The sequence below is a fragment of the Lepisosteus platostomus genome, chromosome 5, assembly GCF_059453375.1.
Source record: "Lepisosteus platostomus isolate fLepPlt1 chromosome 5, fLepPlt1.hap1, whole genome shotgun sequence".
NCBI classification, from domain to species: Eukaryota; Metazoa; Chordata; class Actinopteri; order Semionotiformes; family Lepisosteidae; genus Lepisosteus; species Lepisosteus platostomus.
In genome coordinates, this window is record NC_142615.1 from 7,617,038 (window position 1) to 7,678,012 (window position 60,975).

The 60,975-nt window shown below is 46.4% G+C and overlaps 7 non-coding genes and 1 pseudogene across 7 annotated transcripts; 3 read left to right on the plus strand and 5 right to left on the minus strand.

The window, feature by feature from the left end:
• The first annotated feature begins 5,535 nt into the window (after nucleotides 1-5,535).
• Nucleotides 5,536-5,607, plus strand: trnap-agg (transfer RNA proline (anticodon AGG)). The gene has a single exon. It is a non-coding gene; the product is annotated as a tRNA-Pro (tRNA).
• A 2,117-nt stretch (nucleotides 5,608-7,724) lies between these two features.
• On the plus strand, nucleotides 7,725-7,796 carry trnap-ugg (transfer RNA proline (anticodon UGG)). Its single transcript has one exon. It is a non-coding gene; the product is annotated as a tRNA-Pro (tRNA).
• Nucleotides 7,797-20,538: 12,742 nt separating this feature from the next.
• On the plus strand, nucleotides 20,539-20,647 carry LOC148662925 (5S ribosomal RNA; annotated as a pseudogene).
• A 6,187-nt stretch (nucleotides 20,648-26,834) lies between these two features.
• On the minus strand, nucleotides 26,835-26,906 carry trnap-agg (transfer RNA proline (anticodon AGG)). Its single transcript has one exon. It is a non-coding gene; the product is annotated as a tRNA-Pro (tRNA).
• A 4,306-nt stretch (nucleotides 26,907-31,212) lies between these two features.
• Nucleotides 31,213-31,284, minus strand: trnap-agg (transfer RNA proline (anticodon AGG)). The gene has a single exon. It is a non-coding gene; the product is annotated as a tRNA-Pro (tRNA).
• A 2,118-nt stretch (nucleotides 31,285-33,402) lies between these two features.
• On the minus strand, nucleotides 33,403-33,474 carry trnap-agg (transfer RNA proline (anticodon AGG)). The gene has a single exon. It is a non-coding gene; the product is annotated as a tRNA-Pro (tRNA).
• A 2,117-nt stretch (nucleotides 33,475-35,591) lies between these two features.
• On the minus strand, nucleotides 35,592-35,663 carry trnap-agg (transfer RNA proline (anticodon AGG)). Its single transcript has one exon. It is a non-coding gene; the product is annotated as a tRNA-Pro (tRNA).
• Nucleotides 35,664-37,780: 2,117 nt separating this feature from the next.
• trnap-agg (transfer RNA proline (anticodon AGG)) lies at nucleotides 37,781-37,852 on the minus strand. Its single transcript has one exon. It is a non-coding gene; the product is annotated as a tRNA-Pro (tRNA).
• Between the last annotated feature and the right edge of the window lie 23,123 nt (nucleotides 37,853-60,975).

The window sequence follows — 60,975 nt, forward strand, 5'->3', positions numbered from 1 at the left end:
GGACCTCGACCCCGCTTTTCCGACTACCGCTTTAGCCACTCGATTTTGTACCTTCGCCTGTTTTACGCTTTCTCGGATCCTGACCCAAGCCTGTCTCTTCGTTTACACCTCTGTCTACCGACGCAACTTCTACGCCTTCCCGGACTCCGACCCCTGCCAGTACCTCGACTACGCCTTCGCCTGTCGATTCTGTGCCTATGCCTGTACTACGCCTTCCCGGACTCGGACCCCTGCCTGTTTACTCCGATTATGCCTGTGTCTCACGCCAACCCTACCAAGGGCACCGCATTGGATCCCTATCCTCAGCAGTCAGCCCCTGCGTGACAGGTTCTGAGTGTCTTGGTTACATCCATTTGTGTGTATAGATGAAAAAGCTATTGAAGAGCACCCCAACACCCCCCACCCATCTCGGTGGAAGTTGCCATGTTCAAAAAATCCTAAAAAGATAATTAAAGTTGCACACAACAAAGCATGATTGTGAAAGGTCAGGAGGCCTGACTAGTGAGCACAACACTTGATTACAGTAAAAAAAAATAAAGAAATGTTCTACAACTCAAAGCGAGGTTGTATAAGGTTAGGTGAAATGTCTGGTGTAAAACACCTGGTTGCAGCACTGTGGCTGTTGTGCTTGAAGAGCTATTGACTCGTGAATAGCACCCCCCTATCCCCATGTACCGCCTGTCTAATGGTGCCATATTGAAAACCTCATAAAAAAATAAAGAAAGGGGCCACAGCCACAGCAAGGTTGCATAAGGTTAGGGGGCCTGTGTGGTGTGTAAAACACTTAGTTTCAGCAGTGTGGCTGTTGTATTTGAAATTCTATTGAGCCATGAAGACGACCCACCTGTCCCAGTGTATTACCTGTAGTGTTATCTTCAAAAAATCATAAAAAAATAAAGAAAGGTGCCACAGCCACAGCAAGGTTGTATAAGGTTAGGGGGCTAGACTGGTGTGTAAAACACTTGGTTTCAGCAGTGTGGCTGTTGTATTTGAAATGCTATTGAGCCATGAAGACGACCCCCCTATCCCAGTGTCTTACCTGTACTGTTATCTTAAAAAAACCAAAACAAAGCTGGGAAAAGTCAGAGGACCTGCTTAGTGTGCAAAACACTTACTTGCAGCATTGTGGGTGCTGTGGTTTAAATGCTATTGGTTTGTTAACAAAATACCCCTATACCAGTGCATTGTGCCACATTAAATAAAAGCACGAGAAAAAGAGATTCAGAACACAAAGCTGTGTCAGTGTTCTGTGTAAAAAGTCGGTTTGAACATCATGGGAGCTGTTTTTAATAAGCTGCTGAGAAAAGAATATTTTAAACTTCCTGCTGTCAGTAGTATTGTCAATATAGTTGAACCACACCTGAATGAAAATAGAACGTAAAGGAAGGGTTTCAGAAATCAAACAAAGCTTTATTCCCGTGCTTACAGTCTGGCTAATTGGAGACTGCGCTGTTCTGCTTCCTATGGTCATATATGGGTTTTTCGCACGAAACCGTATTGAACAGTATTTCTCGCGTTGTGAACGTGTGCACACAGCAGTCCCCGGGTTCCAGTTAGTGTGTAATTACGCATCGATGAAAAACTGGAGGTTTTAAAAAAGATGATTAGCTCACTGATAGTTTGGTGTAGAGGCTGTTGAAATATCCACAAGTTGTGGTCTTTAAAATGCATTTGGTTCGAAGCCGTTCTGTGCTTCTATTGCAAAGATATGGACAAGAGAAAATGTGAGCATGGTCAAAAAAATGTCATAAAAATGACAAAGTGAAGGCTGAGAAAGCATTCACAATGTATTTTATACACAAAGCATGTGTTTTTGTAACTCTAAGAGATTTCGCGAAAGCGCTACAGGCATGCCAAAATCGTTTTCGAACTTCAAGCTAACTTTACCCCGGTACAGGCGTACTGGTCTCTGGAGAGAGAGCACGGTCCATCAGCGCACTCCAATAAAGGCAATGGAAGCAGCTGAATCTCATTGGCGAAGCTCAGCACTGGGCCGCTGGGCACGGTTTACAACCGTTTCCGTAGTGTAGTGGTTATCACGTTCGCCTCACATGCGAATGGTCCCCAGTTTGAGACCGGGCGGAAACAGCTGCTTCTTGCAAGCTCCTGTACTTCACAGAGGTCTTGAGCGACCGGTCATTTGTTCCCAATGTATTTCCGGTGCCTTCATGCACTCTTGTACCAAATGCACGTTCCTTCTGTATGCGGAGCTGATCATTTGCAATTGGGCTGTGCCGACAGACCAGGATGAGCTCTGTCGGCTCAAAAGCAGCGCAGGACCTGCAAGAACAACAGAAAGAATAGCATCCAGAGGGGGCCTCTTAGTGAGCCCAAAATCTCATCAAGAATCGGCTCCAGCAACAGGGCTGGGCGCATTGTTCCATTCTCCACCCACTCTCAGTGTAAACAAGTCCCTCCTGGTCTCTGCTTGAAATGCACTTTCCTGCGTTTGCTTTGGTGTAACTGGCTTCCCCTGCATGGGCGAATGTGAAGAAGATCCTTAGTAAGTCATTGAAGAAAACCAAGAAGGGGTCGGAGTGGCCTCTGTCGCTCATCAACGATCCAGTCAGGCAGTACTCCTCTGTAAAGCGCCGTTCGTTCACATCGATTGGCTTTTTTTTGCCTTCATTCGTGCAAGTAGTAAAAGCAGACGCCCCTATTCTGCCGTGACCTGGATTCGAACCGGGGTTGTTGCGGCCACAACGCAAAGTACTGACCACTATACGATCACGGGGAGTTACCGATACACGCATGGCAGGGTGGAAAAGGCTGTGCTCTCTTCGTGTGACATAATTTGGAAAAGTCCTGACGTTGCATTTCAACTGAGCCCCAGTATACATCGACCCTTCGACACTCTGAGTGACAACTCTCTTGCGTGTTTTCTCATATTTACGTAGTTTGCTCGGATGATGCCGGGAACAGCATGGCTGTTCGCTGCCATATGGTCTAGCGGTTAGGGTTCCTGGTTTTTACCCAGGCGGCCCGGGTTCGACTCGGTTTTGCCTCCTGCTTTCCAAAAGATCAGCACCGTGTACGAAAGAGCCGCATTAAAACTACTCGAACGTGCAAAACGTGCGAGAAGAGGGGGCGCTTGTTTCCAACCGAAACTTCTCGCGTGTGAGACGAGCTGATCATCGCTGTGGGAGGGTTACTCTGGTAGACAGGGCTGACCTTCGGCAATAGGATTTATAGTCTCCAAGATGATATTTGCACTTTCTGGAGAGGCGATTTTCTCCACTTCAGTAGCCCGATTTCATCGATTGCGTGGAGAGGGCTGTAGAATGTGGCGCCGCCTTTCCTGCTCCGTCCATGACAGGCGTGCTGGTCTCTGGAGAGAGAGCACGGTCCATCAGCGCACTCCAATAAAGGCACTGGAAGCAGCTGAATCACATTGGCGAAGCTCAGTGCTGGGCCGCTGCACCACAGAGATGAACAGAGATGGGGCCTCATTTGGGAAGGCTCAGAACACTTAATTCTTTCTTATTAATAAGCCTCGCTGCTACAACACATATGCAGTTTGAGCACACATAAGACGATAACCAAGTACCACAAACTACCAGGCATCTAGTATCATTAGCAGTTCAGGTGGGGAGCTGCATCACCATGTGTAGGCTGCAAAGGAACAAGTAATAGGTCTATTCCATGCTTAAAAGAAAAGAAAGAAAATACAACATTTCAGCCGTGGAGCCCTCACACCTGAAGAAGCCTCCACGGCTGAAACGTTGTGTTTTCTTTTTTCTCTTTTCATCTAGTGTCATTAGCCTTTTAACAGTTCCTGTCAAAATAAAATAGAAATGGATAACATTCTAGAGAGAGTTTGAAATACCAAGGTACAATTTAAAACATATCTCTTCCACTACAACCACAATATTTTGGAGAGATCGTTGAACCTCACTGTTCTGACATGTCCGTTAGCCTCCGTCCTGCTTCAGCAATGAATGTGGCGGGGCACATTCTGAGGGAGATGAGGTCAATCAGGTGGCAGGAAAACCAAGCTAAGCTTTTTTTTGAGATCCTGAAAACGAAAGAAGGGCCATGTATATGTGTGCAGCTGGATATGTAATTGCAGGTGGCGTAGCAAATTCTGCTGAAGCCCCACTGCCTGGTGTGGACGGTAGCTGTGCATGTTGCAGCACGTGAGATCAAGGGGGCATGTCATGTGTTTCAGCACTTCACTCCATTCAGTAGCACATGATTCCCTGAGTTCTTTGGATGACCTGTGGACCGATCTTTCACGATGAAGAATTCCTTAAGAAGAATAGATCTCGGCCCACCATCCCAATGCCTCCGTCTCAAAACAGCAACCTCCAACTGCCCTTAGTCTGCAAGGCAGTCCTTTCAAATGCGATGACAACGCCGGGACCTTCGTTGCCTATTGTACGAGCTGAACTTTTGTGCTCATCAATTCAACGCTCTTTCCATCAACTCATCTTGTCTTTTGACGCTTCGTGTTTTGCGCTCCTTTGACTATCGGCATATCGGGTGACTGCAAACACTGAAGTTCTTGCTTACGGAGTGTGGAACATTGTTTTCAAGTGATCGCTGTTCTGTCATGTTGACGCCGAGTGAATCTTTCTTTGGCAACATGGGCAGGCTGACAGCAGTGCGAGCGAAAGTAATGGCAAATTTCTTGACTTATTTCTGAATGTGAATGTTCTTTAGAAAAGGGATGCGGCGTTGCTTCTCGCCCGTGTAAAGGTCACGCATTCCAGACGTGGTTATGAGCGAACAGTTGCCGCAAGTGTTTGAAAAGAGCAAGAGAGGAAGCAGCCCTGCCCCGTGTGAGGATCAAACTCAGGCCCTTCAGATGACGAGACTGACGCACTACCAATTACGCCAACAAGCCCAGCTGCAGTACACACACCGGAAAGTTTGCCTCACATGGATTTCAGTCGCCCGTTCCCTAATCTTTAGACGCCCTCTGCTGAATGTTGCATTTGCCTTTTGATCTCACCGATACATTTTTGGTCTGTTTCTGTTGCGAGTCCGTCTTTCAGATCTCACCTAGCACAAGTCTCTGTGGCTGAAGTGGCCTCTCTGCTTCAGCATCGTGCCCTCACTCAGCCATTAAAAATGTCACTCGGACTTCTGACATGCTGACATGAAATGTCAAGAGAGAGGGGCGGAGTGACGCTTAAGCCAGAGAGAAGATGAAAAGGGGGCGTGGCTGCGAAACGCTTGACAGCTGCATGATGCTCTCCATGTAAGGCGGGACCACAGGCTAAAGGACGCCTTTCGGCACATCAAGCTCTAAGCACACACCTGGAGGATGCGGGAATTGATCCTGCTATCTCCCACATGCAAAGCAAGCGCTGTACCATACAAGCCAACCCCCCTCGCTGGGACTTATGCCTCGGCGTCACCTAGTGCCGCTTGTTCCCCTCTTACCGGGCACAGTTCACTGCCCTTCGTCTGCAAGGCAGTCGTGTAATTGCAGCTTTCTTGACTTATTGATGAAGGTCTGACTGGACGAGCGAATGGCGCCTCTCCCCATCCTCAAGCTCGCTGACAGATTGAAATGGAAAGCGCTGCTGTGGCTCGTTGGTCTAGTGGTATGATTCTCGCTTAGGGTGCGAGAGGTCCCGGGTTCAACTCCCGGACGAGCCCTCGTGTGCTCTTTTCCTCCTCTTCCACAAGACTGGGAACTGATATCCACATCACTTCGCAGCGTCTGCTTATGGCAAACGATGGAATGTGACTAATGACTGAACGAGCCTGGTGAATTCTCATCACGTGGCACAATGAGAGCGTGCAGTCAGCTGTCCAAGGCGGCAACCTCATTGCTCGTTCAAAAGAACACGTACTGAAAACTCATCACCACTGTGTCGTAGATGAGCACCGCGATCGCTTGTTGTCATGCGTCCTTACTTGGGAAATGCAGAAGCAAAAACTGCCCTCTCTCAGCCACCGAAACGTGTGCGGCTCGCCTTGCGCTCTCTGCGCCTCACATATTTGTCGAGCTGTCTGCTCTTCTTTCTGTTGAAGTAATCAAGTTACGGGGCGTCCTGCAGCCTATGATGTTCTCACTGAGAGCTTTCAAGATTTGAAGGAAAACTACGAGCTTGATGGCTCAAGTCGAACGAATGTGATTGTTAAGCAATCGATGATCAAAAGCACGTCTTCTAACAATTCGTGAGAGTATTATCAGCACTGTTTTCACTCGGATATACTTTTCACTTGCTAAGCTGACAAATTGGACGAGAAAATGCCGGAGACGCACTCAGTGCAGACTGAGGTTGGGAAGGAGGTGTGGCCCTTCAACGCTTGACAACTGAAGGACATTCTCTCCGCAACGGAGGAGCACCTGTCAGAAGTCGCAGAAGCTAAACAAGAGCACCGGGCTTCCGGAGATCCAAACTCAGACCTGGAGGATGCGGGCATCGATCCCGCTACCTCTTGCATGCTAAGCGAGCGCTCTACCATTTGAGCTAATCCCCCTCGCTTCATGCGTCTCGGCATCATGTCTTACCGCCTCTGCCCCTCTTACCGGGCACCGCCCACTGCCCTTGGTCTGCAAGGCAGTCCTTTCAAGTGCGATGACGACGCTGAGACCTTCGTTGCCTATTGTACGAGCTGAACTTTTGTGCTCATCAATTCAACGCTCTTTCCATCAACTCATCTTGTCTTTTGACGCTTCGTGTTTTGCGCTCCTTTGACTATCGGCATATCGGGTGACTGCAAACACTGAAGTTCTTGCTTACGGAGTGTGGAACATTGTTTTCAAGTGATCGCTGTTCTGTCATGTTGACGCCGAGTGAATCTTTCTTTGGCAACATGGGCAGGCTGACAGCAGTGCGAGCGAAAGTAATGGCAAATTTCTTGACTTATTTCTGAATGTGAATGTTCTTTAGAAAAGGGATGCGGCGTTGCTTCTCGCCCGTGTAAAGGTCACGCATTCCAGACGTGGTTATGAGCGAACAGTTGCCGCAAGTGTTTGAAAAGAGCAAGAGAGGAAGCAGCCCTGCCCCGTGTGAGGATCAAACTCAGGCCCTTCAGATGACGAGACTGACGCACTACCAATTACGCCAACAAGCCCAGCTGCAGTACACACACCGGAAAGTTTGCCTCACATGGATTTCAGTCGCCCGTTCCCTAATCTTTAGACGCCCTCTGCTGAATGTTGCATTTGCCTTTTGATCTCACCGATACATTTTTGGTCTGTTTCTGTTGCGAGTCCGTCTTTCAGATCTCACCTAGCACAAGTCTCTGTGGCTGAAGTGGCCTCTCTGCTTCAGCATCGTGCCCTCACTCAGCCATTAAAAATGTCACTCGGACTTCTGACATGCTGACATGAAATGTCAAGAGAGAGGGGCGGAGTGACGCTTAAGCCAGAGAGAAGATGAAAAGGGGGCGTGGCTGCGAAACGCTGGACAGCTGCACGATGCTCTCCATGTAAGGCGAGACCACAGGCTAAAGGACACCTTTCGGCACATCAAGCTCTAAGCACACACCTGGAGGATGCGGGAATTGATCCTGCTATCTCCCACATGCAAAGCAAGCGCTGTACCATACAAGCCAACCCCCCTCGCTGGGACTTATGCCTCGGCGTCACCTAGTGCCGCTTGTTCCCCTCTTACCGGGCACAGTTCACTGCCCTTCGTCTGCAAGGCAGTCATGTAATTGCAGCTTTCTTGACTTATTGATGAAGGTCTGACTGGACGAGCGAATGGCGCCTCTCCCCATCCTCAAGCTCGCTGACAGACTGAAATGGAAAGTGCTGCTGTGGCTCGTTGGTCTAGTGGTATGATTCTCGCTTTGGGTGCGAGAGGTCCCGGGTTCAACTCCCGGACGAGCCCTCGTGTGCTCTTTTCCTCCTCTTCCACAAGACTGGGAACTGATATCCACATCACTTCGCAGCGTCTGCTTATGGCAAACGATGGAATGTGACTAATGACTGAACGAGCCTGGTGAATTCTCATCACGTGGCACAATGAGAGCGTGCAGTCAGCTGTCCAAGGCGGCAACCTCATTGCTCATTCAAAAGAACACGTACTGAAAACTCATCACCACTGTGTCGTAGATGAGCACCGCGATCGCTTGTTGTCATGCGTCCTTACTTGGGAAATGCAGAAGCAAAAACTGCCCTCTCTCAGCCACCGAAACGTGTGCGGCTCGCTGAACATCTTACAGTCTGGGTAATTGGAGACTGCACTGTTCTGCACTGCACTGTTCTGCTTCCTAAGGTCATATACGGGTTTTTCGCATGAAGCCGTATTGAACAGTATGTCTCGCATTGTGAACATGTGCACACAGCGGTCCCCCGGGTTCCAGTTAGTGCGTAATTACGCATCGATGAAAAACGAAATTAGCTCACTGAAAGTTTGATGTAGAGAATGTGGAAATTTCCACAAGTTGTGGTCTTTAAAATGCATTTGGTTTGAAGACGTTCTGTGCTTCCATTGTGAAGATATGGACAAAACAATATTTGAGCGTGGTAAAAAAAAGACATAAAAATGGCAAAGTGAAGGCTGAGAAAGCATTCATAATGCATTTTATACACAAAGCAAGTGTTTTTGTAACTCTAAGAGATTTCGCGAAAGCACTACAGGTGTGCCAAAATCATTTTTGAACTTCAAGCTAACTTTACCCCGGTCTTAGAGAAAGGACTGCCTTTCACTTCTCTGTGTTTTCTTTCACAGCGCTGTGCACTTTTTCATTGCTCTCGCTTTCAGAGCCTCTGCACAGCACACGACTCGACATCAGGAAGCACATTGAAGTGAAAGCAGAAAGCGCTGCGACATGCACTGTGCAGATCCCGCCACACTAAGAGGTGAGTGGGTCTGTTCAATCACAGCGCTAGGCGAATCCCCAAACAGTGTGCGTGGCAACAAAAAAAGCTGCTCTGTTTTGAACTGGGGACATTCCACATGTGAGGCTAACGTGATAACCACTACACTCTGGAAACGGTGGGAAATTGTGCCCAGTGGCCCAGTGCTGAGCTACGCCAATGCTATTCAGGGGCTATTCAGGGGCCAATGCTATTCGATGTGAATTGAATGCTATTCAACTCGCCAATGCTATTCAGGGGTGGAAAAGGGTGGAGCCGTGTGTGTCTTTTGTTCAAAGACACCCCCATCTCAGAGCCGGAAGTACAGGCCTTCCTCCCGCAGGTCCACAAAGATGTTATTTTTTAAGAAGATCCTGCGAAAGTCGGCCATCCGCCTCTCAGCCCTGCGGTAGGCCAGGCTGAGAGAGAAGCAGTCCTTCACCCTGGCAATGCACAGCCTGACAAGGTCTGGCTTCAGGCCATTGTACATCATGAGGTTCCTCCTCTCCCAGACAGCTGTCCTCGTTAGGCTGAGGAGGAGGTTCACTAAAATGGCGTTAACCCCCCTCTCAGACCCGCGGTACCCAAAGAGGAACAGCTCTTTCCAGGGCACCCCGTCAAGAACAGCTCCTCGAACAGAGCGAAACAGGCCATCCAGCAGATCCGTCAAGTACGCCCTGGCTCGAGCTGGGGGAAGATCTTACCCCAGAACACCTCTGAGACCGGCACGCTGAAGCGTTTCGCCACCATCAGCCTGTAGAACATGCTGGTGGTGAACCCCAGGAGGTCCACCCCACGGTCCCCCCACTTCACCCTCAGCTCCGGCCAGGCCGGGCCTGCTGCCCCGTCTTGTAGATGGAGCTTCTCCAGCCAACTGTCCGGGAGACCGAGTTTGAGCTGCTCGTAATCCTGACGGATCTTACTGACAGGCAGCTCGTCGTCGACCTCTCGCACAGCGTCGACAATAGCCTGGGTGGGCAGAAATCCGTCCTTTACTTCATAAAGAAGATCCTTGACCTTGGATATGCCAGCCTCGTAGAGCTGCCTGTTCCATCGAGACACCAGCAGGGGGTCGAGGAACAGAGGTTGTTCCAGAATCTGGGCCCGGGTCTCCGGCATGTAGGACACATGCTGGGACATGAACTACCCCCTCGCCAGCAGGACCTCCCTGTAAAAGGAGGGCAGATGTTTTATCAACCCCGGAGTCAGCCTCACCAGGAGAGTCTCCTGCCCCAAGCCCCCGCAAGTCTCGAGGTAGCTTCCCATACCAATCTTCCAAATGCTGACATTATCCAGGTCAAGGAACTTCTTCACTACTTTCAGCCTAAAGCTTTTCAGCTTCAGGCCTACATCACACAGCTTCAGCCCACCCCTGGAGATTTTCCCAATGAGGGTGTCATGAGTGACCCGCGGAGGCTTCCCCTCCCACACGAATCCCACCACCAGTTGCCTAATCTCATTCTGTACCCGTTCAGGAAGAGGCATCACAGAAAGTGGGTACCACAAGAGGGACAGGCACAGTGTGTTAACGAGCAGGACCCTTCCCTTTAGGGTCAGGGACCTGTGTCTCCACCGATTTAATTTGCCCTCATCTTAATGAGCTTCTCCTTCCACAGGAGAAGCCCAGTGGCCTGCTCATCAGCGTTAATGTAGATGCCAAGGACCTTCAGGTGACCCGTCTCAACCCTGAAAGGGTAACCGAAGAGCGGGGCAAGGTCTGCCCTCCCCACCGGCATGACCTCAGACTTCTCCAAGTTTACCTTGGCGCCCGAGGCAGCGCAGTAGGCCTGCACCACCTCTAAAATGGCCGAGATCTCCGCCACCTCTGCCAACGTCAGTCTGGTGTCGTCAGCATATTGGTAGATCAACGAGGTGGCGGTGCCCCCAGGCAAGGTCACTGGAAAGAAGCTCGTGAGGGAACCATTCACCTTGACACAGCTCACGATCCCCTTGTACACGAGCCTCACCCAGGAGATGAAGGCCTCGCCGAAGCCAAAGCTCTTCAAGACCTCAAACAGGAAGGAATGCTCCACCCTGTCGAAGGCCTTCTCCTGGTCCAGTTTCAGGACGTATCCACCCCTCGGCTGCTCCCGCATAAGGTCCACAACATCTCTGATGGAGCACACCGTGTCCGCGATGTCTCTCCACTTGACGCAGTAGGTCTGCGAAGGCGACAGGATCCTGGGCAGAACCTTCCCGAGCCTGAGGGAGAGAACACGAGTTAGTATCTTATAGTCTGTGTTCAACAGACTGATCGGGCGAAAGTTTTTCAAAAGGGAGGGATCCCCCTGCTTTTTGTAGACAAGAGAGATCACCCCCCTTCTCATAGATGGGGTCAGAGCGCCGGTCCTGGCAATCTCCTGGAACACCTCCAGAAGGAGGGGCCCCAGGGACTGCTGAAAGTGTCTGTAGAGCTTGGAGGAGAGCCCGTCCCACCCAAACAAACATTAGCTTTATTCATTTACAACCACACAAAACCAAACACAGGATCTACACACACATGAGGAGACTGACGGAACACGTACACATATTTAGGGTGGTAATTACCTAACAACACACTATACTTTTACAGGACTACACAGGGCACTAGAATTACTAGGACATTATTTACACAGGTAGGGTCAGCCGCTGGTCATCGTGCTGACCCTCAGACTCTCCCCGGCTACCACTCCCAGCATGCCCAGCGGTACTACGAGCGCCTAGGGGCGCTTCCTCCTCACCACCAGGCGAGGGCGTTACAATATGGACTCCCAGGGGGCTCCCATACTTCGGATTCTTGCGTTCTTATCAGAACATACTGATACGCAAACATATTCATTACCATATTTCAAAGCATTGGAATAATATGTCGTACAGCAACACAAAAACAGGAAGACAAGTATCACAGCTACTATAATCGGTGTTAGTAACTTAAAGAAAAACATTCCCCCTGGCCCAAACAGTGATTCTAACCAGGAGAGAAATGGGTGAAGCTGTAGAATGAGGCATTAAAGCACATACATAACAAGATGCATTAAATTTCTTTAACTTTACAGTATGATTTATAAGTTTATACCACAAATTACTCATATCCCCCTCATTATCAGTTTCATTCAGCCAGTTTGTATACAAAGAGGCTTCGCATTTAGATTCTTCCTCTTTCTGGGTGGTGACAGGCTTCCACATAAAAAGGAAAAAGGCTGGGCACATCAGTCCCAAGCATGTGATCCCCATCTATCCCTGTGGAGACATCACTCCTGCGCTTTGCTCAGTTCGTTTGTGACCCTTTTACAGTGGGAGGCATGAATTCAGGGCACCCTTTCCGTGACTTTCACAGCAGTCGCAGTGGTCAGCAGCCTTGGTACGGCCCCCTCCACCTGAGTGAACACCACTTCTTTTTCCTGAAGTCTTTCACCAGAAGAGTAATAACTCTTAGAAAAATCTACACATTGTTCCACTGCCTCAGCTGTGCCATTTTGCAGAACAATTGTAGCTGAAGTTGTAAAATTTCTCATTGGCCCGTTCCTGCAAAACATCTTATTATGAACAAACAAATCATAATAATAATGTGCATCTAGGGGAATCACTCCCAAGGGTAACCCCCCCTTAAAACTATATTGTTCTACCCATCAGGTTCTGCCACTAGATAAGAGAACCTTTCCCATGAAATCATTTTTTGACCTTCATGATCCCTTCAGGGCGTACAATTAGCACAGAAGCAGCAGCTTTAGTCCACATGTTTTTCCAGCAGGATATTAACAGTATGATTATAACGAATAATACCAGACACACAAATATGTATTGAACCAGAGACCCTCTCCAGGATCCTAGCACAGACTGTAGCCATGCACCAATGCCCCAATCATCTGGATTATAATTATGATATATATTTTTCTTCATCATAGATGTGCTTTGCTAAGTCATTAATTTGCTAATAATTGTCTAGAATACAAGTACTGTTTAGTCTTTGCTCACCTAAACAGCTGTCTATCACCCTAATAGAGAATGGCCTAAAACTGTGATTATAGCGAGGAGCATACAGTTATTTCCATTCTAATACATCTGAGTTACACTCAGACTAAAAGCAGGGCTATTTACCCATGCCAATTAACCTAAATAATCACCTCTACCAAAGGGGATTACTCCCATGAGCATCTTTTATAGCAATACAATCCCAACAGGAGCTCTGATTATTATTTGTGGCTGACTGAAAAAGTATTGATTCCATATCCCCATTTATTAAAGTAAAACTCCTTACACTTAACAGGTACACTGTCACCCCCCCTCAGGAAGCTCAACAAACACAGAAACAGTGACAATATAATAATGTTCACTCAGTCTCTGGTGCAGTGGTTCGGTGTCAGCGCAATGCGTAGATCCAGCGATCTCATCCTGTCACTCAGATGGCAGAGTCGGTAGTCAGTTGCACTTGATATGGTCCTTCCCAGCAGGGTTGCAACATCTGGCAGGGTATATCTTCCTCACCCACACCCACTCGCCAGGTATCAGGTCGTGTCTTCCCTCTACTGGAGGTCTCCAAGTGTCCAGCACCTGTTCACCAGCCCCGTGCACCTCTTCAATTAACAACCTACAATACTACAATAGAGAATTAGCAAATTCAACAATCCATTAGCCAAATTCATCCCTCTAGGAAGTTTCGTTGATTGGCCTGTGATGATATCAAACAGGCTCTATTACACAGTTCTGTTTGATCCAGCCCGCATCCCATGGTGTTCCTTCAGTCTGATGTCTAGTCAATCTTTTCTGTTCCTTCATTCCACTGTTCTAGCAGACTGAGGGTGATCTCAGTCCATCTCACCCCGAATAATCCAGCCACAGCCTGTCCCTTGATCATAATACATGCGGTAGGGCAGTGCCCACCAAGGGCTTATCTCCATCATCAAGTGTTTGGTAGACACAGGGGCAGTGACAGCAACCCACTGGGAAAACAGATTATAAGAGCCAAGGTTGTAAACATTTGGTACTGCATGAAAGGTTTCTCAGGAGCAGGCCTTTTGAGCTGTAGCACCTGCACCTGAACTGTAGTTGAGTTCCTTTGATAAGCATCACATTGAGATGCCACATAAGTGGCTACTGCTTCAAACACGGTCCCCACCCAGGTTTGGGTAACCAGCACACCATTTGACTCACACCCAGGTGTCCGACACAGTGCATTAGTCGAGCTACAAAGGGCATTAGGCTGTGAGGGCATGCAGAGCGTCCAGTGTGCTGGCAGCACCACACTCTTTTCTAACCATGTCCTTTTCTCTGCTTTAGAGGCCTTATCCTGAATATCCTGTAGCTGTCCCCTTTTCACCAACAGAGGTCTCACAGGGGTCTCAGACTCCTGTTCTACCAGGACTGTGCACCTGACAGCTACATCTGCAAAGTTGTTCCCTCGAGGTACTGGAAACATTTCTTTATTATGTGATTTATACTTTACCACAGCTACTTCAGTCAGTAGCTGCAAAGCTTCTAACAGTTCAGAGACAAACCCAGCATTCTTGATTGGAGTCCCTTCCATGTTGGGGAAATCCCTATTCCTTCACTGCCATCCAAAATTGTGGCATACACCAAATGTATATATACAGTCTATATAAATTGCTACAATTTTCCATTTAGCATATTTACAAGTTTCAATTAAATATTTTCATTCGGTCTGCTAGTTCTACACCAGATTATTCACAGTTTATACAGCCAGGCAGGTAGCCTGCACAACACATAAACACGGCCCCTTGGCCACCGCATCAAGGGGTCCTGAATAATAATAACCCACCAGACGATGCCTATCTCCAGGCTCCTGCACCAGCACAACGGCTCACAACCCATTTCTTTCACTTACAGACAGATTACATGCAGATGATCAGTCTGAGGGAATACAGTCCAGGGCCAGTGTCTGCAAGAAAGCTTGTTTCAAAACATCAAAAACAGTTTGTGCTGCAGGGGTCAAGGCAATTTTGTCTTTAGACTGCACTACCCCCCTTAAACCAATACGTCACTGGACAAGCTCGTTCTGAGAAGGCATTCACCCTGGCTTTATCATGTAGTTGGTTTTATACTCCTTTTTTTCCTCTTTAGATCCAATACTTGGAGTAGCCCGGCCTTATGGATTCCGTAATTAGGTAAAACAATCACAATATCACATAACTCTATTGAGTTAGTTTACATAAATGCTATTTCATGCAGTAATTCCTTATAAAATGCTGCGGTCTGGGCCTAAAATAGGTCTGGGGTGTCCCCCACCCACATCAGTAGTTGAAACTGTACATCTTTTCCCAAGCAGACTGTGACAGCTTATATTTGCTTTAAACACAACCCTTGCACCCCTTCTCCTGTAGCCTCCTGTTACCCGTTAGAAAACTTTATATCACATCTTTATGCTGTTTTAGTCTAAAAACAGGACAGCTGTGCTCCTGTGTCCCCCAGTTACTGCACACTGTAAGATTATTTCACTTTTATTTAAATCCTGAGATAAATTTAGGAAGGCTACAGAGGGGTTTACTAGATTAAAACTGTTAGTTCACGCACGGCTCTCGTTTCAGCTTCTGACATGTTCTTTAATTGTGAAATCAAGCCTCTTTCTTACAATTTCTCCAAAAAACACCTTTTTTTTAGTAACTGTACACCAGCTTATTAGTAGTTTTGTCTTTGGGGTTTTATATCTCGGTATAACATTAAAGTCGCACAATAATTTCAACAAAGTGGCGGCTCCCTTTTCTCCTCCTTGGGAGTCTTTTTACCCCATTTGCAGCGCTCGCACTTCTGCATGCATGCTTCACGAGTTATTAAATCAAATCTGTCTCCGCTGTCCGTAATATCAGGAAAGCATAGTTGTACATTCTTGGCAACATCAGGTTTTATCATCAGCAACATCAACCCACTCAAGTAAATTTGTTTTATTACTGTGGAAGTATCTTCATTCACTTCCTTCTCATCGGCTAACCCCGAGTATAATATCCATAAAGCTATAAACCTTTCTGTAAAATCTGAAACATCCTCACTTCCTTCTGCTGACATGCTGTCTAATCAGTTTTCGGTGGGTAATGCTCTTTCAAAAATCTCCACACTAATTCCCACCCTTCTCCTAGATTCTCTCTTAAGGCGTTCTATTTCTTCTTTTGCTGTTTCTTTTTCTGCATATATAACTTCGTTTCGTTCAGCCATTGCTTTTAGCTTTTCCATCAGAGATTTTTGTGTCTCATCTATGATATTCTGTTGAATTCTCAAATATTCCTCTAAATATTGTTTATTTTTATCCAAATGTTCATGCACTTTTCTACATTCCTGTTCAGCCTAAATTCCGTCCGACATATTTCTTTGTTTCACTTTGGATTAATCAAACTTTTTTTTTTCTTCACACCAAACCATTTTCACTTCTCCCACGCGCCCCGCGGAACCCCCCAGTCGAGACAAACTGACGAACTATCACAATTCAGGATCACGGACCAGGTTCCAAATCCTGGCTTTAAACACACAGTTGAATCGAGTTACCATTTTCGGCTCTTCTGCGAGTACAGTTCTAGTTACTACCTTCAGCCATACTGCAGTCGTGTACCAGGATGCAACACCTGGATTGTTTCGCACGGGCAGGGCGAGACGCTATTCCTTCAGCAATCCCTTTTTTCTACCCCACCTTCACAAAACAGGCATCTAAAAACACATACACCATTAACTCATTTTTCTGTTGTACTTGCTTCAGCACCACAGCAACATGGAGAGGACAAGGGACTTTTTAGAAAAGAGGAGTCCTTACCTCTTTTTAGAAGCGGTCGCCTAACTTTTCCTCTCCATGTCCGTGTGGTTTAATTTAGATGGATACTTCTTCATCATTTGGGTTACATATCCGCCAATCTGCCTCCTCCTTTTTAGAGGACGTTGTAAACCTTTAGGAACAATATAATCTAGCAACAAGGTTATGTCACTGTAATTAGGCTTAAGACAATCAAGATCAAGGCTTGCCTTTCTTCGAAATTCTTTACGGTCATCAGGCAATTTAGGAAAAGACTTAACTAATGCAAATAATTCACTAGGAGACCAATGTCAATGTACATATGCTGGAGTTCCTTCTGGACCTGTTAAAGTGCACATTGGCATTTCACGAACAAGTGAAAAGGCTTTGGCTCCGGACCGCTTTCTAGTTTTGGTGGAGACTTTTTCTTTTTAGAAGGCATGGTCATGACTTTAGCTGCAGCTTGCTGTTCTTTAGTTTCAAGACTAGTCTTTTTTGAAGCTTCCCATTATTTCTGTGATTTCTCTTTCCATTACATAAGCTTTCCAATTCACTTTCTTTCCGTTCTTCTCCTTCTCTTCTTAGTTTCCCCTTCTTCAGAAAACTTATTTTTCCTAATTCAACTTTCCTCTGTCCATTCTGATTCACTTACAAAGATCCTTCATAGTTATGGGCCCCTAATTATCATATATAAATTATGTGCAAGTTCCCTTACACCTATTACCCTAGCTTTACAGTTCATGAACATAAAACATTTTTTTTACTCTAACCCAGGCTATACTTGTTTCTCTGAATTTGTCGTACATGTACTTTTGCTGGACTGCTCGGTCCCATTTTCATCTTTGAATTTTAATTTCCCATTTTTACCAATCGGTGCCTTACTTAGAACCTTATCACATCAACTACTCCGCAGAGCAAAAACCACACGTCTGTGTTAAGATAAGTTCTTTATATGAGTCCCAGACTCATCAAACCCACGTGAGAACACCCCTGTGGCTCGCTTCTCAAACTATTAATTTTTAAGGATCACTTACTGGCGTCAGACAGCTGCCAATTCTCCAGACGCGTCTCTGGAAGGATAAACAATTTATCCTCTGAGGTTCGTCCAATTTTGCTAAAATTGTCAGGGTCCAGATGGAGTTTCAGCAGCCGTTCGCGTTCAGGTTTCTGATCCCGGACGAGCCCCCAAATTGTCATGGAACTATCAAGGAAGCCACAAGAGAGAGTTCTCACCTGAGAAAGGTCTTTATTTCAATATTGCAAGCCCTGCTGCCACTTCGCAAAGTGCAACCAGAGACTCAATTTGTTACAAGCAGTACAGGGTTTTTAAAAGATGTTGCGCTGTAAAAAAGCTCAGCGCTTTGTCCTTTCTAAAAGTTCCCCTTTCCCTAAGAGAAAACTGATTACATCAAAAAGCGAGAGAAGAAGCACTAGATTTGTTATTCAAAGCTAATCAGTTACTTTCAGCTAATTCTAACGACCCAGAAAGCATATATTGTTTTGGTACATTGTCTTCTAAAGTAACCTAAACAGTGTACTTTGTTGATACACTGTTTTCTAAAATTCTGCACGTACTGTAGCACAGCATTTACATCCTTGAAATATATTATCTTTGTAGATTAAGCTGACCCAGGGACGCCAAATAATGTAGGGAAAACCGGTCCAGGGACGCCAAATATGTAATCATAGTGGGTCTCTGAAGGCACCAGTTCTGTAGGGTTTGGGCATTTACTGAGACAATTATTAATTGTAGCAGTAAATCACAAAGTTGATTCTTTTGATGGCTTTAGAATCCAACCATGCGACATAACTCAAACAACGCACACACACAGGTACTAACACACGAGGATACATTTATTAATACATAGAATATGCATGTAAACCTAACAGATCTTATCGAGAGGGTTATCAGAATACAAAAGGTATATATTCAATCAGTTACAAAGTGTTACACATATCAAGAGGACATACATTCAGTATATCATTCATTAAGACCGTTTCGTAAAGTGAACTTGGTTACAACTTCTACATTAGATACTCAAACAAGTACATAACTCTTAGGAATTAAATTGATATCAACTGGTTTGGATAACAATTGAATTCTCGAGCTGTAATGCATTGAAGTTGAATACTCATCCAATCTTTGGGGATTCAGATCTCCTGCGGGCACAAAGAAACAGTTGCAGGCTGTTGCTGTCCAATCCGCGCTCTCTGGCTCCGTGCCAGGCTGTGCTGTGCGGCTTGCGACGGTGCGCTGCTGATGCTCACTGTTGGCTTAACTAGCAAAGTTTGTGCACAGGAGAAAAGATGACTGTGGGTCCCAGCAAGTCAGGAAGAGGACTGGTTCGTTCCTGATGAAGAGCTAGTTCTGAATAGTGATTCAGCTGTCCACAGTTCCGACCTGTTCACGAGGCCTGCTGCTGGTTACTCTCTGGCAACTTCCACTCTAGACTCTTAGAACAAAGGAAAGTTCTGGCACTCGGACACACTGGCCGTTCCGTGGTTGTCCGGGCTGAGTCTCAGGATGGTCAGGAGGCGCGCTGTGAGAATGTCCTGCCCTTGGGATTCTCCTTTGAATTCCCTTTAGAATTGTTGAATCTTGTCTGAATCTGAATCTGAATCTCAATCTCCCAGGCTCTCTGTGTTGCCTGTTTTACCTGGAGGAACTTCAGCTCATTGATTGGCTGAAAGTTCCATGGGCATCAGAGTCCCACGTGGGTTACTCGGCCCTACCAGTCCCTGATTGGTTGATCAAGGTGAGATATGAGTCACTTAGTCCTGACACTTAGTAATGCAGTCCAGATGTCCAACTGGCACTCCCTAAACAGATAGGCGCCAATGGATGACCATTGATCATGATAGCCAGGCTTAGCTAAGTGCATCCCCCTGTGGGAGCTGTCCTTATCAAAAGAAAACATCTTGCATGAATAGTTTCTCTGTGGCTGCACCACAGAGATGAACAGAGAAATGGGGCCTCATTTGGGAAGCTCAGAAACACTTAATTCTGCCTTATTATTTAAGCCTCACCGCTACATCTTAAAGCACCAATATATTTCTTGCAAAGCTCTCTACATTTTAAGAATCAATTTACTTATTAGATTTCCACTTCAAGACTTGTTCGGCTGGCGTTCTGGGAGTCGCGTTTATCAGAATTGTATTGAAATCGTTTCCCACAGAGCTCAGATGTCAAAGCACAGCAGCAGCTCTCCACAGCGATCCTCTATAGCGCCCTTTCTCCCGCAGCTCCGTCCTCATTGGAAGGAAGCAAGAGTGAAAGGCTGAAGTGAAATTGAGCGGGGACGAAGGCAGTGAAGAGAGAGAACGTGGGAAGAAGAGAAAAACGCAGGGGAAAAAAAGCAGCGTCGTAAAAGAGGTGACAGAGCTGTCCTCTCTATAAGTGGGGTGCCAGCGAGCTTTGCTCTAGCTTACGGCCACACCCCCTTGAGCATGCCTGATCTTGAAAGCTGAACAGGGATGGGCCTGGTTAGTACTTGGATGGGAGACAGCCTGGGAATACCAGGTGCTTTTAAGCGCAGGAGGTGCCCTATCCCCGCTCGCTCGCTCATTCCCCTGTTCACAAGTGCAGTGCGGCTTGTCCGTCTGTTTATTTGTCAGCTCTGGCGAGACACGGGTGCTTGTGTATTAGCGTGAGCGTTTTTTTTATTCTGATCATGAACAGTTTTACAAGTCCGCAAAGGATCGAGGAAAGGTTTATCGCCAGCTGAAAAGAGACACAGCGCTTCGGCTGTGGAGACTTGCTCGGCTGGCGTTCGGGGAGTCGCGTTTTTCAGAATTGTATTGAGATCGTTTTCCACAGAGCTCAGATGTCAAAGCACCGCAGCAGCTCTCCACAGCGATCCTCTATAGCGCCCTTTCTCCCGCAGCTCCGTCCTCATTGGAAGGAAGCAAGAGTGAAAGGTTGAAGTGAAATAGAGCGGGGACGAAGGCAGTGAAGAGAGAGAACGTGGGAAGAAGAGAAAAACGCAAGGGAAAAAAGCAGCGTTGTAAAAGAGGTGATGGAGCTGTCCTCTCTATAAGAAGGGTGCCAGCGATCCTTGCTCTTGCTTACGGCCACACCCCCTTGAGCATGCCTGATCTCGGAAGATAAACAGAGATGGGCCTGGTTAGTACTTGGATGGGAGACCGCCTGGGAATACCAGGTGCTGTAAGCTTTTAAGCGCAGGAGCTTGTAAAACTGATCATGAACAGTTTTACAAGTCCGCAAAGGATCGAGGAAAGGTTTATCGCCAGCTGAAAAGAGACACAGCGCTTCGGCTGTGGAGACTTGTTCGGCTGGCGTTCGGGGAGTCGCGTTTTTCAGAATTGTATTGAGATCGTTTTCCACAGAGCTCAGATGTCAAAGCACAGCAGCAGCTCTCAAAAAAGCAGCGTCGTAAAAGAGGTGACGGAGCTGTTCTCTCTATAAGAAGGAGAAGAAGAAGAGGAACAGAGGATTTGTTTGTCTTAAGTTAGACTTTGTTTTTTTGTGTTTTTTTGGTGTTTTTGGTTGATTTTTGAAGCCCTCCCCTTCAGCCTAGCTCTGTTTGGGGAGGGAAGAGACTTTTGGGTTTTTTTTGTTGCTTTTTTGTTGCTTTCTGAGTCCTGTTTGTGTTTTAATGGAAGGAAAAAACATGGAGGCAGAGAATGTTATTGTAGTGTAGGTAAGAGAAAGATGAGGAATTTGGACCGACCCCCCTGGCGGGTTTTTGCAAGGGCGCATACTGTTGTGGTGGATGTGAGCGGCGTGGAGAAACCGTCTGCGGGTGCTATTATCACAGCTGTGTACGGCGTCTGTGGGGAGGGCTCTCTTTTTGCCTGCCGCCCCCAGACGCCAAAAGAGTTTGAACTGACTCTGGACTCAAAAGAACATGCGGACGCGGTGGCTGTGGGGCTGGATGTGCAGGGCACACCCTGCTACTGCCGCTGGCTGGAGCGGAAGGAGGTAGTGGTGTCCTTCCTCCACCTCCCGGCATATATCTCAGATTAGACTATCAAGGAGAAGCTGAGTAGCTGGGGGGTGAGAGTCATTTCGGACATCAGGATGCGCCACTACCCCGGGACCACCATTGCTGATGGCACGAGGTTTGTTCGGATTCGCTTTCCCGATCATGTAGCCTCGTTGCCATACAGCACCCGCTTCGCCACGGCAGAGGGGGGGCAGTACTTCAGGGTCCTCCACGACCAGCAACAAAGGGTGTGTCATGTCTGCCTGGACTTGGGGCACATCGCCAAGGACTGCCCTGAGTTCCTCTTCTATGAGTGCAGACAGCCCGGCCATCGCGCCAGGAAATGCACCGCTGCCAAGTGCCCGGACTGCCTCCATGCGCTCATGAGCTGCAACTGCGAGCCAGAGCCGGAAGATCCAGCCGCCGCAGGAGCAGCTGCCCGCAACGCTGAGGGGGTTGAAGATGGACTACGAGTGGCCACTGCAGCTGAGCATGGAGAGTTGCTAGCAGCGGCGCCCCAGGACCCCAGTGAGCCAGCAACGCCCCAGCCGGTGATGGGAGAGAGGCAGAGGAGGCCCCTCCAATCCTGGGTACAGCGCAGCAGAAAGGAGCCGGGGACCAGCCAGCATCTCCACCAGCAGAGGCGCCCCGTTGCCCTAACAATCCTGCTGCATCCCACTCTGTGCCGCAAGAGAAGCAGAGGGAGGTTGCTCCACAACATGCGGCGGTGCAGCGTGGTGCAGCTGAGATCCTACGGGCACCACCACCACCAGAGGCTGCCCCTCAGCGTACCAGTGGGCTTTTGACACCCAAGCCTGTGCAGGGAGAGAGGCAGAGGGAGGAGGCGACGGCACCAGCACCACCACCACCATCACCGTCAGCGGTTCCCCAGCTGTGGGCAAGCCGGGGTACAACCGCCTGGGCCCTCGAAGGCTGGAATCCAGTGGCACCACGTCAGGCCTCAGCCCAACCTGAAGCCCAGTTCAAGAGTTGTCCGCAGACCCATCCCTGATGTCTCTGCGGTGGCGGAGACAGGAGGTGGGGAGGAAGCGGCAAGTGTTGGCAATGAGAATGTGGCAGAAAGGGCGGGGGAACTGTCGCGCGGGCCGGAGAATTAATTTCACTCTTATGGCCATATGCGTGATGGCAACTTTCGCCTCTTTAAACGCCAACGGGCTGAGGGACTGAGCAAAGCTGGGGGCAGTGTTAGCTCTGCTGGGGCGGACGGATGTTGTCTGCCTCCAGGAGACCTTCTGGGACGAGGAGTGTGTCCGGAAGGTGCGAGCACAGTGGGACGGGGAGCTGTTTTACAGCAACACCTCCAGCCTGTGCAGGAGGGGGGTGGCTGTGCTGGTGAGGAGGGGAGTGTACGAGAGCGTAAGGCTCCTGCACCGCGACACGTAGGGCCAGCTCCTGCAGGTCTGTCTTGGGTTTCCTGGACAGTCCGTGCTGCTGAGCAACATCTACGCCCCCAATGGGGAAGCTGAGCGGCTCGCCTTCTTCAAGCAGCTGGAGGCGAGCTGCTTTCAGCAGCCAGGGCTGGTCGTCGGAGATTTTAACTGTGCACTGAGTGCGCTCGATGTCGCGGTTGGGATGACCTTTAAGAGCAGTGCTGCTCGCAGCTTCCTGGAGCGCAGTGCGGAAGCTCACTGGTTCGTGGATGCGTGGCGTCAGGCTTAGTGTGCGCGGAGGGACTTTTCTCGGCGGCAGGTCGTCGAAGGTGTCTTGAGACAGAGCCGGATCAACCTGTTGCAGGGGCACATGAGTCTCTTCCCGTGCCTGAGCCAGATGCGCTATGTGTTCATGACCCTGAGCGACCATGCTGTGCTTCACTTTTCTCTAGCAGGGGCACAGGAGGACCGGTGCCCCGGCCTCTGGTGCTTTAATAAGGCGCTCCTGGGGAGGCTTCATTCTGTCAGGGCATAGAAGACCTTATCCGGCAGCAGCTGCAGTGTCCCCTGTATAGGTCAGAAAAGCTGGTCTGGTGGGATAATCTCAAGTACGCCATCAAAGAGTTCAGTATCTAGTATGGCCTGTCCCGGGGGCGGGAGAAGGCCAGGCGGGAGAGACAGCTTCGGGCTCGGATCACCTCAGAGCTCGGGCTCCTGGCAGATCACGGCGGGGGCTGCGAGCTCTTGCTGGAGCTGAGGGGTGAGCTACAAGCCCTGGAGGAGGAGAAGTGGAGAGGAGCCAGGGTGCGCAGCAGAGCCCAGTATCTTGCCAAGGGCGATAAGAGCACGATGTTCTTTTTCGGCCTGGAGCAGGAGAGGCAGCGCAGCTCCTTCATCGAGGAGCTGGTGGGAGAGGACGGTGTGCGGCTCTCTGCCCCCGAGGCCGTTAGGAATGAGGTGTTTTCTTTTTATAGCGCCTTGTTCTGGCCGAAGTGGTGGATGAGCAGCAGACCTGGGCCATGCTGGCTTGGGTGAGTACCCGCCTGTCACAGAGCGATCGTGAGCTCTGTGACAGTGCGCTGAGCTTGGAGGAAGTGCTTGAAGCACTTCGGGGCTCGTCTCCTAACAAGAGCCCTGGGTGGGACGGGCTCTCCTCCAAGCTCTACAGACACTTTCAGCAGTCCCTGGGGCCCCTCCTTCTGGAGGTGTTCCAGGAGATTGCCAGGACCGGCGCTCTGACCCCATCTATGAGAAGGGGGGTGATCTCTCTTGTCTACAAAAAGCAGGGGGATCCCTCCCTTTTGAAAAACTTTCGCCCGATCAGTCTGTTGAACACAGACTATAAGATACTAACTCGTGTTCTCTCCCTCAGGCTCGGGAAGGTTCTGCCCAGGATCCTGTCGCCTTCGCAGACCTACTGCGTCAAGTGGAGAGACATCGCGGACACGGTGTGCTCCATCAGAGATGTTGTGGACCTTATGCGGGAGCAGCCGAGGGGTGGATACGTCCTGAAACTGGACCAGGAGAAGGCCTTCGACAGGGTGGAGCATTCCTTCCTGTTTGAGGTCTTGAAGAGCTTTGGCTTCGGCGAGGCCTTCATCTCCTGGGTGAGGCTCGTGTACAAGGGGATCGTGAGCTGTGTCAAGGTGAATGGTTCCCTCACGAGCTTCTTTCCAGTGACCTTGCCTGGGGGCACCGCCACCTCGTTGATCTACCAATATGCTGACGACACCAGACTGACGTTGGCAGAGGTGGCGGAGATCTCGGCCATTTTAGAGGTGGTGCAGGCCTACTGCGCTGCCTCGGGCGCCAAGGTAAACTTGGAGAAGTCTGAGGTCATGCCGGTGGGGAGGGCAGACCTTGCCCCGCTCTTCGGTTACCCTTTCAGGGTTGAGACGGGTCACCTGAAGGTCCTTGGCATCTACATTAACGCTGATGAGCAGGCCACTGGGCTTCTCCTGTGGAAGGAGAAGCTCATTAAGATGAGGGCAAATTAAATCGGTGGAGACACAGGTCCCTGACCCTAAAGGGAAGGGTCCTGCTCGTTAACACACTGTGCCTGTCCCTCTTGTGGTACCCACTGTCTGTGATGCCTCTTCCTGAACGGGTAGAGAATGAGATTAGGCAACTGGTGGTGGGATTCGTGTGGGAGGGGAAGCCTCCGCGGGTCACTCATGACACCCTCATTGGGAAAATCTCCAGGGGTGGGCTGAAGCTGTGTGATGTAGGCCTGAAGCTGAAAAGCTTTAGGCTGAAAGTAGTGAAGAAGTTCCTTGACCTGGATAATGTCAGCATTTGGAAGATTGGTATGGGAAGCTACCTCGAGACTTGCGGGGGCTTGGGGCAGGAGACTCTCCTGGTGAGGCTGACTCCGGGGTTGATAAAACATCTGCCCTCCTTTTACAGGGAGGTCCTGCTGGCGAGGGGGTAGTTCATGTCCAAGCATGTCTCCTACACGCCGGAGACCCGGGCCCAGATTCTGAAACAGCCTCTGTTCCTCGACCCCCTGCTGGTGTCTCGATGGAACAGGCAGCTCTACGAGGCTGGCATATCCAAGGTCAAGGATCTTCTTTATGAAGTAAAGGACGGATTTCTGCCCACCCAGGCTATTGTCGACGCTGTGCGAGAGGTCGACGACGAGCTGCCTGTCAGTAAGATCCGTCAGGATTACGAGCAGCTCAAACTCGGTCTCCCGGACAGTTGGCTGGAGAAGCTCCATCTACAAGACGGGGCAGCAGGCCCAGCCTGACCGGAGCTGAGGGTGAAGTGGGGGGACCGTGGGGTGGACCTCCTGGGGTTCACCACCAGCATGTTCTACAGGCTGATGGTGGCGAAACGCTTCAGAGTGCCGGTCTCAGAGGTGTTCTGGGGTAAGATCTTCCCCCAGCTCGAGCCAGGGCATACTTGACGGATCTGCTGGATGGCCTGTTTCGCTCTGTTCGAGGAGCTGTTCTTGACGGGGTGCCCTGGAAAGAGCTGTTCCTCTTTGGGTACCGCGGGTCTGAGAGGGGGGTTAACGCCATTTTAGTGAACCTCCTCCTCAGCCTAACGAGGACAGCTGTCTGGGAGAGGAGGAACCTCATGATGTACAATGGCCTGAAGCCAGACCTTGTCAGGCTGTGCATTGCCAGGGTGAAGGACTGCTTCTCTCTCAGCCTGGCCTACTGCAGGGCTGAGAGGCGGATGGCCGACTTTCGCAGAATCTTCTTAAAAAATAACATCTTTGTGGACCTGCGGGAGGAAGGCCTGTACTTCCGGCTCTGAGATGGGGGTGTCTTTGAACAAAAGACACACACGGCTCCACCCTTTTCCACCCCTGAATAGCATTGGCGAGTTGAATAGCATTCAATTCACATCGAATAGCATTGGCCCCTGAATAGCCCCTGAATAGCATTTGCGTAGCTCAGCACTGGGCCACTGGGCACAATTTCCCACCGTTTCCAGAGTGTAGTGGTTATCACGTTATCACGTTAGACCGTTACACAGACAGTTTCCATGAGACGTTGGACTTCCGATATTTAGAAGGATCCGTTTTTCAAGAAACATTTAAATTGATTCTTTTATCAAGCTCGTAGTTTTCCTTCAAATCTTGAAAGCTCTCAGTGAGAACATCATAGGCTGCAGGACGCCCCGTAACTTGATTACTTCAACAGAAAGAAGAGCAGACAGCTCGACAAATATGTGAGGCGCAGAGAGCGCAAGGCGAGCCGCACACGTTTCGGTGGCTGAGAGAGGGCAGTTTTTGCTTCTGCATTTCCCAAGTAAGGACGCATGACAACAAGCGATCGCGGTGCTCATCTACGACACAGTGGTGATGAGTTTTCAGTACGTGTTCTTTTGAACGAGCAATGAGGTTGCCGCCTTGGACAGCTGACTGCACGCTCTCATTGTGCCACGTGATGAGAATTCACCAGGCTCGTTCAGTCATTAGTCACATTCCATCGTTTGCCATAAGCAGACGCTGCGAAGTGATGTGGATATCAGTTCCCAGTCTTGTGGAAGAGGAGGAAAAGAGCACACGAGGGCTCGTCCGGGAGTTGAACCCGGGACCTCTCGCACCCTAAGCGAGAATCATACCACTAGACCAACGAGCCACAGCAGCACTTTCCATTTCAATCTGTCAGCGAGCTTGAGGATGGGGAGAGGCGCCATTCGCTCGTCCAGTCAGACCTTCATCAATAAGTCAAGAAAGCTGCAATTACACGACTGCCTTGCAGACGAAGGGCAGTGAACTGTGCCCGGTAAGAGGGGAACAAGCGGCACTAGGTGACGCCGAGGCATAAGTCCCAGCGAGGGGGGTTGGCTTGTATGGTACAGCGCTTGCTTTGCATGTGGGAGATAGCAGGATCAATTCCCGCATCCTCCAGGTGTGTGCTTAGAGCTTGATGTGCCGAAAGGCGTCCTTTAGCCTGTGGTCCCGCCTTACATGGAGAGCATCGTGCAGCTGTCAAGCGTTTCGCAGCCACGCCCCCTTTTCATCTTCTCTCTGGCTTAAGCGTCACTCCGCCCCTCTCTCTTGACATTTCATGTCAGCATGTCAGAAGTCCGAGTGACATTTTTAATGGCTGAGTGAGGGCACGATGCTGAAGCAGAGAGGCCACTTCAGCCACAGAGACTTGTGCTAGGTGAGATCTGAAAGTCGGACTCGCAACAGAAACAGACCAAAAATGTATCGGTGAGATCAAAAGGCAAATGCAACATTCAGCAGAGGGCGTCTAAAGATTAGGGAACGGGCGACTGAAATCCATGTGAGGCAAACTTTCCGGTGTGTGTACTGCAGCTGGGCTTGTTGGCGTAATTGGTAGTGCGTCAGTCTCGTCATCTGAAGGGCCTGAGTTTGATCCTCACACGGGGCAGGGCTGCTTCCTCTCTTGCTCTTTTCAAACACTTGCGGCAACTGTTCGCTCATAACCACGTCTGGAATGCGTGACCTTTACACGGGCGAGAAGCAACGCCGCATCCCTTTTCTAAAGAACATTCACATTCAGAAATAAGTCAAGAAATTTGCCATTACTTTCGCTCGCACTGCTGTCAGCCTGCCCATGTTGCCAAAGAAAGATTCACTCGGCGTCAACATGACAGAACAGCGATCACTTGAAAACAATGTTCCACACTCCGTAAGCAAGAACTTCAGTGTTTGCAGTCACCCGATATGCCGATAGTCAAAGGAGCGCAAAACACGAAGCGTCAAAAGACAAGATGAGTGGATGGAAAGAGCGTTGAATTGATGAGCACAAAAGTTCAGCTCGTACAATAGGCAACGAAGGTCTCAGCGTCGTCATCGCACTTGAAAGGACTGCCTTGCAGACCAAGGGCAGTGGGCGGTGCCCGGTAAGAGGGGCAGAGGCGGTAAGACATGATGCCGAGACGCATGAAGCGAGGGGGATTAGCTCAAATGGTAGAGCGCTCGCTTAGCATGCAAGAGGTAGCGGGATCGATGCCCGCATCCTCCAGGTCTGAGTTTGGATCTCCGGAAGCCCGGTGCTCTTGTTTAGCTTCTGCGACTTCTGACAGGTGCTCCTCCGTTGCGGAGAGAATGTCCTTCAGTTGTCAAGCGTTGAAGGGCCACACCTCCTTCCCAACCTCAGTCTGCACTGAGTGCGTCTCCGGCATTTTCTCGTCCAATTTGTCAGCTTAGCAAGTGAAAAGTATATCCGAGTGAAAACAGTGCTGATAATACTCTCACGAATTGTTAGAAGACGTGCTTTTGATCATCGATTGCTTAACAATCACATTCGTTCGACTTGAGCCATCAAGCTCGTAGTTTTCCTTCAAATCTTGAAAGCTCTCAGTGAGAACATCATAGGCTGCAGGACGCCCCGTAACTTGATTACTTCAACAGAAAGAAGAGCAGACAGCTCGACAAATATGTGAGGCCCAGAGAGCGCAAGGCGAGCCGCACACGTTTCGGTGGCTGAGAGAGGGCAGTTTTTGCTTCTGCATTTCCCAAGTAAGGACGCATGACAACAAGCGATCGCGGTGCTCATCTACGACACAGTGGTGATGAGTTTTCAGTACGTGTTCTTTTGAACGAGCAATGAGGTTGCCGCCTTGGACAGCTGACTGCACGCTCTCATTGTGCCACGTGATGAGAATTCACCAGGCTCGTTCAGTCATTAGTCACATTCCATCGTTTGCCATAAGCAGACGCTGCGAAGTGATGTGGATATCAGTTCCCAGTCTTGTGGAAGAGGAGGAAAAGAGCACACGAGGGCTCGTCCGGGAGTTGAACCCGGGACCTTTCGCACCCTAAGCGAGAATCATGCCACTAGACCAACGAGCCACAGCAGCACTTTCCATTTCAATCTGTCAGCGAGCTTGAGGATGGGGAGAGGCGCCATTCGCTCGTCCAGTCAGACCTTCATCAATAAGTCAAGAAAGCTGCAATTACACGACTGCCTTGCAGACGAAGGGCAGTGAACTGTGCCCGGTAAGAGGGGAACAAGCGGCACTAGGTGACGCCGAGGCATAAGTCCCAGCGAGGGGGGTTGGCTTGTATGGTACAGCGCTTGCTTTGCATGTGGGAGATAGCAGGATCAATTCCCGCATCCTCCAGGTGTGTGCTTAGAGCTTGATGTGCCAAAAGGCGTCCTTTAGCCTGTGGTCCCGCCTTACATGGAGAGCATCGTGCAGCTGTCAAGCGTTTCGCAGCCACGCCCCCTTTTCATCTTCTCTCTGGCTTAAGCGTCACTCCGCCCCTCTCTCTTGACATTTCATGTCAGCATGTCAGAAGTCCGAGTGACATTTTTAATGGCTGAGTGAGGGCACGATGCTGAAGCAGAGAGGCCACTTCAGCCACAGAGACTTGTGCTAGGTGAGATCTGAAAGACGGACTCGCAACAGAAACAGACCAAAAATGTATCGGTGAGATCAAAAGGCAAATGCAACATTCAGCAGAGGGCGTCTAAAGATTAGGGAACGGGCGACTGAAATCCATGTGAGGCAAACTTTCCGGTGTGTGTACTGCAGCTGGGCTTGTTGGCGTAATTGGTAGTGCGTCAGTCTCGTCATCTGAAGGGCCTGAGTTTGATCCTCACACGGGGCAGGGCTGCTTCCTCTCTTGCTCTTTTCAAACACTTGCGGCAACTGTTCGCTCATAACCACGTCTGGAATGCGTGACCTTTACACGGGCGAGAAGCAACGCCGCATCCCTTTTCTAAAGAACATTCACATTCAGAAATAAGTCAAGAAATTTGCCATTACTTTCGCTCGCACTGCTGTCAGCCTGCCCATGTTGCCAAAGAAAGATTCACTCGGCGTCAACATGACAGAACAGCGATCACTTGAAAACAATGTTCCACACTCCGTAAGCAAGAACTTCAGTGTTTGCAGTCACCCGATATGCCGATAGTCAAAGGAGCGCAAAACACGAAGCGTCAAAAGACAAGATGAGTGGATGGAAAGAGCGTTGAATTGATGAGCACAAAAGTTCAGCTCGTACAATAGGCAACGAAGGTCTCAGCGTCGTCATCGCACTTGAAAGGACTGCCTTGCAGACCAAGGGCAGTGGGCGGTGCCCGGTAAGAGGGGCAGAGGCGGTAAGACATGATGCCGAGACGCATGAAGCGAGGGGGATTAGCTCAAATGGTAGAGCGCTCGCTTAGCATGCAAGAGGTAGCGGGATCGATGCCCGCATCCTCCAGGTCTGAGTTTGGATCTCCGGAAGCCCGGTGCTCTTGTTTAGCTTCTGCGACTTCTGACAGGTGCTCCTCCGTTGCGGAGAGAATGTCCTTCAGTTGTCAAGCGTTGAAGGGCCACACCTCCTTCCCAACCTCAGTCTGCACTGAGTGCGTCTCCGGCATTTTCTCGTCCAATTTGTCAGCTTAGCAAGTGAAAAGTATATCCGAGTGAAAACAGTGCTGATAATACTCTCACGAATTGTTAGAAGACGTGCTTTTGATCATCGATTGCTTAACAATCACATTCGTTCGACTTGAGCCATCAAGCTCGTAGTTTTCCTTCAAATCTTGAAAGCTCTCAGTGAGAACATCATAGGCTGCAGGACGCCCCGTAACTTGATTACTTCAACAGAAAGAAGAGCAGACAGCTCGACAAATATGTGAGGCGCAGAGAGCGCAAGGCGAGCCGCACACGTTTCGGTGGCTGAGAGAGGGCAGTTTTTGCTTCTGCATTTCCCAAGTAAGGACGCATGACAACAAGCGATCGCGGTGCTCATCTACGACACAGTGGTGATGAGTTTTCAGTACGTGTTCTTTTGAACGAGCAATGAGGTTGCCGCCTTGGACAGCTGACTGCACGCTCTCATTGTGCCACGTGATGAGAATTCACCAGGCTCGTTCAGTCATTAGTCACATTCCATCGTTTGCCATAAGCAGACGCTGCGAAGTGATGTGGATATCAGTTCCCAGTCTTGTGGAAGAGGAGGAAAAGAGCACACGAGGGCTCGTCCGGGAGTTGAACCCGGGACCTCTCGCACCCTAAGCGAGAATCATACCACTAGACCAACGAGCCACAGCAGCACTTTCCATTTCAATCTGTCAGCGAGCTTGAGGATGGGGAGAGGCGCCATCCGCTCGTCCAGTCAGACCTTCATCAATAAGTCAAGAAAGCTGCAATTACACGACTGCCTTGCAGACGAAGGGCAGTGAACTGTGCCCGGTAAGAGGGGAACAAGCGGCACTAGGTGACGCCGAGGCATACGTCCCAGCGAGGGGGGTTGGCTTGTATGGTACAGCGCTTGCTTTGCATGTGGGAGATAGCAGGATCAATTCCCGCATCCTCCAGGTGTGTGCTTAGAGCTTGATGTGCCGAAAGGCGTCCTTTAGCCTGTGGTCCCGCCTTACATGGAGAGCATCGTGCAGCTGTCAAGCGTTTCGCAGCCACACCCCCTTTTCATCTTCTCTCTGGCTTAAGCGTCACTCCGCCCCTCTCTCTTGACATTTCATGTCAGCATGTCAGAAGTCCGAGTGACATTTTTAATGGCTGAGTGAGGGCACGATGCTGAAGCAGAGAGGCCACTTCAGCCACAGAGACTTGTGCTAGGTGAGATCTGAAAGACGGACTCGCAACAGAAACAGACCAAAAATGTATCGGTGAGATCAAAAGGCAAATGCAACATTCAGCAGAGGGCGTCTAAAGATTAGGGAACGGGCGACTGAAATCCATGTGAGGCAAACTTTCCGGTGTGTGTACTGCAGCTGGGCTTGTTGGCGTAATTGGTAGTGCGTCAGTCTCGTCATCTGAAGGGCCTGAGTTTGATCCTCACACGGGGCAGGGCTGCTTCCTCTCTTGCTCTTTTCAAACACTTGCGGCAACTGTTCGCTCATAACCACGTCTGGAATGCGTGACCTTTACACGGGCGAGAAGCAACGCCGCATCCCTTTTCTAAAGAACATTCACATTCAGAAATAAGTCAAGAAATTTGCCATTACTTTCGCTCGCACTGCTGTCAGCCTGCCCATGTTGCCAAAGAAAGATTCACTCGGCGTCAACATGACAGAACAGCGATCACTTGAAAACAATGTTCCACACTCCGTAAGCAAGAACTTCAGTGTTTGCAGTCACCCGATATGCCGATAGTCAAAGGAGCGCAAAACACGAAGCGTCAAAAGACAAGATGAGTTGATGGAAAGAGCGTTGAATTGATGAGCACAAAAGTTCAGCTCGTACAATAGGCAACGAAGGTCTCAGCGTCGTCATCGCACTTGAAAGGACTGCCTTGCAGACCAAGGGCAGTGGGCGGTGCCCGGTAAGAGGGGCAGAGGCGGTAAGACATGATGCCGAGACGCATGAAGCGAGGGGGATTAGCTCAAATGGTAGAGCGCTCGCTTAGCATGCAAGAGGTAGCGGGATCGATGCCCGCATCCTCCAGGTCTGAGTTTGGATCTCCGGAAGCCCGGTGCTCTTGTTTAGCTTCTGCGACTTCTGACAGGTGCTCCTCCGTTGCGGAGAGAATGTCCTTCAGTTGTCAAGCGTTGAAGGGCCACACCTCCTTCCCAACCTCAGTCTGCACTGAGTGCGTCTCCGGCATTTTCTCGTCCAATTTGTCAGCTTAGCAAGTGAAAAGTATATCCGAGTGAAAACAGTGCTGATAATACTCTCACGAATTGTTAGAAGACGTGCTTTTGATCATCGATTGCTTAACAATCACATTCGTTCGACTTGAGCCATCAAGCTCGTAGTTTTCCTTCAAATCTTGAAAGCTCTCAGTGAGAACATCATAGGCTGCAGGACGCCCCGTAACTTGATTACTTCAACAGAAAGAAGAGCAGACAGCTCGACAAATATGTGAGGCGCAGAGAGCGCAAGGCGAGCCGCACACGTTTCGGTGGCTGAGAGAGGGCAGTTTTTGCTTCTGCATTTCCCAAGTAAGGACGCATGACAACAAGCGATCGCGGTGCTCATCTACGACACAGTGGTGATGAGTTTTCAGTACGTGTTCTTTTGAACGAGCAATGAGGTTGTCGCCCTTGGACAGCTGACTGCACGCTCTCATTGTGCCACGTGATGAGAATTCACCAGGCTCGTTCAGTCATTAGTCACATTCCATCGTTTGCCATAAGCAGACGCTGCGAAGTGATGTGGATATCAGTTCCCAGTCTTGTGGAAGAGGAGGAAAAGAGCACACGAGGGCTCGTCCGGGAGTTGAACCCGGGACCTCTCGCACCCTAAGCGAGAATCATACCACTAGACCAACGAGCCACAGCAGCACTTTCCATTTCAATCTGTCAGCGAGCTTGAGGATGGGGAGAGGCGCCATTCGCTCGTCCAGTCAGACCTTCATCAATAAGTCAAGAAAGCTGCAATTACACGACTGCCTTGCAGACGAAGGGCAGTGAACTGTGCCCGGTAAGAGGGGAACAAGCGGCACTAGGTGACGCCGAGGCATAAGTCCCAGCGAGGGGGGTTGGCTTGTATGGTACAGCGCTTGCTTTGCATGTGGGAGATAGCAGGATCAATTCCCGCATCCTCCAGGTGTGTGCTTAGAGCTTGATGTGCCGAAAGGCGTCCTTTAGCCTGTGGTCCCGCCTTACATGGAGAGCATCGTGCAGCTGTCAAGCGTTTCGCAGCCACGCCCCCTTTTCATCTTCTCTCTGGCTTAAGCGTCACTCCGCCCCTCTCTCTTGACATTTCATGTCAGCATGTCAGAAGTCCGAGTGACATTTTTAATGGCTGAGTGAGGGCACGATGCTGAAGCAGAGAGGCCACTTCAGCCACAGAGACTTGTGCTAGGTGAGATCTGAAAGACGGACTCGCAACAGAAACAGACCAAAAATGTATCGGTGAGATCAAAAGGCAAATGCAACATTCAGCAGAGGGCGTCTAAAGATTAGGGAACGGGCGACTGAAATCCATGTGAGGCAAACTTTCCGGTGTGTGTACTGCAGCTGGGCTTGTTGGCGTAATTGGTAGTGCGTCAGTCTCGTCATCTGAAGGGCCTGAGTTTGATCCTCACACGGGGCAGGGCTGCTTCCTCTCTTGCTCTTTTCAAACACTTGCGGCAACTGTTCGCTCATAACCACGTCTGGAATGCGTGACCTTTACACGGGCGAGAAGCAACACCGCATCCCTTTTCTAAAGAACATTCACATTCAGAAATAAGTCAAGAAATTTGCCATTACTTTCGCTCGCACTGCTGTCAGCCTGCCCATGTTGCCAAAGAAAGATTCACTCGGCGTCAACATGACAGAACAGCGATCACTTGAAAACAATGTTCCACACTCCGTAAGCAAGAACTTCAGTGTTTGCAGTCACCCGATATGCCGATAGTCAAAGGAGCGCAAAACACGAAGCGTCAAAAGACAAGATGAGTTGATGGAAAGAGCGTTGAATTGATGAGCACAAAAGTTCAGCTCGTACAATAGGCAACGAAGGTCTCAGCGTCGTCATCGCACTTGAAAGGACTGCCTTGCAGACCAAGGGCAGTGGGCGGTGCCCGGTAAGAGGGGCAGAGGCGGTAAGACATGATGCCGAGACGCATGAAGCGAGGGGGATTAGCTCAAATGGTAGAGCGCTCGCTTAGCATGCAAGAGGTAGCGGGATCGATGCCCGCATCCTCCAGGTCTGAGTTTGGATCTCCGGAAGCCCGGTGCTCTTGTTTAGCTTCTGCGACTTCTGACAGGTGCTCCTCCGTTGCGGAGAGAATGTCCTTCAGTTGTCAAGCGTTGAAGGGCCACACCTCCTTCCCAACCTCAGTCTGCACTGAGTGCGTCTCCGGCATTTTCTCGTCCAATTTGTCAGCTTAGCAAGTGAAAAGTATATCCGAGTGAAAACAGTGCTGATAATACTCTCACGAATTGTTAGAAGACGTGCTTTTGATCATCGATTGCTTAACAATCACATTCGTTCGACTTGAGCCATCAAGCTCGTAGTTTTCCTTCAAATCTTGAAAGCTCTCAGTGAGAACATCATAGGCTGCAGGACGCCCCGTAACTTGATTACTTCAACAGAAAGAAGAGCAGACAGCTCGACAAATATGTGAGGCGCAGAGAGCGCAAGGCGAGCCGCACACGTTTCGGTGGCTGAGAGAGGGCAGTTTTTGCTTCTGCATTTCCCAAGTAAGGACGCATGACAACAAGCGATCGCGGTGCTCATCTACGACACAGTGGTGATGAGTTTTCAGTACGTGTTCTTTTGAACGAGCAATGAGGTTGCCGCCTTGGACAGCTGACTGCACGCTCTCATTGTGCCACGTGATGAGAATTCACCAGGCTCGTTCAGTCATTAGTCACATTCCATCGTTTGCCATAAGCAGACGCTGCGAAGTGATGTGGATATCAGTTCCCAGTCTTGTGGAAGAGGAGGAAAAGAGCACACGAGGGCTCGTCCGGGAGTTGAACCCGGGACCTCTCGCACCCTAAGCGAGAATCATACCACTAGACCAACGAGCCACAGCAGCACTTTCCATTTCAATCTGTCAGCGAGCTTGAGGATGGGGAGAGGCGCCATTCGCTCGTCCAGTCAGACCTTCATCAATAAGTCAAGAAAGCTGCAATTACACGACTGCCTTGCAGACGAAGGGCAGTGAACTGTGCCCGGTAAGAGGGGAACAAGCGGCACTAGGTGACGCCGAGGCATAAGTCCCAGCGAGGGGGGTTGGCTTGTATGGTACAGCGCTTGCTTTGCATGTGGGAGATAGTAAGATCAATTCCCGCATCCTCCAGGTCTGTGCTTAGAGCTTGATGTGCCGAAAGGCGTCCTTTAGCCTGTGGTCCCGCCTTACATGGAGAGCATCGTGCAGCTGTCAAGCGTTTCGCAGCCACGCCCCCTTTTCATCTTCTCTCTGGCTTAAGCGTCACTCCGCCCCTCTCTCTTGACATTTCATGTCAGCATGTCAGAAGTCCGAGTGACATTTTTAATGGCTGAGTGAGGGCACGATGCTGAAGCAGAGAGGCCACTTCAGCCACAGAGACTTGTGCTAGGTGAGATCTGAAAGACGGACTCGCAACAGAAACAGACCAAAAATGTATCGGTGAGATCAAAAGGCAAATGCAACATTCAGCAGAGGGCGTCTAAAGATTAGGGAACGGGCGACTGAAATCCATGTGAGGCAAACTTTCCGGTGTGTGTACTGCAGCTGGGCTTGTTGGCGTAATTGGTAGTGCGTCAGTCTCGTCATCTGAAGGGCCTGAGTTTGATCCTCACACGGGGCAGGGCTGCTTCCTCTCTTGCTCTTTTCAAACACTTGCGGCAACTGTTCGCTCATAACCACGTCTGGAATGCGTGACCTTTACACGGGCGAGAAGCAACGCCGCATCCCTTTTCTAAAGAACATTCACATTCAGAAATAAGTCAAGAAATTTGCCATTACTTTCGCTCGCACTGCTGTCAGCCTGCCCATGTTGCCAAAGAAAGATTCACTCGGCGTCAACATGACAGAACAGCGATCACTTGAAAACAATGTTCCACACTCCGTAAGCAAGAACTTCAGTGTTTGCAGTCACCCGATATGCCGATAGTCAAAGGAGCGCAAAACACGAAGCGTCAAAAGACAAGATGAGTTGATGGAAAGAGCGTTGAATTGATGAGCACAAAAGTTCAGCTCGTACAATAGGCAACGAAGGTCCCAGCGTCGTCATCGCACTTGAAAGGACTGCCTTGCAGACCAAGGGCAGTAGGCGGTGCCCGGTAAGAGGGGCAGAGGCGGTAAGACATGATGCCGAGAAGCATGAATTGAGGGGGATGAGCTCAAATGGTAGAGCGCTCGCTTAGCATACGAGAGGTAGCGGGATTGATGCCCGCATCCTCCAGGTCTGAGTTTAGAGCTCCAGGAGCCTGGTGCTCTCATTTAGCCTCTGTGACTTCTGACAGGTGCTCCTCCGTTGCGGAGAGAATGTCCTTCAATTGTCAAGCGTTGAACGGCCACACCTCCTTCCCAACCTCAGTCTGCACTGAGTGCGTCTCCGGCATTTTCTCGTCCAATTTGTCAGCTTAGCAAGTGAAAAGTATATCCGAGTGAAAACAGTGCTGATAATACTCTCACGAATTGTTAGAAGACGTGCTTTTGATCATCGATTGCTTAACAATCACATTCATTCGACTTGAGCAATCAAGCTCGTAGTTTTTCTTCAAATCTTGAAAGCTCTCAGTGAGAACATCATAGGCTGCAGGACGCCTCGTAACTTGATTACTTCAACAGAAAGAAGAGCAGACAGCTCCACAAATATGCGAGGCGCAGAGAGCGCAAGGCGAGCCGCACACGTTTCGGTGGCTGAGAGAGGGCAGTTTTTGCTTCTGCATTTCCCAAGTAAGGACGCATGACAACAAGCGATCGCGGTGCTCATCTACGACATAGTGGTGATGAGTTTTCAGTACGTGTTCTTTTGAACGAGCAATGAGGTTGCCGCCTCGGACAGCTGACTGCACGCTCTCATTGTGCCACGTGATGAGAATTCACCAGGCTCGTTGAGTCATTAGTCACATTCCATCGTTTGCCATAAGCAGACGCTGCGAAGTGATGAGGATATCAGTTCCCAGTCTTGTGGAAGAGGAGGAAAAGAGCACACAAGGGCTCGTCCGGGAGTTGAACCCGGGACCTCTCGCACCCTAAGCGAGAATCATACCACTAGACCAACGAGCCACAGCAGCACTTTCCATTTCAATCTGTCAGTGAGCTTGAGGATGGGGGAGAGGCGTCATTCGCTCGTCCAGTCAGACCTTCATCAATAAGTCAAGAAAGCCGCAATTACACGACTGTCTTGTAGACGAAGGGCAGTGAACTGTGCCCGGTAAGAGGGGAACAAGCGGCACTAGGTGACGCCGAGGCATAAGCCCCAGCGAGGGGGGTTGGTTTGTATGGTACAGCGCTTGCTTTGCATGTGGGAGGTAGCAGGATCAATTCCCGCATCCTCCAGGTGTGTGCTTAGAGCTTGATGTGCCGAAAGGTGTCCTTTAGCCTGTGGTCACGCCTTGCAGGGAGAGCATCGTGCAGCTGTCAAGCGTTTCGCAGCCACGCCCCCTTTTCATCTTCTCTCTGGCTTAAGCGTCTCCGCCACTCTCTCTTGACATTTCATGTCAGCTTGTCAGAAGTACGAGTGACATTTTTAATGGCTGAGTGAGGGCACGATGCTGAAGCAGAGAGGCCACTTCAGCCAGAGAGACTTGTGCTAGGTGAGATCTGAAAGACGGACTCACAACAGAAACAGACCAAAAATGTATCGGTGAGATCAAAAGGCAAATGCAACATTCAGCAGAGGGCGTCTAAAGATTAGGGAACGGGCGACTGAAATCCATGTGAGGCAAACTTTCCGGTGTGTGTCCTGCAGCTGGGTTTGTTGGCGTAATTGGTAGTGCGTCAGTCTCGTCATCTGAAGGGCCTGAGTTTGATCCTCACACGGGGCAGGGCTGCTTCCTCTTTTCAAACACTTGCGGCAACTGTTCGCTCATAACCACGTCTGGAATGCGTGACCTTTACACGGGCGAGAAGCAACGCCGCATCCCTTTTCTAAAGAACATTCACATTCAGAAATAAGTCAAGAAATTTGCCATTACTTTCGCTCGCACTGCTGTCAGCCTGCCCATGTTGCCAAAGAAAGATTCACTCGGCGTCAACATGACAGAACAGCGATCACTTGAAAACAATGTTCCACACTCCGTAAGCAAGAACTTCAGTGTTTGCAGTCACCCGATATGCCGATAGTCAAAGGAGCGCAAAACACGAAGCGTCAAAAGACAAGATGAGTTGATGGAAAGAGCGTTGAATTGATGAGCACAAAAGTTCAGCTCGTACAATAGGCAACGAAGGTCCCAGCGTCGTCATCGCACTTGAAAGGACTGCCTTGCAGACCAAGGGCAGTGGGCGGTGCCCGGTAAGAGGGGCAGAGGCGGTAAGACATGATGCCGAGAAGCATGAATTGAGGGGGATGAGCTCAAATGGTAGAGCGCTCGCCTAGCATGCGAGAGGTAGCGGGATTGATGCCCGCATCCTCCAGGTCTGAGTTTAGAGCTCCAGGAGCCTGGTGCTCTCATTTAGCCTCTGTGACTTCTGACAGGTGCTCCTCCGTTGCGGAGAGAATGTCCTTCAATTGTCAAGCGTTGAAGGGCCACACCTCCTTCCCAACCTCAGTCTGCACTGAGTGCGTCTCCGGCATTTTCTCGTCCAATTTGTCAGCTTAGCAAGTGAAAAGTATATCCGAGTGAAAACAGTGCTGATAATACTCTCAGGAATTGTTAGAAGACGTGCTTTTGATCATCGATTGCTTAACAATCACATTCGTTCGACTTGAGCAATCAAGCTCGTAGTTTTTCTTCAAATCTTGAAAGCTCTCAGTGAGAACATCATAGGCTGCAGGACGCCTCGTAACTTGATTACTTCAACAGAAAGAAGAGCAGACAGCTCCACAAATATGCGAGGCGCAGAGAGCGCAAGGCGAGCCGCACACGTTTCGGTGGCTGAGAGAGGGCAGTTTTTGCTTCTGCATTTCCCAAGTAAGGACGCATGACAACAAGCGATCGCGGTGCTCATCTACGACATAGTGGTGATGAGTTTTCAGTACGTGTTCTTTTGAACGAGCAATGAGGTTGCCGCCTCGGACAGCTGACTGCACGCTCTCATTGTGCCACGTGATGAGAATTCACCAGGCTCGTTGAGTCATTAGTCACATTCCATCGTTTGCCATAAGCAGACGCTGCGAAGTGATGAGGATATCAGTTCCCAGTCTTGTGGAAGAGGAGGAAAAGAGCACACAAGGGCTCGTCCGGGAGTTGAACCCGGGACCTCTCGCACCCTAAGCGAGAATCATACTACTAGACCAACGAGCCACAGCAGCACTTTCCATTTCAATCTGTCAGCGAGCTTGAGGATGGGGGAGAGGCGTCATTCGCTCGTCCAGTCAGACCTTCATCAATAAGTCAAGAAAGCCGCAATTACACGACTGCCTTGTAGACGAAGGGCAGTGAACTGTGCCCGGTAAGAGGGGAACAAGCGGCACTAGGTGACGCCGAGGCATAAGCCCCAGCGAGGGGGGTTGGTTTGTATGGTACAGCGCTTGCTTTGCATGTGGGAGGTAGCAGGATCAATTCCCGCATCCTCCAGGTGTGTGCTTAGAGCTTGATGTGCCGAAAGGTGTCCTTTAGCCTGTGGTCACGCCTTGCAGGGAGAGCATCGTGCAGCTGTCAAGCGTTTCGCAGCCACGCCCCCTTTTCATCTTCTCTCTGGCTTAAGCGTCTCCGCCACTCTCTCTTGACATTTCATGTCAGCTTGTCAGAAGTCCGAGTGACATTTTTAATGGCTGAGTGAGGGCACAATGCTGAAGCAGAGAGGCCACTTCAGCCAGAGAGACTTGTGCTAGGTGAGATCTGAAAGACGGACTCACAACAGAAACAGACCAAAAATGTATCGGTGAGATCAAAAGGCAAATGCAACATTCAGCAGAGGGCGTCTAAAGATTAGGGAACGGGCGACTGAAATCCATGTGAGGCAAACTTTCCGGTGTGTGTCCTGCAGCTGGGTTTGTTGGCGTAATTGGTAGTGCGTCAGTCTCGTCATCTGAAGGGCCTGAGTTTGATCCTCACACGGGGCAGGGCTGCTTCCTCTCTTGCTCTTTTCAAACACTTGCGGCAACTGTTCGCTCATAACCACGTCTGGAATGCGTGACCTTTACACGGGCGAGAAGCAACGCCGCATCCCTTTTCTAAAGAACATTCACATTCAGAAATAAGTCAAGAAATTTGCCATTACTTTCGCTCGCACTGCTGTCAGCCTGCCCATGTTGCCAAAGAAAGATTCACTCGGCGTCAACATGACAGAACAGCGATCACTTGAAAACAATGTTCCACACTCCGTAAGCAAGAACTTCAGTGTTTGCAGTCACCCGATATGCCGATAGTCAAAGGAGCGCAAAACACGAAGCGTCAAAAGACAAGATGAGTTGATGGAAAGAGCGTTGAATTGATGAGCACAAAAGTTCAGCTCGTACAATAGGCAACCAAGGTCCCGGCGTTGTCATCGCATTTGAAAGGACTGCCTTGCAGACTAAGGGCATTTGAAGGTTGCTGTTCTGAGATGGAGGCATTCGGATGGTGGGCCGAGATCTATTCTTCTTAAGGAATTCTTCATCGTGAAAGATCGGTCCACAGGTAATCCAAAGAATTTACAAATTTTTTGGACTCAGGGAATCGCGTGCTACCAGAAGGGAGTGAATTGCTCAAACACATGACATGCCCCCTTGATCTCACATGCACAATTCTGCTGCAACATGCACAGCTACCATCCACACCAGGCAGTGGGGCTTCAGCAGAATTTGCTACGGCACCTGCAATTACATATCCAACTGCACACATATACATGGCCCTTCTGTCCTTTTCAGGATCTAAAAAAAAAGCATAGCATGGTTTTCCTGCCACCTGATTGACTTCATCTCCCTCAGAATGTGCCCTGCCACATTCATTGCTGAAGCAGGACGGAGGCTAACGGTCATGTCAGAACAGTGAGGTTCATGGATCTCTCCAAAATATTGTGGTTGTAGTAGAAGAGATATGGTTTAAATTGAACCTTGGTATTTCAAACTCACTCTAGAATGTTATCCATTTCTATTTTATTTTGACAGGAACTGTTAAAAGGCTCATGACACTAGATGAAAAGAAGAAAGAAAACACAACATTTCAGCCGTGGAGCCTTCTTCAGGTGTGAGAGCTCCACGGCTGAAATGTTGTGTTTTTTTTCTTTTCTTTTAAGCATGGAATAGACCTATTACTTGTTCCTTTGCAGCCTACACATGGTGACGCAGCTCCCCACCTGAACTGCTAATGATACTAGATGCCTGGTAGTTTGTGGTACTTGGTTATTGTCTTATATTTGCTCAAACTGCATATGTGTGATTGCATATTTTTGTGTATTTTCATATGTCAATATTTAATTCACTGACATTCCTGTATGCTTGGAAGGAAGGCAAATTGGATTTGACACAGGACGCCTGCTCATATATGTTGATCTTTGTTGGGCTGGAAAAACAATGATAAAAAGTGAATGAAAAAAGATCTCTCCAACATTTCCCTTCTCTTGGCCATGGTTACACTGCCCTTTCTTTCTGTCTTTTGTCCTTCTACAAAGATTCCAGGGCTCTTTATCCACCATAATATCAGAAGCCAAAAATAACCATCTAATGTGTAAACAGCATTTGTAATGTTGGTAGCTGGAAGAGGTTAAGTCTGTTTGCAAGACCTAGTTGATTACACCACAGACTTACCTTGTTGTTGTCAGTTTTTTTTCCTCTTTTAAAGGCTGTGCTGGACTATACCACTATCATAGAAGATTTTTTTCAAGACACATCGCAGTTCCATAGTAGAATTTATCAATAGTAGAATTCCATAGGACATTATTTATCAACATCTAACATTACCCAGTGTGAGACTCTGCCAGTAAACCTCAGAGCATTGAGTTCTCCACTGGTGAAGATGGCTTTCTGAAGTCATGAAATCCACTGCTGGGATGCCTGAGAGACAGTGATTGAATCCTGGCTGGAATAAGGCTCTCTGTTAGTGTTGATCTGTGGGAATTATGTGGTAAAAAGGGAAAACTCCTTTACTTTAGTCACTTTGAAAGTTCAAATGTACAGATCTTCAGAAACCCCAGTCTGAAGGATGAAGCAGGTTCTGCTCAAGGAGTTGCCTACGTTTTGCTCCATTCAATCCAAGCAGATAGTCCAACATTTGGCTTCTCTTGGCCATGATTACACTGCCCTTGCTTTCTTCTTTGTACTTCTACAAAGATTCCAGGACTCTTAATCCACCATAATATCAGAAGCCAAAATTAACCTTCTAACATGCACAAATCATTTGCAATGAAAGGAGGTGGAAGGGTTTAATAATGTTTGTAAGACCTGGTTGATTACCACACATAGACAAAGGCTATAGGAGGGGTGTGATGGACTGTACCACTATCATAGAAGATGTTTTTCTTCTAAGGACAGTTCTGTAGCGGTAGTATTGTAGTATTTAAAATACAGGAATTAAGTTTGCTGCTCCCTTGCCAGTCCCTCTCTCCCTCATCTCAGTGCAGCTGGATACAGAGAGGCCTTTCCATCTGGTTCACATTTAAGGTGTTTTTCTAGCTGATAGAGTTTCCTGATAAGGAACTGCTCCCAAGGCTGAGATTCACCAGCCACCCTAATAAGTGGTCATCTCTGGCGTCTTACTGTCTGGGAGATTCCATGGGAGAGTCTCATCCCAAGGTTTACAACCCTAAGGTCAGAGGTCACTGTTACTCATCCTCCACCTCAATCAGCAAATCAGGAACTGGTAGGGCAGGGTAACCCCACGTGGGTCTCGAATGCCCGCGGAACTTTAAGCCAATGAACTACTGTAGTTCCTCCAGATAAAACAGGCAGCACAACACCCCGAAAAGGCCCCTCCAGGATGCTCTCAGACTCAGCTCGGACAATCACGTGACGGCCAGTGTGTCCGAGTGCCAGGACTTGACTTTGTTCTAAGAGTCGAGAATGGAGGTTGCCCGGGCATAACAAAAGGATCCGCCCGAGGTTAGCCCAGCAGCAAGCCTCGTGAACCACCGGTACTCCACCTCCAAAGCTTGCCTGATCAACGAGTGAACTACGGTCGGAACTGTCGACAGCTGAATCTCAGGATTCAGGACTAGCACTACATCAGGAACGAACTGGTCTTCTTCCCATCTAAAGAGTGTGACTTGCTTGGACCCGCAGTCACTTTCCATGTGCACGAGCTCTGCTAGTTCAGCCGGGACTAACTAGGTCTTCAGAGAGCCCACTGCCTGTGCAAAGCAGGAAGAATCTCTCCTTCCTTCTCCCACACTGAACAGGACTGGCTGGCACCAGGCAGGAGGACACCAATCGGATGCAGCAACAGCCTGTCACTGTTCCCTTGTGTCCGTGGGAGATCTGAATCCACACAGATTTGATGAGTATTCAACATTCTGCATTACAGCTCGAGAATTCAATTGTTACCTCAACCTGAGTTTATATCAATTTAATTCCTATCAGTGATGTACTTGCTTGCGAGTATCTAGTGTAGAAGTTGTAATCAAAGCTCATTTACAAAATGGTACACTTGAATGGTATACTGAATGTATGTCCCTATTGGTTTGTAACTCTTCGTTATTGAATATATACCTTTTGTATTCTGCTAACCCTCACTATAAGATCTGTTATGTTTATATGCACATTTTATGTATTAATAAATGTATTGTTGTGTATTAGTATTCATGCTGTCACGATTGTAGTCCCTCCCCCTTAAGGGTGCTCCGGTTCTTTCACGTCAGATTTGATTTTGTGCACCTGCCCCCTGTTTCAGCTTTCTTCCAGCCCCCCTTAAAGGCCAGACACCCACTCAGTTCGGGTCTCTGCATTGATTCCTGCATCATGCGAGCGCGGGACCTGGATGCGCCAATGAATTGAGTTATCTACTAGTGAAAATGATTGCTGAAGTAATGAAATCCATTGCTGGTGGAAACAATGAGGGAGCATGTCTGGGAGACAGTGACTGAATCCTGGCTGGAATCAGGCTGGCTGCTAGTATTGATCTGTGGGGATCAAATGGGACACTTTAGAGTCACTTTGAAAGTGAAAATGAACAGCAACTGGACGCCTTGATAGTCAGTTAGGGGGGATTCAGCTCTTTCATTATAACTTAGCCAATAATTTCTGCTGTTATATAACAATATAGAGATTTTCAGTTTTCTTCTCATCTGTCTCCAGAAAGAATTTTGATAGTGCTAATAACCTTGGATTAGTCTGTTTTCACTTTGTTAAAGAACCTTCCTTCCGTAAGAGGACTAATTGCAACCTGTAACCTGTAAATAAAGACCTTTTCACTCCAGTTCATTTTGTTCTCAGAATAGTGCTGACAACACATTGCTTACAGGAAATGGAAAGTGAAATTAAAATTCCCCTTTGCTGCTAATTGTCTATCATTTGCGATAGGAGACCTGTGTACTGAAGAGTTGTTTTACAAAGGACTGAAAAAATGTACTGTAGCAGACATTTATTTAGGTTGTGTAGGAAATTTTGTGAATATGGTGCCTTGCAAAACTATTTGGACATTTAATATTAATATTCCAAAATTTTATTAAACTTAATATCTGAGGTTAAGATATGCTATAGAAAATGTCTGCAAAAACTAAAGAGAAAAAAAATTAAATATGATGATTGACTGTATTCGGGCAGACCTGGCTACCCAGAGAACACAGAACCAGTGACCACAGCCTAGCCATGGAAACTGGACACACACAAACCTGACTGCTCAGACAGGACAGGCTCAGTGACCACAGTCTGGACACAGAAACTGGTCACAGACAGACCTGACTGTCCAGAGAGCACAAATTGTGCTCCCACTGCTAGCAGGGAGAAGCAGAGACAGAGATGCACTTTCTGCAGTACTGATGAAACACTGTACAATTGTTCCACATTGCTATCTGTGGTGTCTCCGGGGGAATAGTTTATGTAAACGAAGGTCGTACTTACACCACACTTTACTGTCCTCCGATCCGTGGCGTTTCTTCCAACAACTGTCTTCCTAATACAGTCCGTAATCCGTTCCCTTAGTCCTGATTCGTTCCGAGTTCCAAAAGTTCGTAATAAAGACAATCCGCGATGTATCCTAAACCAGTGTCCGTAATCCAGAATCATAAACCTTTCTCCTTGCAGTCGTTCGTTAGCCCGATCCTTAACATCCACCTCTTTCCACTCTTTTCCTCCAAAACGCATTCACCTTACCGGCTTCCGCCCTGTTCACTGCCTCCGGGCCACTTATATCCCGGTTCCTGATGCGTCTCAGCTGTGTCTCGTTGTCTCTTAAGGTAGACCCTTTCCATCTACTGGTCAGCCGATTCTTTTTGTCCGCCATCTCGCTAAGGTCCATCTCTAGCATTTTCATCATTTTGTTTCGGTAGTACCTGTTAGAGATGACCCTTCCCCGTGTCCTCTTACAACTCACAGACACATCACACATTTATACACACAATCAGACACTTACACACTCACATATATACACTCACACATGCTATCATCATTAATACTCACATAGACGCAGGCACTACACACACTAACAGACATACCAACACATACACTTACAAATATAAAACTACCCACTGACAGACACCACACACTCACAGACACACACCATACACACACATTCACAGGCATGCATTCACAGAAACAGACACTACGCATACTCACAGACACACAGACACACACTTATAGACACCAAACACTCAGAGACCTCACACCCTCACACACTAACAGCCCACACACGCATAGACACCACACATGCACAGACATGCACCCACACACGCACAGATACCACAAACACACTTATCCACAGATATACAATAACTAACACAAATATAAATACTACTAATACTACAACAGTAACACTATCACTAACACTGACACAAACTAATAATAATAACAGTAATGCTGTTACTAAAACTAACATTACTACTAGTGTTAATACTCTAACAGTAACACTATAATTATAATTAATATTAACATGAATATGAACATTAAAACTAAAACAATCAGTAGTGCCACTGTCATTAATACTCACATGAAAACTAGCATTAAAACTACCAGTTGTACTCTCACTAATATTAACATGAAGACACTGATATTAGTATTAGTTGCTGCCCATGATGTCACACCGCTCTCTATGACAAATGCGAGACACTTAAACGCGTGCGGTGATGGAGCGCCTGTCGCCGTGGTTACCATTCTTATGATTTATAAACACTGGAAAAATGCATTTTAACTGTTACTTACATACATTTATAAACTTGAAATATCATTTTCTAGCTCTAGGATATAGTTACCTAAATAATAATATGAATAATCATTGTTTAATTTTGGATTGAACATTATTAACCCTATCTATCTATGAATTGGCTTCATTACTCTGCTCTCCTCCCCACTGATAGCTGATGTGTGGTGAGCGCTATGGCGCACTATGGCTGCCGTCACATCATCCAGGTGGATGCTGCACATTGCTGGTGGTGGAGGGGAGTCCCCATTACTGTAAAGCGCTTTGAGTGGAGTATCCAGAAAAGCGCTATATAAGTGTAAGCAATTATTATTATTATTATTAACCCTAAACGCACTATAGTAATTGGTTGATACAGTCATTATCATCCTGGCCAAATTTCCCATTGGCCCTTACCAATCATGGCCTCCTAATAATCCCCCCTATATGAACTGACTTCATTACTCTGCTCTCCTCCCCACTGATAGCTGATGTGTGGTGAGTGTTTTGGCGCACTATGGCTGCCGTCGCATCATCCAGGTGGATGCTGCACATTGGTGGTAGTGGAGGGGAGTCCCCATTACCTGTAAGGCTCTTTGAGTGGAGTGTCCAGAAAAGCGCTATATAAGTGTAAGCAATTATTATTATTATTATTATTTATTAACTGTTTTCTAGATATTTAAACAGGATAAAGAAAAGAATCAGTACTCACCAATCGGTGAAGTTAATCGATTTTTCTACGGTTCTTCAGTTGAAATAATTGGTTGTCGATAGATAAGTGATCAATAACTCTTCTCCGTGCGCTCTGTGCGCCTCCCGCGCTCTTTCTCTCTCTGATCCCGGCTCTCTGGCTGGTGTCTGTGACGTCACAGCGCTTATTCTGACAGAACATAGCGCGTCTCTGCTGCTTTTGTGTGTCTTTTTCAGAAATGCCAGAGGTACTCGAAATGTTGCAAAAAGAAAAGCGTTTTTTTTGTTTTGTAAAAAAGTGAGTGCTGATTTTTATTTTATACAGGAAACGCATGCATTTTGAAACACTAAATTCTATAAATAATTGAGAAATAATAAAGCCAGGAAAACATATATGTAAAAATACAATTTGATCACATAGTTTACTTCATTACCTCTGGTGGTTAAATGTTTTTTTTTTCTGTTGTGTTTTTTTCTCTTGTACCTGTTTCTGATCCTCTGGTTGTAGTTATATTTGTAAATTCTATACGTTTAATAAAAAAAAAAAGCGCATCTCTGCTGGAGGAGACTCCTGTCCGGAGCCTGGAGGGCTTTTCATACAAATATAACATCTCCAAAAAAAAAAAACTGGGCTGTGAAGAGAGGCGATTTATAACAGTTGGGGGAGGAGATTGACAAACCGAGGAATGAAATTCATTAAACAGAAAAAAAAATAGTTTACTTCACAGATTAATGCGTTACAAAGCGTACCCATGTGGAGCAGTAGAGAATGAGCACGAGTCCCTGAAATAAGCGCTTTTAAGGGTTTTACATGAATCATCAGAGTATAGAAGCCAGGGGGATCAGACTCATGTTCCTGGAGGTTAAAATGTGTATCCTGGTTTTATTTCCACCCAGCTCTCAGCTCTATAGGTAGTCTGATGATTTAAATTAACTGTATAACTGTTACAAGACTTCATCTAATTGTACATTTATAAGATTGTCTGTGAGACACTTGTGAGAGCAGCTGAATCCCAGGGCTGGTGTAGAATCACCAGAGCACTGCTCAGAGCTACAGACTGGTCAACTGGTCACTATTTTAGTCACGACCATCAGACCATCGGCTACTAATAATCAATATACTGATCAGAGTGTCAATACTGGTGTTTATTACATAAATACTAAGATAATTCCACACTCACTTGTGTTATAAAACACTTAAATAACATGTTTGGAGGCCGATATACAGTAAAGAAAGTAATACTGAAGGGCTGGAAGTCCTGGAAAGGGTTAATAGAAGCTTCTTGCTTCTGCCCTGGAATAGAGCCCACAGCTGCCAGATCAGTGACCCCTGAGCCCAGTTCACAGAGAGGAGAACCAGGAGCTCTTTTATGTCTCTAAGAGGGCTGGAGAAAGGAGAAAAGGGGGAGATGTGACCTGAGTCCAGGCTGTTCTGTCTGATATTGTTCATGTAGCAGCACTGATTGTCTGAATATCTTCTGGTTCTGGATTGTGAGGATAGAGAGCAGTACCGAGTTGAGCTTCTGTCTGAGTGTGAGTCTAAGCTGTGAATCTGACTGAGAAGAAAATAATGTTTTTTTTTTTTATTCTGCCAATAATTTTTCTTCTTTGCCAAGTGGTGTTACATCCCCTTCAGATACTCTGCACAGACTGTCAGAGTGAGAGAAGAGGAGAGAGAGATGGACAGATAAGAGCACACGCAGCGAGAGAGACATATACGTCTTGATTTACTTTGAAGCAAGTGTTAATTTCCTTTCTGGAACAAGTTGTTTCTGAAATTCAAGAAATTCATACTTATGAAAGATAAAATACAAATCTTGCTTATCAGGACAGAAGAAATACCGCAAGAAAATGCCAGTGATTTTTCTCCTTTTAATGAAAAGTGGAGAAAAACAACGGCAGTGCATTTCCATCGGCTTGATTTAGCTTAATACAAGTATTCACTTCCTTTTCTGTAGATTACAGCCTGCAAAAGATGAAATAAAGTTATTGGTTATTCATGGTCAGTGCAGGAGAAATACTGCTGGCTGGCAGGAAAATGTCAGTATTTTATTTTCTTTAACTACAAATGTGTGAACGGCGAAAAGCAATGGGAGTGTGTCTCTGTGCAGCTGTTAAACAAAGAGCTGGTGGTTCAAACCCACTCAGGGATGAGCTTCAGATTGTTCCACTGTAACCATAATCTCTGCTAAAACCTGATGGGATTTCTTTGCAAACCCTCTTGAAGTTTGCATTTTACTCGTGTGGAACTACAAGTAAACAATTAAGTACCTAAGTCAATGTCCAAGAAAACCATTTTCACGTGTGGAATTTTATCTTCAACTGGCTGTCGGGAGAATTTATTTATAAACCCGTTGTATCCTTAGCAAAAATATTTTATAATTAGAACACAGATTTGTTGGAGAATTTGACTTGACAATCATTATTAAATGAGCATTATACAAATGTGCGTTGATATTTTGTAAATGTACCTTAATTGTAATAAATCTAAACATAATTGCTTTGCTATGGATGTTCATTTGAAGGATTTGAGGAAACTATCAAGGATCTCAGAACAACCAAAGATGCATTTTGGCATCTGCTATTGGTAAAGATTAACGAATACAGTAAGTGTGAAGCTTGCACACACACGAGAGAAAAAATCAGTTTTAATTCACTTCATTAAACTGATGGTGTGCTGAACAATCGTGTGTAAAACGTGTATAGCAGAGGATGGTTTTGATCCATTGATATCTGGGTTATGGGCCCAGCACGCTTCCGCTGCACCACTTGCAGAGTAATTCAACACAATTGCTCTATCTTTGCTTTCTAAAAGTGCGCCCAAGATGAAAAGTCTAAACGGTAAACGCAGACGTCACTTTGAGCACTTCATCTTTTATAGTACAAATATCACACACTGCTCTGCATGGGCGTGTCTTCAAGATCATTGTGAACCAAAGCTTTCCGAGGCAACTGATTTGTCTCTAATTCCCAAATCTTCAATGAGAATCAGTGAAATGAAAACCAAACCCATGTACACACTCGCGTCGTAGCGTGAAAGAAAAATGATGGAAGCATTTGAGAAATAACAAGAGCAGTCTGAACAGCTCCAGCCGATCAACTGCTCTACAAAGAGATCGCTCCCTCTACACCCAGTTTATAACACTGAAAATGATTCAGGAAGCACAGCAAAGGTCTAAAACCAGTGAATGCCACTGCATACATAAAATGTCAGTTTTTCAAAAGTAAAATCTTAAGCTTTGAAGGATTGTCATTCATATATTTTCATTTTTCTCTTTTTTACATAGCACGCTTTCGAGAAATAAACTGTCTTGTAATTAAGGCTGCATTAGAAAATGTGTATCTAGCTTTGTTCAATTAAAATTGCGACATCCCAGTGGGCAAAAGATGTAGAATATACGTCTATTAAACTCATATCTTAGACTTATAAATGTGGTCCGTAATTCGGCTAGAATTAAATTCTAATATGCATATATCGTTATACGTCAATTAGATCTATGATTATATGTTCATTATACATATATGGTTGGAGTTATTATACATACTGAATATGGTTAAAGCTCTATTATACATCAAAGATAGATGTTATAGGTGTAGAAACGAGTAAATCAAGCCAATGATTTGTTTTAGAAATTTATTCTGAAAATAAACAATTATTCACACCTGAAAAATATGTAGTTCAAATTATACATTATATACAATATTGTAATAAACAAATTTAATCATCATAAAAACCACAACTAGTAAACTTCAGTTACAAATTCTAGTAACATGGCAATATATATATATAGTAATGACAAACACAAACTTATTACATGAACTCGCTAATATTTAACTCAAACCCACATTTCGATTCAAATATAAATTTTAAAATTTACAACAATCAATATTTCTATGAAAATATTATTAATGTAGCACAAACGCTACTTTCTAATAAAGACAGAAATAAGCTGTTTGTTGTGTGTCTCATGGTGATCCTCCTCTCCATCCTAATAAAATCTTTAATATGATAGATGCCTCGAGAAAAAAAAGGAGTCCATTTCCGCCTGGAATGATTGATGCCCCATCAAACATTTTGTAATATCCCCGGAAGTTTATACAGTAGAATACTGGTTCGTGGCTTAAGTTCAAGGTAAACAAGACTAAGGAAACGAGTTGGAAACTTGATGTCGAACTGGAATTTAAATCACCCGGAACATTTCACTACATTCAGCAGTATGTGCCAGAAAGCAACACCTGCTATCCTTTCGATAGCTCAGTTGGTAGAGCGGAGGACTGTAGTGGAAACAGTGGGGAATCCTTAGGTTGCTGGCTCGAAGGAAGGGGCTTTTTGTGTACTTTGATCAAAGAGTTCAATAAATGACGAAGCAGAGCCTCTGGTTCCGAATTCAGCTCACATCTGATTGTCTTGTTTTCGCCAATATCTGATCTTTGAATTCAGGGACTGCTCTGTCTGCTTTGTACAATAATTCAAACGTAGATACAAATGTCACATTTTTATTGTAGATATAAAGGTGTTCTCTGTTTCAAAGGATAGGTACTTAATTGGCTTTAGGATTTGGTTTTAATTTTGTATCGTTGTATTATTAAGTTTGTGCTTTTTGTGTTTTAACGTATTGTGAACTTATTTTTTAAACAAATGCTTACAAAGGCAAACAAGGCACACATACTGTATGTTTATACCAGCGGTGAACTTTTTAGTTATGTTAAGTGCAAGCTACTGCGCACTTTTATGAGTATAACAGGTTCGATATAAAGTGGCAGAAATATAAAAGGGGGAAATTACCCATACTGCGTGTAAAGCCCTTGCTGTGGCTGTTGTTTTATTGTTAGATAAAAATGGTGTACTGTGCACGAAATGGTGCAGAAACACAATCCTTATTTCTTCATTCCCATGAATTAACTCTGTAGTAAAGAAATCGCAAGAGTGAGAAACTGCGGGCGTTCTTCGATTGTGTGCACGGAGTTTCTGCACGTCCTTAAGTCAGTTCCGCAGTCATGGTTTGGCTTTTATCTGGCACTTTTTTATGTCCAAGGAGCACAAAGAATGAAACACACCCCCTTCGTTAGTGCTGGGGTATGCTGTTGAAAATAGCGTTCGTGCTGCATAGGTGCGGTCACTTCCACGAGTCATGATACCACTAGAACTGACGACAAGAGCTGAAGCCCCCCTGGCAATGTCCAAGGCAGAAATGTGAGGGAGAGTGACAAGGTGAGTGTTGTAAGGAGCCGGACCACTCTTTTCGGGGTCTTGGGTTCAAATCCCAGCACTCCTGTATGTCCTGATCTTAAGAAGTTGTTTCCTCTGATTTGTAACATGATCAGTAAAAGCGCTTTTTGTTAGTCTCTCGAGAGGCTGTGCAAGGAGTTAAGAGATAGACTTTCTAAAAGACAGGCTGTCAGCTATCAAGGTAGAAAAAATGTTTTGTTTTCTCAACATTAATGCTTTTTGACACTTTCAGCTTTACGTAGGGAACAACGTCTACCGAGATCACTTATGAGCCAGTGCGCATGGTAGTGTTCCGGCAGGTACATTTAATATTGGCTGTGGTAGCGATCTGCTTTTGTTTGTTTATTAAATCTTTGCGCATAGCGCTCATTCAAAAATACGTTGTCCATGTTCAAAACTGATCAGGGGATTCACTTCATGCTTTCACAAAGCACACCTTACACGAAAGACTTAACTGGGGAATTGATTGCGCGTTTTGATGCTGTTCCTATGGTTGCCTTGGTTACAAAAGTAAACGTTCTTTTATGTTCTGCTAGAGTATCCTCTGGGTGGGCTTTATCATCGGGCTCGGATAGGTCATCAGTGCTCCGTCTCGGGAAAATAATCAGCACTGTCGTTTTTCCTGTTCGCATGGCTGTCTTTTAAAGCATATAAAATTTCTCCAAATAACGATACATTTTAACCCTGCGGTAAGCATTCCTTCAATTCAATAGTTTTACTCCGAGCAAAAAACAGCACAATATGTAGAGAGATGATATTCAAAGATTTCAACGTTCTTATTGGATTGCCTGTATGCAGATATCGCTCAGAATTGCTAATATGATTTTAATTCAGTTTTTCTCTACTACTTTCAGAGTCTTTTATTGACCTTGCTGAAGCAGAGAGGAGACATAATCACAAATGTGACCAGTTGTGCTGCTGTTTCTGGTTAATAATGACTTTTGCGAGTAAAAAAGAAAAACAGCTCCTTGTATAAAGGGCAAGAGCAACCAGTACACTCACTTGTTGAGTGGGTAATTTCTGTGGTGCTATTCCTCAACTGCAAAGTTATTTGGTGAGCAAGGACCTCTGAGAAGGAGTCTGAATCCATCAAGAACACAGGAATTCTAATATCGCACTGCCATCTTGTGTACAGAGATCTGCTTCTTCCTTATTGAGTGTTTTGGTGTTTAAGAACACGCTTCCTACCTCAAATGCTAGTTTCAAAAGATGTGTTACCGGACCACATATTATCTTGAAAAGCTTTGGGGATGCACTGACCGGGATTCAAATCCGGCTCTATAATTTGGAAGTCGCCTGTACCACCAAGGCACTTCTAAGAAGCCCCTGCACATTTTCACAATCACCTACAAAGTTATGAAGACCTACAAAGTTATGAAGACACAGACGACCAATGAAAACTAATTTGATTCACTCAAGGCTCCACTCTTTTGTTGTGATGTCGTTTTAATCAGTGTTAGCTGTGATTAGGTGTTGTTTCTGTCTCTTAAAGTTTAAGAGTCTGCTCCTTTCTTCCTGGTATCGGTATAACATGTTCCATCTTTGTTTACAAACACCACTAAAAAAATTATTCAGCTCTAACGCCTGTGTGCATTGACAAGGTATCTGAAAAGGACATATTAAATAAGAACACAATCTTTCCTGTTACCATTCCTGTGGTTGGAGTGTTGTTTCTCCCTTTTTACGTTCTTCTACAATATTTACAGACAGGGTTTTATCACTGGAATTGTACAGAACAAGTGTGCATCGGTCCATGAAAAACATCAGTACTGCTGCTTTTATATGCATAGTTTAACCAAGAGCACTTAAAAGATGCAAAAAGCTTTAAAAGAAAAAACAAAATTGAAAGACAGTCGAGCAAGGAGGTAAAAAAAGCTCTCCCCCATCAAGGAATCAACCACCATCGCCCGTGTGACTGGATATAAAAATAACTGGTTCATTTGTGCCCAGTCTCTGAAAGCTTCAATGCGATTATTTTTCCTTCCTTATTTCTTCATTCCCATGAATTTGCTCTGTAGTTGAGGAAACGCGAAAGCGGGAAACTGCATGAATTCTTCGTGAGTGGCGGATTGTGTTCAAAGAGCATCAGCACGTCTTTAAGTCAGTTCCATAAACACCTCTGTTGGGGATGTAGTTCAGTAGCAGGGTGCATGCTTTGCACGGATGAAGTCCTAGGTTCAATCCCTGGCATCTCTAACTGATTTACATTCTGTGTTCATATTGCAATCATCTGTTGAGTGAGAACTCTTTGCTTGTGTTCATAGAGAGCCATGTCCACACAATTAAACTCAGGCACACTCAAAGTGCTACAGTGTTGCTCTGCTGTTTTAAATGTACCCCCAAAGCATGTTAACTGCCAAATGATTTGAGTTAATTTAAAATCATATTCAGGAAATCCTTCAGATGTGTCGCGGGTGTTGAAGAAGCCACCTGTTGAATCTCACCCGGGATTTCTTGAGACATCATTCACCGAGCTAGTCCTCCCTCTGGACTCAGCAGTCAGCAGAAAGCTGCACAAGCTCCTCACTGCATGTCCTGTACTGTTAAAAGTGCTCTCGTGTAGATGTTGATCACAGCCATAAGGAGACTTTGAACTTTTTCTGTATGTGAAGGAAAATGCAAAAGAGCATGAAAAGCATTAATCGTATGAAATATCCAAGCTACAACTCGAGAAAAACTGAACTAAACAACAGGACTAAACAACAACTTTTGATGATTACAAGAGATTCAAGAAACACAACCATCCACACACGGGCTTTGATCCTGAACACTTAAGTTAAAAGACAAAGCGAAGGATACGACCTGTAAACTCTCTTATAAAATATAAAATAATGTTCTACTTTCTTAAAATATCTTACTGTCGATGGGTTATTTATTGAATTTTAATAAAATCACAATTATAAACATTTTAGGTTAAACTGTTATTCACATACTCAAATGAAGATAAACATTAGATAGATAGATAATACTTTATTAATCCCTTAGGGAAATTAGTGTTTTCTGCTGTGTGAGCCCATTTCTGATAAGAATAAAAAATAAGCTATATGAATTGAATAGTTCTACTTTTTATACTTACGTAGTCTTATTAATATTTCGGTTAAATCTTTTCTTCTGTAGTAATACTAGTCCTGATTTACAATTTTTGGACAAGGTGCATCTTAAATAATTTTGTTATTAGTTTCAGTTTTGAAAAATCGTGCCCAGAAGCTACCAAAACTGGTAATGTTCACAAGATGTGTAATGCAATAGCAGTCTTCTTGGTGGAAAACAAAAAATTATTTCTAGGTATGAATCCTAACTCTTTTATAGGCGGCATTCTAGGACTTCTCGGTTCAGAAAAGCTGTAAATGCATTGTACATTTCTAGTCCATCAATATCAGCAGTGTTATCACTACCGAGCGCTAAGTATAGATCCTGGCAATACTTCATGAGATCTTTGTTAGAAAATTGTTTATTTTATTTTTTTTTAATATTTTTAATACCATCCAAAAAGTCAAAGTTTCAATTGCATGCAACTGATGAGATCTCTCTTCGATGGAAGTTATATGTACATGCAAAACACGTTTCTTGTGGATCCAGAAGAGGATCATTATGAGACTCAAAACATGCCTGTCTCTTCTTTTTTCAAGGATGAATGGATTATTGAGGTGTAATCATTGGTTCAAAACCAAAAACGTCTGCTATAGCTGTTGTTTCTTTGATAGTTTCTTCAAATCCTTCAATTGATCATCAATATTGAGGGATAATATCATACAAATTGTGGTTTTCTTTTAATCACCAAATTTATTAAAATTTGACCTTTTACAGATGTCTTGCATGCATCACAAGATATAACAGTCCCCTTGCGTCCTCAGGTAAAATGTTTTAAAAGGTACAACAAAATTACAACATACTGAACAGCATTTATGGTTACATGTATATTAAAATGAAGGTAAATATACCAAGATATTAAAATACAATTGTACAGTCCTAACTTAATAATGTTTGTGAAGTTTTCCACCAAATCTGCACTGTAATTTTGAAGTATGATAGCTGAGAATGCAAGGCGACTATGAAGACCAAATTCAATGAGTGAAAATGATTTTCTTGGAAGTTGCCGATGTTGGTCATTATTGATTCCAGGTGATATTGACTTAGGTCCTCAAATGTTTACTTGTTGTAGCTTGAAATGTGCAAAACACTCACATTTCTTTCAAATATGAAGATGTTTTAGGTGTCACTGAGAAAAATAATTGAGTTTTAGCAGAGATTATGCTTACATGGGAATCATAGAAGTGCGCCCCTAGGGGGGCTTGAACTACCAATCTTCCGCATAAGAGAAAGAGTAACAAAAACCGATGTTTTGCCAAGTAATTTGAAGACCTAGATAGAGAAACGTGGGGCTGAAAGAAGAACCAAATGTCCACATACTATACTGTGTTAATGGAAGCATACATGTTTCCATGGGACATTTACTCCTGCTCCCAAACTAATATGCTGCAGCGATATCTGATAATGATACTGTCACTGCTTGCAAGCCACGTGTTTCAGCTGTCAGCCTACTATACCATGTTCAACCAACGCTAGTAATATTACTGTGTAATAGAGGAGCAAGAGAAGCGCAGTCAGTAGAGCTGGCGACCCTTATGTTTAGAATTGTGGATTCAAGGGTCATTTGTGTCCTTTCTTATCACTCTAATCTTTTAGTAGGACAGTGCAAGCAGGACGTGATAGCATACAGTGACAACCCAATGTCTTATGAGCTTTGTGTAATTCAGCTTTCTTACCACTTTGGGGCTTGATTCAGATATCGCTGTGAAAGCAAGTGGCAAGCAAAGGCTTTTCTAAATCGAGGGTGATCTGCTCCCGAGTAAGTATAAACACATGAGCATTTACTGCTTGAAGACCGCACTTTGTCAAAATACTGCTTTTTGTTAATTTCACATTATGGTATTTAGACGGGGCAAAGAAGTGTAGTCCTTGTACAACTTTGATTAGCGTTTGTTATTCGGTTTTGAGCTTTGAGGGGCATAATGCAAATTGAGATGGTGAATAGAAAATGAAACAGGAATCACTTCTTGGGCTAAGAAATCCAAGAAGCATGGAAACCTGTGGATTTTAACAGTACAGAACACTCACAAATTGTAGTGTTGCTGCTTTCTTCTGCTGCTTTTATATTTCGGTCTTTGACTTTTGAATGCATACCTTACCGGAAATCTTTCTTCACTTATAGAAAGCTCAAAAAGTTCTTAATGTAGAAATCGGAGCCCATCTAAATGTTCCTTTCTGCTAATCACATTTAAGTGTTGACGAAGCATTTTCCTGCCCATCATGTTCTTGTTAAGCGGTTTCTCTGTTTTTCTCCTATTGTCATTGTCAGCGAGCACAATAAGACAGGAACAATGCACAAAAAAATTAAAAAGTGGCTGTTAGAAGTGGGATTTGATCCTACACTTCCATTCAGAGTGCAGAACACCCAACCACAATGAAAGACAACAATCCTAACATCTGACATCTTAGACCACTCAGCCATCCTGATACACACCAATGGAAGGTGTGCTGAATTCACCAGTAGTTCACTAAACTGAGTTCTTCCTTGAACTAATTTGCTTGTCTACAGAGCAAATTGCAAAGTCCAGGTGTGCAACGTTTTGGAGACTAATTCACAAACTGCTGTAATAAATGCAAAAGGATCTTCCACAAAGTATTAGTTGGGGGGGTTCACACTTATGCAACCAGGGTGTTGTAGGTTTATTAGTTTCAATTATTTTTCCTAATAATCATCTGTTTGTTTTTCTCTTGAATTTTGTTGGTTGTAAGGTCACATTAAAGATAGAAAGATGTCTGACATGATTTATCTTGATTTCCTGCTTTACATCACAAAACCCTGCAGTTTCAATAAGGGTGTGTAGAATTTTATATCCAATGTATGGTCACTTCCTTTGTTAAGTGCCTTGGGGCAACCTTGTTGTGAAAGGCGCTATATACAAATAAGTTGAATTGAATTTAATTTAATTGATCCAGAGCATCAAGGCACTTTACAAAACATGCATAGAAAAGTAGAGTATAAATGTGTAATACTTTAGTTTCTGAAGTAACTGCTTGAATAATCCAACTGCCACTGTTGTTACTACTGCTTCTGCTGCTATAACTACTACTATTACCATGACTTCCGATTCTAATACTAATTCTGATACTAATACTCCTGCTACTACTACTGCTGTCATTACTAGTAATAGTGATAAAAAACAGGGCACTCACAGATCTCTGGACGTGGGTCTGGAAAGTGGTTCCATTCACAAGTGACTTTGGACCTCAACACCTGTTGATGGGTCACCTTTGTCAGACACAGCAGTGGAGCCCAAGCCTACCTATATACAGTGCCTTGCGAAAGTATTTGGCCCCCTTGAACTTTTCAACCTTTTGCCACATTTCAGGCTTCAAACATAAAGATATAATTTTTTTATTTTATGTGAAGAATCACCAACAAGTGGGACACAATTGTGAAGTGGAACGAAATCTATTGGATTTTTGAAACTTTTTTAACTAATAAAAAAATGAAAAGTGGGGCGTGCAAAATTATTCGGCCCCCTTGCGTTAATACTTTGTAGAGCCACCTTTTGCTGCGATTACAGCTGCAAGTCGCTTGGGGTATGTCTCTATCAGTTTTGCACATCGAGAGACTGAAATTCTTGCCCATTCTTCCTTGCAAAACAGCTCGAGCTCAGTGAGGTTGGATGGAGAGCGTTTGTGAACAGCAGTTTTCAGCTCTTTCCACAGATTCTCGATTGGATTCAGGTCTGGACTTTGACTCGGCCATTCAAACACCTGGATACGTTTATTTGTGAACCATTCCTTTGTAGATTTTGCTGTATGTTTGGGATCATTGTCTTGTTGGAAGATAAATCTCCGTCCCAGTTTCAGGTCTTTTGCAGACTCCAACAGGTTTTCATCCAGAATGGTCCTGTATTTGGCTGCATCCATCTTCCCCTCAATTTTAACCATCTTCCCTGTCCCTGCTGAAGAAAAGCAGGCCCAAACCATGATGCTGCCACCACCATGTTTGACAGTGGGGATGGTGTGTTGAGGGTGATGAGCTGTGTTTTTTTTACGCCAAACATATCGTTTTGCATTGTGGCCAAAAAGTTCGATTTTGGTTTCATCTGACCAGAGCACCTTCTTCCACATGTTTGGGGTGTCTCCCAGGTGGCTTGTGGCAAACTTTAGACGAGACTTTTTATGGATATCTTTGAGAAATGGCTTTCTTCTTGCCACTCTTCCATAAAGGCCAGATTTGTGCAGTGTAAGACTGATTGTTGTCCTATGGACAGACTCTCCCACCTCAGCTGTAGTTCTCTGCAGTTCATCCAGAGTGATCATGGGCCTCTTGGCTGCATCTCTGATCAGTCTTCTCCTTGTCTGAGCTGAAAGTTTAGAGGGACGGCCAGGTCTTGGTAGATTTGCAGTGGTCTGATACTCCTTCCATTTCAAGATGATCGCTTGCACAGTGCTCCTTGGGATGTTTGAAGCTTGGGAAATCTTTTTGTATCCAAATCCGGCTTTAAACTTCTCCACAACAGTATTACGGACCTGCCTGGTGTGTTCCTTGGTCTTCATGATGCTCTCTGCACTTTCAACAGAACCTTGAGACTATCACAGAGCAGGTGCATTTATACAGAGACTTGATTACACACAGGTGGATTCTATTTATCACCATCAGTCATTTAGGACAACATTGGATCATTCAGAGATCCTCGCTGAACTTCTGGAGTGAGTTTGCTGCACTGAAAGTAAAGGGGCCGAATAATTTTGCACGCCCCACTTTTCATTTTTTTATTAGTTAAAAAAGTTTCAAAAATCCAATAGATTTCGTTCCACTTCACAATTGTGTCCCACTTGTTGGTGATTCTTCACATAAAATAAAAAATTTATATCTTTATGTTTGAAGCCTGAAATGTGGCAAAAGGTTGAAAAGTTCAAGGGGGGCGAATACTTTCGCAAGGCACTGTACATACTCACACACACTGATAGATATATGCCCACACACTCACACACATTAGCACACACTGAAAGACACACATCCAAATACTCACACACAG